The 72,089-nt window shown below is 42.2% G+C and overlaps 1 long non-coding RNA gene across 1 annotated transcript; it reads right to left on the bottom strand.

The window, feature by feature from the left end:
* Positions 1 to 51,284: 51,284 nt before the first annotated feature.
* Positions 51,285 to 55,574, bottom strand: LOC310685723. The gene is made up of 3 exons (XR_014515432.1): positions 55,463 to 55,574; positions 54,006 to 54,107; positions 51,285 to 51,490 (listed from the first exon to the last, which is right to left on the bottom strand). It is a non-coding gene; the product is annotated as an uncharacterized lncRNA (long non-coding RNA).
* Between the last annotated feature and the right edge of the window lie 16,515 nt (positions 55,575 to 72,089).

The raw sequence follows: 72,089 nt of genomic DNA, 5'->3' as shown, positions 1-72,089 counted from the left end.
TTATGGTTAAGAATACCAGAGCAGGAACATATGTGATGTCAACCTGCATGTATAGGCTGACGTAGTTGGATTCCTGGGGAAGGAGGGAGAGGGTGCCTGGAGGATATATATACTGCATGAAATTTCTCATTTCTTTGGACTTGCTATGGACTGACCACGCAAGTGCCTCTCTGCTGATCCGGAGAGCAGAAATAAAGAACTCTTTTTCTGAACCAACCCTTGGTGTCATTTGACTTCCTTCCTCCTGTCCGGGAGCAACGCAGTCCCAATCAGTGAACTCCAATAAGGCTACAGTACCATCCCATCGTATGATGCCAGGGTGTGAAAAGCTGGAGCTATTTAAGAATACTCCACCCTGCAACTCTTTCCATGTCTGCATTGCTTCCATTTCTAGAAGGCATGAAGTAGACCTGAGAGATGCCCAGTACTTCCTCACATTACTCTGGCAGTGTAAGAAGGTCATATGTGGGTCATACTCTCAGACCTATCAAAGTAAGAATATCAGAACACCGATCTAGGATCAGGAACAATGTAACAGATGCTACTCTAGTACAACATTTTATTGAAGCATCTCATTCCGATGAGGACTTGACATTTTTTGCAAGTTGGACGTATTTAGGTCCTATTGAATGAGCTAAAAATATCCTCATGCAGAAAGAAACTAGGTTCATTTTCTTATTGAATTCTTTGCATCCCTCAGGTTTGAATACTGAAATTGATTATAGGTGCTTTTTGTGAATGTGTACTAATGTTTATATGTAGAACACCAGAGCATGGGCTAAGTTTGTTTTACCTCTGTGGGCCGAGTGGATTATTTTGAAAAACCAATTTTGTATCTGTGGATTGCTATTACTTTAGATCTGAAAATTGATTACATTTATATATGAGTTTACATGTATAACATCTGAGCATGGATTGCTTCTGTTGTGCCATATGGGTCACGTTGAGAAAGAAATTTTGTATCTGTGGATTGCCAACACCTGTTAAAGGTAAAGGTACCCCTGCCCGTACGGGCCAGTCTTGACAGACTCTAGGGTTGTGCACCCATCTCACTCAAGAGGCCGGGAGCCAGCGCTGTCCGGAGACACTTCCGGGTCACGTGGCCAGCGTGACATTGCTGCTCTGGTGAGCCAGAGCCGCACACGGAACGCCGTTTACCTTCCCGCTACTAAGCGGTCCCTATTTATCTACTTGCCCTGGGGGTGCTTTCGAACTGCTAGGTTGGCAGGCGCTGGGACCGAGCAACGTGAGCGCATCCCGCCGCAGGGGTTCGAACCGCCGACCTTTTGATCGGCAAGCCCTAGGCACTGAGGCTTTTACCCACAGCACCACCCACGTCCCAACCAACACCTGTTACTTAAACCAATATTGTGCTTGTCCATATAATCCTGTTTTGTAACAGTCACTGCTTACTGCAACCACTACTATGCTATAAGATCCACTATTCTGTAATATTACATATGGTATGTACAATTGTTTATGGTTTTTAATATTAATTTTGCTGTAAAAATGTGTAAGATTATAATATTGTATTCATTTGCATTACCTAGAGCCTGTTCTACTGATGAAGCCTAGGATGGTGAAACAAGGCTAATATTCCGGAAATCCTTGTTTTAGACTCTGTGAAAGGATTCTGTGGAACTGTAACAACTCTTCATGTGGATTATTGGACTCTAAGAACAGACAGGTGGAATAGATACTTATACATGTATGGACGTTATGCATGAACTGACTAGAGAATGAGCTGATCCACTGAGTCTTCTGCTTTTTTCATTGAACTTTATGAGACTTCCGTTGAAATCTACAATTTGATACAATGAATAGTACACCTTATTTATTCAAAAGTACAGCCGGTTATGTCTTGTGTGTTTATTGAGTATGTTTCACATTACCATAGGTTTGTTGTTGTTTTACTCGTGTAACGGTTTCAAGGAAGTCAAAGGAAATCATTTATGCATATTGCTACATAGAACCAAAACCCTGGCAGATCTCTCAAATTGAGCTCTAACAAGTAGCAACATCAGGTGGCCATTAAATGTAGTCACTCCATATGTATATCTTAGACATTTATCTAAATGTATCAAGGAATCAATAGCAGATGTGCTAATGACGAACATTGGGGCATATTTGTTCTAGAGCAGAATGAGAGACTTTGTAACAATTATCCTCATACCCCTTGATGTTTCATTCAGGGAAGGGTACTGTTGGGGCAGGATGGCCATATAAGCATTGCTAAAGGAGGAAATGCATTAGTAAAGAGGACCAAAGGCACACAGATTTGCATAAGGATTGCATATGATAATCTTATGCAAATATAGAAAAGATCATTATAACTTAAATCCCATAGTAGGGAAGACTATGACCACATGATCTGTGTGCCTGCAAAGTCTGCTGTCCAAGTGCTGATCTGGTACCTCTCCAGGGGGCAACCATCTTTTTCTTTGAACAATTCCCAAGAAGGAACTGCATATTATGACAAAGGTCGCTTTCTGGGAATAGAAATGTTTTTTTTACTCATCCAACAGTGAATTCACTAATTGATCCAAAGAGCTGTAACACGTTTTAAAAAGAAAGTAGCCAGCTTTAGGCCACCTTGCAAGTACTTTTAAAAAACAGAACCATTGAGATTTCTTTGGAATTTTTTTTTAAAGAACAACAAGACATACATGGGGAAACATGGACCCTTGACAAGCCATATGAAAAAAATGACAGAAAATGCAAAGTGGCTGAGCTGTCAACCCGCAGTTGTCTATAGGTGGGGTATATTTGGCATTACAGTGGTACCTCGGGTTACAGACGCTTCAGGTTACAGACTCGGCTAACCCAGAAATATTACCTGGGTTAAGAACTTTGCTTCAGGATGAGAACAGAAATCGTGCTCCGGCGGCACGGCAGCAGTGAGAGGCCCCATTAGCTAAAGTGGTACCTCAAGTTAAGAACAGTTTCAGGTTAAGAACAGACCTCCAGAACGAATTAAATTCTTAACCGGAGGTACCACTGTATAAGCTGCATAGATGGAAGGCCACTCAGAAACCATATATCAGCCACTCCTAGAAGGAAGAATATGAGAGGAAGACAATGTGACCAAATTTGGGTGCTTCAAAATTTAGACACTCCGTGTGTGTGTGTGTGTGTGTCAGAGGCAGTGGTGTAGTGTGGGAGGCTGTGGCCCAAGGCACAATTTTTGAGGGGGCACAACCAGGCGCCCCCACTACAGCCTCACTCATTGGAACCTAGCTCTGGAGTGCAGAGACAGCTTCCTTGCACTGTCCAATGTTGCCAGCTGCAACTCCATCCATGGGTAGAGAAAGGAAAATGGGCGGCAATGCTGCCACCTGCTCTCCTGGGCAGTGGCACATGAGGAAGCTGCCCTTGCCCCTGGCTGTGGCACCTTCACCCCCAAATCAAACATGACCCGGGGATGGAGGGAGGGTGCGGTGTGCGTGGCACCTGGCTGCAGCACTAAAATGCATCCACCATAGACCTCTGGCCCACCTTTAAAGGTAAAGGTAAAGGTACCCCTGCCTGTATGGGCCAGTCTTGACAGACTCTAGGGTTGTGCGCCCATCTCACTCAAAGAGGCCAAGGGCCAGCGCTGTCCGAAGACACTTCCGGGTCACGTGGCCAGCGTGACATCGCTGCTCTGGTGAGCCAGAGCCGCACACGGAAACGCCGTTTACCTTCCCGCTAGTAAGCGGTCCCTATTTATCTACTTGCACCCGAGAGTGCTTTCGAACTGCTAGGTTGGCAGGCGCTGGGACCGAACAGCGGGAGCGCACCCCGCCGCGGGGATTCGAACTGCCGACCTTTCGATCGGCAAGCCCTAGGCACTGAGGCTTTAACCCACAGCGCCACCCGCGTCCCTGGCCCACCTTTATCCTCTTCCAATTTCTTGTCAGTCTAATGCAAATTATTATCCTTTTGGCAGGTACAGTATCACATCTTTGTACTGATTTAAGTTTGGCTGACCTTTAGTCATTAATACATTTTAGGAATAGATAGATAGATGATAGAGATAGATAGATAGATATGGATAGATGATAGATAGATAGATGATAGATAGATAGATGATAGATAGATAGATAGATAGATAGATAGATAGATAGATAGATAGATGATAGATAGATATAGATCCTTACCCAACAAGGTAGAGGAGTTGGAACTTATTACCTCTCGGCAGAAAAGTATCCGGGATTGCTGTGTCATGGTCCTTTTAGAGACATGGCTGGATCCCTCCTTTCCACAGGGACTTCTGCAGCTAGAAGGACGCTCAGTAATTAGAGCGGATAGAACGGCCGAATCCGGGAAGAGCAGAGGAGGAGGAATTTGCGTTTATATAAATAACAACTGGAGTTCGGACATTAAACAAATGGACACGCATTGCTCTCCTGATTTGGAGTATCTAGTGGTGAAGTGCCGCCCTTTCTATTTGCCACGTGAGTTTAATGTAGTTATAATAACAGCGGTGTATATACCTCCCGATGCAAACACTACTACAGCTATGGGCCACCTGCTAACTGCTATTAGCAAACAGCAGCGGGCCCACCCGGATGGAGCATTTGTGGTTGCTGGTGATTTTAACCGAGCCGATTTAAGGACTGTGCTTCCTAAGTTCCACCAGTATGTTGATTGTCCCACCAGGGGGGGAAATAACCTGGACAGAGTATATAGTAACATCATGCATGGATACAAGACCAAGCCTTTGCCCAATTTGGGGCAGTCAGACCACATATCCCTACTTATGATACCATCATATAGACCTCTCGTACGTAGAATTAGACCATCAATTAGAGAGATACGAGTGTGGCCAGTAGGTGCATCTGAACAACTTCAAGATTGTTTTCGGAGCACCGAGTGGTCGCTTTTTGTGGGGAATAATGTGGACACATACGCTTCAACAGTACTGTTCTACGTTAAAAGCTGCATCGATGTCGTCACTACCACCAAACAAATACGGGTGTTCCCTAACAACAAGCCCTGGTTAAACAGGGATGTGTATTTGCTGTTAAAGGCAAGAAATGCTGCTTTTCACTCTGGTGATGCGCAACAGTACAGAGAAGCCAGAGCCAAACTGAAAAAGGGCATTAAGAACGCCAAAGCTATGTACTGCCGGAGGATCGAAAAACATTTTGAGAGCTCCAACCCTCGTCGAGTATGGCAAGGCCTGCGACAAATTACAGGGCAAAATATTAAAAACGAACTGGCTAGCAGCAGTGCGCACTTAGCTGATCAACTGAATCAATTTTTTAGTCGCTTGGAGGTGGGAACTGGAACTACTGACACTACAGCATTGGCTACCAGCACATCATCAGAAGCTACTACTGATAGACAACCATTTTTACTACAGACCTCTGATGTACAACGTGCCTTTCGGTGCATTAACATTAGGAAGGCAGCTGGACCGGATGGAATCACGGGACAGGTAATTAGGGACTGCGCTGCAGAATTAGCTGGTGTATTTACGGACATTTTTAATCTATCCCTGTTGCAGGGTTCTGTCCCTACCTGTCTGAAGACATCGATTATAGTGCCAGTCCCCAAGCAGTCAGTGGTGGTATCTCTCAATGACTATAGACCAATAGCCCTAACATCTGTCGTTATGAAATGTTTTGAGAGATTGGTGCTAGATCATATTAAGGCTGGTCTTCCATCCACTCTAGACCCGTTCCAGTTTGCATACAGAAGAAATAGATCTACTGATGATGCTATTTCCATCGTTGTCCACACTGTACTGAGTCATTTAGAACGACAGGGAACCTACGCAAGGCTGTTGTTTGTGGACTACAGTTCTGCCTTCAATACAATTTTGCCAGACAGGTTATTTCTTAAAATGATCAATTTGGGTATACATCAGAAGATCTGTCTGTGGGTAAGGAATTTCCTGACTGACAGGCCGCAGACAGTGAGAATGGGACCTTACTATTCTTCTACTCTAGTATTAGGCACAGGAGCTCCTCAGGGATGTGTGCTAAGTCCCTTTCTCTATTCCCTGTACACATCTGATTGTACCCCACTGTATAAGTCCAACACAATCATCAAATTTGCGGATGATACAACAGTGGTGGGGCTCATTAGTGAGAACGATGAGACTGCTTACAGGAAAGAAGTACAGGGGTTAATTCAATGGTGTAAAGAAAACAATCTTATGCTTAACACCAAAAAAACCAAAGAACTCATAGTTGATTTTAGGAGAAAGAAAAGTGTATTTTTACCATTGCACATAAATGGCGAGGAGGTGGAGAGGGTTGGTAGTTTTAAATACCTGGGCATTTATATCTCTGAGGACCTCTCATGGACTGCAAATATTAACATGGTTGTGAGGAAGGTGCAGGGGAGGTTGTATTTCCTGAGAATGCTCAGGGGACTGAATCTATCTCAGCACCTACTCCTGTCCTATTATCACAGTACCATCGAGAGTGTCTTAACCTATAGTATATTATCGTGGTATGGAAGCAGCTCTGAAACGGATAAAAAAGCTTTACTGAGAATAACAAAAATTGCCCAGAATGTTATAGGGCTCCAGCTACCAACCCTGGATGAGATCTTCACGTCTCGCACTTTGAAGAAGTCACACAATATCCTGAGAGATCCCACCCATCCTGCTCACAACTTCTTTGAACTGTTGCCTTCGGGCAGAAGATATAGGACAATGAAAACACGAACCACACGCCTTCTGAATAGTTTCTATCCAAGAGCTCTGATTGCACTAAATAATGATCTCAGGGCCAGTTGTAAGAAATAGCAAGCAGGGAGTAGGAAGGAATGAGATAGGGTTTAGGTCATGATATGCTTTTAATAGGTCATGTTATATTCTGGATTATGTATGTTTTATAGATTATGTCTGAATGGGATGAGAGTGTTGGAGGTACGTGCAAATGTGTATGTGAAGCCGGTCTTTGGGTGGGTGTTTGATTTTCGTTGTTGTGTATACTGTGTATATACGGACAATGACAAATAAATTTCATTCATTTATCTAGATATAGATATAGATATAGATATAGATATAGATATAGATATAGATATAGATATAGATAGATAGATATAGATGATAGATAGATATAGATAGATAGATAGATAGATAGACAGACAGACAGATATAGAAACACACACACACCACATTATTTTAATTAGGAAATTGCCATAATGGTGGTTTGTTCCATGTCTGTCCCTAGGCATAAATTTCTGGGGACACAACATTTCTATTTTAATTGTGCATGTGTGTGTGTGTACATGCCATAAAGGCTTGAAATGCATACTAGAACATACATTAGCTACAATAGCTTGCTTTTAGCAGACGGCATGCACAATTCCTTTCAAGCTCCATCGCACTAGATACTATTTTTTGCTTATCCAATTACACTGATAATATACACAAAATGGGCTTATATGTAACATTGACAGTGGCTAATGTCTGTTTTCCTGATGCACATCTCAGATAAAGCATATTAATGTGAAAGCCTGGTTCCATTAAAATCAATGGGCAAACTCCCATTAACTTCAGTGGAATCATGAATTTACTGATAAAAATTTTGAACACACAGTTCTTCTTCTTCAGGTTAATAGAACCAAACATAACAAGCCAAATTAAGGCTAGCTCTAGCTGTTTCCACATAAACACACCAGGATTAAGCATTTCCAGCAATTAGAGGATTGTGGATGATCAGGACCTTAGGACTCAAGCATTCTTGGAAGGATCAGGAAGGCAGCAGGACTAGTAAGAAGGGGAGGGTTTCATCCTGGTTGCCATATTGTCAAGTTTGTTGAGTGAAAAGGGGCAGGCTTTTTATATTGACCATCTACCACATGATGGCTGTGGAAAATGGGAAACTCTCTGTTAGAGGACAACTCAAACAGGAAGTTTATTATATCCCTGCAACAACAAGAAACACTCAACACTATACGTACAACTCAGTCAAGTGCCAGCTAGTGATTAAACTATATAATGACACAACCCTCTCAGAGGCAACCATGTTAGACAGCCAACAACTTCCAGAGACCTTCAGAATATTTCCAGATCCTTCTTACACAGTCATAGTTTTGACTCTCTCATTCTCTTCTAGGCTGTGTTGTAGGCGGAAGAAAAATGGATGTTCTGTTAAAGCTTTGGTGGATCCAGCTGACTGACTGAAAAGACTTTCTGGGAACTTCCAGAACTCACAAAATTATTATGGACAGCAATGACAGCCTACCAAAGGTATTTAAGCAGATATTGGGTGGCCATCTGTCATGGATGCTTTAGCTGAGATTCCTGCATTACAGAGTGTTGGACACTTGGAGTCTCTTCCAGCTCTGCAATTCTAAAAGGTCAACAGCAGAAGTGACTACTCCGGTCAATGCCAGAGACCACAACTACTTAGAGGATGACTGGTCTGAAACCAACTAATTTCCTTATCTGAACCCTGTGCCATCTGAAGGCAGCCCTGTATAGGGAATTTTTTAAATGTTTAATGTCTCATTATGTTTTTAGAGATGGGTAGGGTATTAATAAAACAACAACAACAACAATAATAATATCATCATCATATAGGACATCCCTATTTTAATCAGGGAAATGTTGAAGGGTGTGGAACTCAAGCCAGATTTGGTAAGGTTGTGGTGCAAAATGGATACAAAGTGGTATAAAAAGAATACTAGAAACACTTTAAGAATATCTATATTTATATCTATGTCTTTTTTGTGTAACAGTGCAAATGTGCTAGATGTATTTTGAAAAACCAAGAGTTGACCCTTATAGACTCTTGAAGAACACAAGTGGCTTTTATACATATTTCTCAAAAATCCAGGTTCAATTATTGATCTCAAAGCCCTGGGGGGGGGGGGGAACAGTCAGGAAAAATATAGCAAGTAGAATGAGATACATATAATTAAATGATTAACAAAACACTAGAATGACTGGTTTTTAAAACTATTCAGCTTTATTTGCTCCATTTAACAATGCACAGTGTTATTTATAGGAGAATGCAAATGTCCTAGCATTAATTCAGAGAACTGCCCTACAAACAATGTAAGAAATTGTTAAATGAAATGAAAAATGCAAGCCGCTGAAAATGTGAAACTGTTGTGCTGGGTTTATGCAAATATGAATATCACTAACTATAGTAAAATAATAATGATATCAATAAATATGTTCTCATTTAAGTCCTGCATAAAATTTAAACTTCCATCCCTAGAAAATTAAAGAATATCTGGAATACACATTCTGCTTGGCATTTATTTTATGGATCCATTTTGGGGGGGGGGTGTAACTGGAGGCTGCTATTTGGACAGTTTTGATTGCTCAGACTTGTTTTCCCTGAAGATGTTTTCTTAATGTTTGAAACACATAAATACCATTGTTCTCCCTGAAACTGGATTATGCTAACATTACAGAAACATATTGTACCACATTAACTTAATGGGCATACACAACATTTCTAAAACCTTTTGTAAATTGTATTTCTGCACCTGCCTTGCTGTTCTGCTTTTATAGGGCAGATTTCATTGCCATTTTTCTTTGACAACAATATACCACATTATGATTTTTGCTGGTAGTAAAGCAACATACACATGTTAATAATGCTCAAGAGGTTGTGGGCCACCCAAATGGTTAAAAACATACTATACACTCTGTCACTGAAAATAACAGAACCTAAAAGTGTCCATCTATGTAGCTGGATTTTACAATCCTGAATTCACCTGTGCTCTGCCTAGTACACCTCTTGCATTTCCTAGCTTTTTAGTGCACACTGTAGGAACATATTTCCATCTGTCTTCAGGTTGATGTATCTGAATAAGTGTGCATTGCCCACAAAATGGCAAGCTACAGCAATCTTTAATGAATCAGAAGGTCTCACATATTTCATTAACACTTTCTTGCTTTGAAACTCCTACCAGCTTTACATAATATATATATTAAAAAGCAAGGGTAAGGTCTAAACCACTGAGCCTCTTGGGCTTGCCAATCAGAAGGTCAGTGGTTTGAATCCCCGCAATGGAGTGAGCTCCCTTTGCTCTGTCCCAGCTTCTGCCAACCTAGCAGTTCAAAAGCACACCAGTGCAAGTAGATAAATAGGTACTGCTGCAGCGGGAAAGTAAATGGTGTTTCCATGTGCTCTAGTTTCTATCGCATTATTCTGTTGAGCCAGAAGTGGTTTAGTCATGCTGGTTATATGATCCGGAAAGCTGTCTGTGGACAAATGCCGGCTCCCTCGGCCTGAAAGCGAGATGAGCGCTGCAACCTCATAGTCGCCTTTCACTGGACTTAACCATCCAGGGGTCCTTTACCTTTACCTTTTAATATAAATATTGCCAAGACAGGAGCATACTTGTGACTCATGAGAATGGGGAATATAACTCAAACTGGATAGCAGTGTGGATGAAATCAGGCTGCAACATTCTTGATGAAACAGTGGGTTGGTCTGCCTGTAGGGTAAGTCTTCCTTATTCTACTGGAAAGGCTATCCCTGAGGATGGGTGAGAAGCTCACAGGGCAAAATGGCCCTGAACTGTTGTGAATCAGAAATTTTAGAGGCCTCAGCCTCTCTTCCTTCTCACAAGATCCTGTGGAATGATTGCTATCCCATAAACTCTTGTGAGAGCAGCCCGTTTGACCAGGCAAAGTCAATTTTCTTGCAGGACATGCTTAAACAGAGGCTTAGATTGCAGTGTCGTCAGAGCAAGACACATCTACGGTTCCATTCAGCAGAATGAACAGAAGGGCCCCCAATGAAGAAGGGCAGTAATATTGACGTAAGTGAAGCAACAGACATTACTGTCTCTGTGCTTGCTTTAAGCATTAGTAGCTACAACTGCTGAAAATCAAAGCCATTGACTTAGTTGCTGAAATGTTATGGAATGTTCATAAACATTTCAATGCCGGAACTTCTTTTTAAAAAGTGAACAGGACCAAGGGGTGGGGAGGGGGCTGTATACTGCAGATTATGATGGGTGGGAGAAGCCAACACTTTTGTTGTTGTTTAGTCGTTTAGTCGTGTCTGACTCTTCATGACCCCATGGACCAGAGCACGCCAGGCACTTCTGTCTTCCACTGCCTCCCGCATTTTGGTCAAACTCATGCTGGTAGCTTCGAGAACGCTATCCAACCATCTCGTCCTCTGTCGTCCCCTTCTCCTTGTGCCCTCCATCTTTCCCAACATCAGGGTCTTTCCCAGGAAGTCTTCTCATGAGGTGGCCAACGTATTGGAGCCTCAGCTTCAGGATCTGTCCTTCCAGTGAGCACTCAGGGCTGATTTCCTTCAGAATGGAGAGGTTTGATCTTCTTCCTGTCCACGGGACTCTCAAGAGTCTCCTCCAGCACCATAATTCAAACGCATCAATTCTTCGGCGATCAGCCTTCTTTATGGTCCAGCTCTTACTGAACTTTTAATTATCCATCAGTGTGTGTGTCTATGAAAATGGCACAGTGAGTTCTGCATTCTCAAGCATATTGTATGTGAGTAGAGCAAATGAGTGTGTGCATGAAAACAGGCATGGGGAGAGGAGGAAGAAGGGGGAATGGGCACAGAGGAGGCAAATAAACACTTCCGTAAATTTCCATGGGCCTGTTCTTGTAAATTAAATTAAACCTCCAAGGAAAGGAGGAAGCCTGCTTTTTGGCCAATCTGGATCAATGCGGCACAGTTCTCATAAGTAAGTAGTTCTCCTCTCCCCCCCCCAAGACATTTACCTTCAATCTACTTCCCTTTAATTGAAAATTTCACTTCAGCAAGTGAGCAACTTTTTGTTCCCCTGCCTCATAATAGTTTAACTGAATCAGTTCTTTTCAGGGTATCTTAATTGAGGCGAAGGGGGGAAATCTGAAACCTCTTAGAAAGTGATCAACACTCTGAGTTCGTTAATATCTCACAGGAAATGTTGAGTGACAGCTAAACCGCTATCTTTTTATCCTTGGGCTGTTCTGTCATTTCTGTCTCTTATTACCCACCTACGTCCCATCTCATTTTCCTATTCTCTGGCATCTGTCTTGCTGTGACTTGACTCTAAAAATGTTCATGAGGTATTCAAGTTGAGCACATAGGCTGTATTATTAGTAGGTGTCAAATCTTTATTCATTAAGTTCATTTGGTTTTCTGATTATTTATATGATCCTTTAGCCTTCTGTAGCTGATTATACAGCATTCTTTCTTGAATTTTAACTCTACTTTCCCCAGTATGAATATTTTACGTCTTAATGTATTCAAAAACGTTCTAGTTCCACTTGAAAAAGTGGTCTCTCCTCCCTGCACCCACTCTTCCCTGGAAGTTTCTTTTAGGGCAAAACACTGCCTATCGAATTAATGTGGGTATAAAAATAGGGACACAGCAGAAAACAGGAGAGTTTACTGTGTTGGGAAATAGACAACTAGGTTCAAATGGGCACAATGAGCCAGTGTGGTGTAGTGGTTAAGAGTCACGTAATCTGGGGAACCGGGTTTGTGTCTCCGCTCCTCCACATGCAGCTGCTGGGTGACCTTGGGCTAGTCACACTTCTCTGAAGTCTCTCAGCCCCACTCACCTCACAGAGTGTTTGTTGTGGGGGAGGAAGGGAAAAGGAGATTGTTAGCCGCTTTGAGACTCCTGAAGGGGAGTGAAAGGCGGGATATCAAATCCAAACTCTTCTTCTTCTTCTTCACAACCATTGACATATCCTTAGGACCATACCTACCATGAGGCAGGGACATCAGGAAGCACATCTTTGTTGGGGAAGCAAATGTTTAGGAGTCTAGTTTATTGTTGTTATAGTTTTACTGTCAGAGAGGGGATGAGATATTTGTGTTTGTTTGGACTTGTAAAAGGGTAAAAGAGTATTGGGAAATGATCCATAATGAATTGAAAAAAATGTTTAAAAGTACTTTCCCAAAAATCCCCGGAGTCCTTTCTGTTGGGGATAATTCAGATTGAAATTCCCAGGTGTCAAAAAAAGGTTATTTATGTATGCTACTACTGTGGCCCATGCTTTGTTAGTCCAAAAATGGAAAACGAGCGAGGTCCCAACCAAAGAAGAATGATAACTTAAGTTGGCAGAATATGCACAACTTGGAGACTTAACATGTAGAATAAGAGAACAAGAGGAACATACGTTTAGAGAAGACTGGAAAATGTTTATTGAATATATAGGAAATAACTGTGTACAGCTGAAAATGCTGGCAGCATTAAGATAAGTTCAACAGTGTAAACAAGTTTTCATGGATGCAATAATGGAATACTGAATGGTATAGTTTTTGTAAAATGTGCAGGGATTTATGATGTGTAAAATGAACCATGGAAAGAGAAGGGAAGCCATTGGTATCTTAAGGATGTAAACTGAGTATTTAAAATTGTAAAACAGAAAATTATATATATATGGTATTTGTCTTTGTTTGCTTGCTTGCTTGCTTGCTTGCTTGCTGCAGGTTCCAAAATAACTGAAGTTTGACTGTTGACCAAGGGCAGCCTATTTGCTACTCTGGCTCAGATAGCAAGACGTTTTGTTCCAGCCCTCTCTTACTGCTAATAGTTATCCCTGTCTCACATTCTCATTAGTTTGTAATGATTTCTAAAAACACAAGCAAACCAGAAACTTGAGTATTAGAGACACCCACTGATAAATGAGGTCACTACGACTGGTCTTGGGATTGTGGTCAGAAAGATAGATAGATGAGGATTATTTTATATATTTCTTTATTCACAAGATTTACACACTGCCCTTCAGCACTGTTTCCGAGGGCGTTTACCGAAGCAGAATAAAATACAAAAAAGAAAAAAGAATCTAGCAAGCAACAGTAAATACATATAAATTGCAGAAAATGTAAATACATTTGTATGACACTCTGGATGATCTGACCAGTTTTGTAACTGCTGCTCTTGGTTGTGTGTGGGGGGCATACAAAAATGCATTACTTTATGGGGAAATCCTTGTAAAAATTGCATACAAAAGGATGTATATTAGGAGGAATTTGCATTAAAATGTTGACCAATTATCGTGACAAGTTTTTTAAAATTCAAATTGATATGCAAATGTGGAGAACTAAATTGAAGATTGGGAAAAAAATGAAAAATTGAGCAAAACCCAAACTGATAATGGGACATTCAGTCAACAAATCAATGTTAATTCTCATCCTGAAGACTATACACACCGTGTTTTAGATCAAAGGGTAGCCAATTACTTTAAGCAGATACAATCCCCAGCACCTCTTTGTCATCCCCATTCAAGTCATACATCTGAAAAGTTTAACATTCACTCAAGCTTCCCTCCAGATGTGACACAGAAAGTGCTCATGAAAGCCCTGGGAATCAATGGTCCTGTTGCCACCCTGTCAAATGTGTTGAAAACTTGCAGGGAAAACCCAGTTGCAACATGATATGGGCAAACTGTCTACTGTAGAGTTTCTGAAGTTCTTCCAAGCTTAGAATGGCTGTGAGGCAGTGTTTCTGGTAGCCTTTGCAGCACTGTGTCAGCTCTTGCACATTAAAGTAAATGTTCATCAGCAGGCCATGCAGAATCTCTAGAATCAATGTACTGTACTGTACTGTTTTTTGTTTGTTTGTTTGTTTGTTTTGGTAACTGGTTCTAGCATGCCAGTTTGAAGCTCCAAAAAGCAACAGAGTTGGGAAGTCTTCTAAGAAAACATTCCCCCTCCCCCACTTTGAAGAAAGCAGTGGTTGCCTGGGACCAATTTTCTGGACTCATATATATAAAATCTGAATTGGAGCGACTGCCTCTGCTCTTAGAAAAAGTGGAGGTCTAATGTATGCAAAGTGCTCTGAGGTCTTTGGAAAAGCCCTTTATAAATTAATCATTGCAATGATCTTTCAAATCACATCAATAGTTGCTGCCAGAATGCCTTTCTGCATTCCAAACCATATTTGGGGACTGTGAACTTCTAATAAAAGAATCTAATATATTCTATAAATGAGTGTTTAGAATTAACTGAGACTCTTGAGTTAATCAGATTGTTTCCTACGACAATGATCACATGGAGTAGCTGAAATATTCTGCACATATACATTGCAGGTATAAGCTGCTGAGGAGTTGTTCTACACACCCAGCTTCTTCTCCAGTCCCATAATTTCAGACAAATATGTGCAAGCATAAACTTGGTCAACATATTTTCAAGGGTATGCATACATAGGGATTTGTACAGGATTTGTCTTTAGCCTTCCTTCTCCCAAAGACGTCCTTCAAGACAGCAAGTTTACTTCAAGTCAGGGTTTACTCCCAAATGCTTTCCCATGAGTTAGTGCAGATCAGCGGATGTTTAGGATCAGGGTTTTCTTTCTCCTAGAAAGACTACCTTCCCAGGTTGATGAGCCTCATCTGCCCCATCTTTTCCTTCTACAGCATATGCAGAAATTGCTTTCTGGAGCATTATTGGTCTTGTCTGCTCAGTCCCCCAGAGCCTGTCTTCACATGCAAGGGATAGACACGTTCCTAACTCACAGAGGGTTTAAGACCCATTGACTACCCTCCACTGGTTTAGCCATTGAAGCCATTTCCCAGGGTTTGGCTGCTGTCACATGCTGATATCTTCTAGAAGTCACAGGTGAAAGCTGAGTGCAGGGTGGAAACCAAATGTGGACAAACAATCCCAGACAGAGCAGAGAATGGCTCCCACCAGAAATACTGCCCTCCCCTAACTCCCCATACACCCCACTGTGTGATGCAAAAATAGCAGTGCATGACACAATGAACTTTCCCTTTGCATAAAAGAAATGTGCATCACATTCCGTGCAATAGAGGCAAAGGGAAAATACAGTAAGCTAGCAGTCAGTTTGATTCTTAAAGAGAAAACTTTCATTAACTTATGCAGGTATATTTAGTATGACATCCTGTTTCAGAGAATAGCTCTGAGTGCTTGCTGGAAATGCAAAAAATAAAATAAAAATGTCCTTTTTTGTTCTTGATGTATCTTTCCTGAAATTGTTATTCCCACGTGAAGATCTTTCTAAAAAATGTAGATTTCCCCACATCTTTCTTTTTTCATTTCCCCACTACTACATTGCATTAAATGATGCACTACTTTATTTCCATATGGTGTGAAATGGAATGAATTGAGGGGAAATTATAGTGTGCCCCCCCCATCTCTCAACTATCCTATGGCTGCTTTGATGTGACAACCAAGCAGAATGTGGAGGCCAGATCTGAAATCTACTGCTGGGCTGAGACAGAGAATGATAATGAGGCTGCTGAATCCACTTTGGTTGCCTAAGGCTGCTTTGCTTCATGGCCTACAACTTGATGTTGACATCTTTGTGTCTTGAAAGGCAATGCGGTGAAGTCAAACCACTATGGTAACAGGACCAAAGTGACCTCCTCAGGGTGCAAGCCTATGCAGTGTTTATGGAGGACTTGGGCCGCTCCAAATACAAGACCTCCCTCTTGGCCTAGCTGATGTGCTCCAAAGGAAATCAGAGCAATGTGTTTGGCACCAGCTTGGATACAGGAGTTGCTGGCAAGGAAGCATGGAAGGCACCATCCAACCATCTTAGGCACAACGCTCAAGATTTGTGTAGGGTTTGCTTCTTAGCCTTTTCTTCTCCTGAAGATATCACAGAAGGCAGCAGAGCTTTCCTTCTCCTAAATGGGCTACCTCCCCAGGTTGACGAGCCCCATCTGCCTCTCACTTCCTTCTACGCCATGTGTAGAAACTGCCTTCTTGACCATTGGACCCACTATTGGTCTTGTCCACTGAATCTGCCAGAGCCTGTCTTTGTGTGCAGGGGGAAGTCCCTAACTCACCAAGGGTTTGAGGCCCATTGGCTACCCTCAACTGGTTTAGCCAGCCTGTTCAAGCCATTTCCCATGATGTGGCGGCTGTCGTATGCTGACAGCTTCTAGGAAACACAGGTGAGAACTGAGTGCAGGATGAGGACCAAAGGTGGACAAACTACCTCAGAAGGAGCACAACATGCCCCCCTATAAGAAGGACTGCCCCTCCGCTAACACCCCAAACACCCCTACCACTTGTATATCAGTATTTTTTATTAACAATTATTATATAATAATTTTATACAATGGTCCTATAGCAGGGATTGTTAGATAGTGTTCCCTTCCAGATATTGTTGAGTTGCAACTTCCATTATCCCTGGTCATTGGTCATGCTAACTGGGGCTGGTGAGAATTGTCCAACAGCACCTGAAGACATGGTGCATTTCCACCCTACAGCAAGGAGTAGGAATTCATCATTAGCACAGTCGCCAAGGCCCTTCCCACAATTCCTTACATTGCCTAATTGGGTCTTTGTGAAAGTACGGGAAGAAGGGTCCACTCTGCCCACTTTGTAAGACTCATTGTCAGCCTTGGAGGCCCCCGGCATAAGCTGGCACAATTATGAATTAACCAACCAACTTTTAAAAAGGTAGTGTGTTTTCTCTCTTACCTGCTTGCAAGGACATTTATAAAAAAACTTCATGTAAAATAGGTCTAGGTCTGTCAGTTGCTATTAGCCATGACTACTCAACAGAACCTCAGTGTTTAAAAGCACTTCACATCGGAGTGCTAGAAATGTTAAAAATAAATAGCGGGAGATCGTCTTCACTTTCATACCCTCCTGTTGAGAGCATGATATCCAACGGCATAATGTTCACAATTGGGGGAATTGAGTGCTGGAGTTGATAGAACTTACTCTGAACAGTCAAGGCAATTCTTAGGTTCATCAGCTTCTCTATTTATGTATGTATTTATTTTTAACATTTTTCTAAAGCCTTTCTGTACATCATCAAGGCAGTGGACAAGACATCCAAAACAATAAAAACAACATATTAAAACGAACAATAAAGCATGTTTTAAAACATTGTAAACAATTAAAGTATTAAAACTATCCTGCACTGGCTACCAGTTAGTTTCCAGGCCCAATTCAAAGTGCTGGTTTTGCCCTATAAAGCCTTAAATGGCTCAAGACCACAATACCTCAAGGACCGATTGTTTCCATATGAACCTACCCAGACCCTGAGATCATCTTCTGAGGTCCTTCTTCGTGTGCCTCCTTCAAGAGAGAAGACAACACAAGAACAGGGCCTTCTCGGCAGTGGCTCCCCGTCTGTGAAATGATCTCCCCAGGGAAGTTCGCCTGGCGCCTTCATTATACGCCTTTAGGCACCAGGCAAAAATGCTCCTTTTTAACCAGACCTTTGATTGATCTGATTTACATCCTATGCCCTTTTAAAATGGGGGGTTGGGTTGGGGTTGGGGGGAGGGTTATTGGGTTGTTGCTTTTATTTTGATTATATATTTTGTGGTTTTATATTTTGATTCTGTTCTGAGAACTGCACTGAGACCTCTGGGTATAGGGCAGTATATAAATTCAATCAATCAATCAATCAATCAATCAATAATAAAACAATGTCAGAATTGCAATACTGATATGTGTTTCCTAACACCATTTTTAAAATCAGAGAATGTGGGAGCCGATTACAGATCCAAGGACACTGTAGTCCACAATCTGGAAGTGACACAGAAGGTAAGTCCTTTCACAAATGCATATCAATCAGGCCTCTTCCCTGCAAAGGACAGTGACCTCAAAGAATCTCTCCTTCAGATCTGCACAAGTTTGTAACAAGACAGACAGTTCCTCAGGCAGTGAAGGCTCAAACCATTTAGGACTTTACTTCGTGTACAACTAAGCTGAAACTGAGCCACAGGATATAGCAGCAGATCCTGAAATCTTTCACAAAAGAAGCAGGTGGTGAACATCACCTAGTCAAAATAGTCTCTCTCTAACAGGTTAATTGAAGTGTTAAATGAAAGCTGCATACCTTGAATTTGGACAATTCTCAGTACTCATATGTTCATATTGTTCCAATTCTTTTTTTCTTTTTTTTGAAATAATTTTTATTAACAGGCCAATCACATCACATTGTTCAAATCACATTAATTCCAGATTATACAGCCAAATTTTAAAATTTTTTGGGGGTACCCATACATCAAGCTCCGCACGAGTCCAAAATTCCAGATGACTCCAGACATCACTTATTTGCTGCTTTTATTAAACAGTTCCATCCAGTTCGATTCGGATAGATCTTTATTACTTTCTTTCTCTTCTTGTTGTTATCATTTATTCCTTTCTTTGCAATCTCTGATGATTTTCACAAACAGATTGAAGATTTGGCGTCTCTGTGTGGGTTTTGTGCTCTTCCAAGCTCACATTATTCAGGAACGACCTCTGTTAATCTTCGGTCGGTCCATTATTTTTCCTCAGGCTAGCCATAAATCAGACATATCAGGGGGCTCTGTCAGGCCAAACTTGCATTCCAACCTTCAGTCCTGAATCTCCTCCCCCTCCTGTCTGTTCTCCTGCCAGCCTGTCTTGGCGAGACGCCATGTTTTTTTAACTGCGTCATAGGAATTTTCCTCCTTCTCGCCATTCGATCTTCTCGTATTGTAATCGTTTCCCCCACACAGTTTTAAAGTTCTGTTTATGTTTTTTAAAACGCGACGATCTTATTTCTTTCTAGGGTGGAGGATTATTATAGTCATATCATGCAAAGGAAATAGAGAGAGTTTTTTCCTCCACCCCCCCCCCTTCGTTCCAGCCTTACATTCTCATGGTGGTAATTCATCAAGAGATTTACTTATCCATCCGTCACTCCCGATCACAAAGATGCATTAATCAGCAGTCCTTATCGTCGAGCCTCACTTGATATATGTGCTTCAGCCTTCTTCCGATCCGTTATTTCCAATTAGTTCCAATTATAATTCCAGGCTGAAGCAACCAGCACGCGCTGATTGGAATCGGCGTCGGGAAGATCTGATTCCATCGAGGGCTTTTGCCAAGTGTTCCACACCCCCGTCTCTCGGATCAGGGGGTGCATTATGAACACCGCTGGCAGGGCAGCCCCCCCATACCCTTGGGGGGGGGTAGGAAGGCTGCCTACTTCCCATAGCAGCCCCTTAATACCTCGTATGGGTCAGAGAGATGTTATTGTCGGCCATCTTCCAACGCGCCACCTAGTGGCCCCCCATATTGTTCCAATTCTTTTCCCCTGCAAAACGTTCACTGCTCTCGGCCCCACTGGTCCACCAAACTACATAATCCTGTTGTTGTGACTTTGTGGGGTACCTAGACTTCCCTTCTAATTCCTGGACCCCCCTTCTAATTCCTGTGAGCCAGACACTGGATTTAGCATGTTAAAATCAAGCCAAGCTGGCTTCCTGTGTTCAGGCGTTTGCCTGGCATGGGCCACTAAGGAGAATGAAAGGAAAGTGATGAGCCATTAGGGATCTCACCAGAGAGAGCAGCCCCTCCTTCAGCTCAGAGTTAGTTAGGAAGAAAAGGCCCGGGATGGAAGGGGAACAGTTGTTTAGGACTGTGGTTGGCTGGGATGTGAGCTCAGAGGAAAAGGTGGAAACCTGTTTAATGCAGCAAGCTGAAATTAGGGAAGGAAAACCATGGCTGGTGTCTGTCTAGAACCAAACATACTGCTATGGGAGAAGCAAGACTCCCTTGGAGTGTAATGCTGAGAGCCCCTCCATTGCAGGCTCAGGTTGCATATATGTGTAAATAAACTATCTATCATAAAGACACCACAGTCTCCACTCTGCCTCATTTCCATAGGAAACATGAATCCTGAATGAGCGTCTCGACCCCAGGAATCCCACACTGCTTTGAGGCTGGGGTGGCACATAGCACTATTGTGATTGTGGCAACAGCTGAGCTGATTTTATCAATGAGGTCACTGAGCTAAATGCAGAAAAGACATACATGAATGAGCAAAAGTGCTTGGATCACCGCAGCCGATTGGATTAAGCAGCAATGTGAATGAAAGAATGTGGAAACAAAGAAGAGAATGATGCTAAGAAGTAGCAAGACCCCAAAGACCACCAAACTGCATTGATACACAGTGAAGAAAGTATATCCTAACCAGTTTATTCAGCTATGTAGAATGTTCTACTCCTAAAGTCAATATAAAAATTAGACATTTGTTGGAAGCCTAAATAAATTGGAGCCTTTGCTAAAGTTTACCGAAAGTAGGGTCTGTTTGGGGGTGGGGGGGGTGGGGAACTAATTTTGGAATGTTTTTCCCTGTGAATCTCTTCCTTGTTCTTATTTGTCTGTCTCCTGCCAAACTTGCTTTTGATTTAGTTGATGTTTTCTGCTGTTCAGACTCGCTAAAGTGCTCTTGTCAACAGTTCAGTGGCTGAGTGAAGCAAAGTGTTAGTTAATAGCGTGAAAAGTCTGGTGTGCTGTCAGAAAAGGGCAGGCCATTAACTTGTGAAAATCCTGTTTCCAATGTTCAACAGCCCTGGTGCTGGCAGAACGAATCTCGCTGACGACTAACTGTTAAAAATTACAAATGGCATTTGAATTTATGTCACTTGATAATTAAGCACGAAGGTGTTTCACTTCTGTCAGCCTTGGCAGAAGTGTTTGCTTACAACGAGGCTTAACACCATTGTAGAAACAAGCCACATGTTCTAATCTAAGCTTATGTCCATCCACATCAGCTTGTTCAAGTTATCTTTGATAAAATGTGATCCACTGTACAGGTAAATTGGGGAGTTTTTTGTACTGTTGTTTGTAATTTTTGAAATACAGGTGTTTTGCTTTGTTTTAAATTTGGACTCTATTCATGCTCTGGGACTAGTTTATAGAACAGAAATCTCCAAGCTCAGGATTAGGGAGCATCATCTAAGCCAGGAGTGCTCTTCAGATGCCATCTGAATGCCATGTAAATGCCATCTGGCAAATGGCCTTTGTAATTCCAAACTGAACTGAGAACACACCATTGATGGGGAACTCTGGTCAAGAATCTACCAAACTTTTTGGTGGAATGTAGGATAGCTACTAAGACAATGTAGTTTACTGTATCATCTGAACCCAGAATCGTGGTTAAGATTTAAATCTTTTAAATCTACCACTAGGACTTACTTTTGAGAAGACATGCATGCAATTTACTGTGGATTGCACATTCTGGAAATCCAAAGCTGCATGGCCAATCTGTCTCCTCAAGAGACTTTTCAGACAGAGCACCCATCTCCATTGCAGATATCATGTGTCTGTGTTGTGACATCATTGCACTTGTGATTCTGTGTTTTATTATGTGTTTACCATGTTTTATTATGTGTTTACCACGTACACCACTTTAGTGGCTTTATGCTGTGAAAGCAGTCTATAAATTTATTTAACAATTTTCATATTCATATCATGTTCATCAGCTTTCATATGAAAATGATGTACAGGTGGTATTTGACTCTTAGTAAATTGGCAAAAGATGTATAAGACAAGTACAAATACCTGATGGAAATGTAAAGAAAAAGAAGGTACCTTTTATCATATGTGGTGGCCGTGTAAAATAATAAAAGCATTCTGGAAAATTATATATAGTTTAAAATAACCTTTATTTTTTTAAAAAAACAAAAACAAACAAACAACACTGAAGCTTTCTTATTAGGAATTGAAATAATATGCAGTTGAAAATGTTGACAATAAGACACATGGAGGGGATGGAGGGAAGTCCGGAGATTCAGAGAAATCTCTAAATGTGGCTATTTACTTGGTGTTGTTATAACTCTACACTTGTAAAATAAAATAAAATTTATTAATATATTAAATTTTTTTAATAAAAATTAAATGAATCATATTCTCTGGGTGTGAAAGCAATTAAGAGCTCATGAGTTGAAAGAATGCATGGAGATGCATTCTTCACACACTGGCCTAATGCACAGTGTCCACACCCACCCACCCACAATCTACTTGTTATGCTGGGCTTTAAGAGGTGGCCTTCGCCCGATCGAATGTTAGCTGTGTTCCTGCCAACTTCAGAAACTGTCTGTTTGATGGCAGTTCTACAAATAATGGCAACAGAGGTTCCCTTGTAGATAAACTACAAAAACAGAAGTCTCAGTGCTGACAAGAAAATGAGGATTAATACATGGAGAATGAAGCACTGACATGGGGATCATGTTAGATGATAAATATTATGTAACGGCAGTAATTATATGCTATCTTTTTCTCTCTTGTAAACAACTGTGATATTGTTAGATCTAAAATCCTGAAAATTACAAGGCAATTGTTCTCAATGTTATTTAGTAACTTCCAAATATTTGTGACATGCAATTTGTGTCAGTGCTTGCCACTTGCCACCTAACAATTACAGAACATTTGGAAGGTTATGTAAGTGAACAAGAAGGCCTTGGAAAATGACCTGCCATTTGAAAGGAAAATATTACACTGCACTCTTGCAGAAACATCTCTCGCACAATAGAGGTTTTAATGCCAGTGCCAGAGGTTGAATGGGCTGCAACCTGCTGGGCTCCACAGGTCCAATGAGATCCCACCAGGTCAACTGTGCAGCCACTTTGAATTTTCACTGGGCTCTCACAAAGGTCAGAGGAGACAGTTTCTCACAAAGACTCCATTTAACACTTGGAGAAAGGCGGGAGATCACTCATGATACCTGTGGTCCTTGAGTTCAGACTGAATAAAGGAAGTGGGCTGAAGGAGCTGAGAACATAAGGCTAAGGATGGATATACGAAACTTCAGTTCTGTTGGTTTGTTAGTGCTGTTCTTTCAACAGTAAAAGGGGACCTTAGTAGGTTTTTCCTTAGTCCTTACCCCAAACCTAGAACTGATTCTTCCATGCTTCATTGTAAGAATTCTGCTCTGATTCATGGACTAGTATATCAGACTGAGATGTAGTCAGGAAGGAGAACATAAACAAAATATTACCTCTCCCCAATGAACCACTACATTTCCCCCTGTACATACTGTTTCCATAACATACATTTAATTCCCCAAAAGTGATTTTCTTGCATGACATTTAACATAGCAGAAATCAAAGTCTTCAGGATAAAAGGGCTATGTGTTCTCCTGAGCCACATTGCGTCCAGTGTTCTGATCTTTACAGGACCTTAGAGAGATATTCAGAAATACTTTAGAAATGTCATGAGTCACAAGTCACTGAATGTGATCAAAGATCTCATGTTCTTAAATGATATTGTTACTGGAGGTGTGGGGTTCTATTGGGGCTATCATGGGAAACATAAGAATGCTGTAGGTGGGCTAACAAAAATCTAATGATTAGTAAAAAAAAAAAATTACAAGGTGGATTTTACATATTTCTTAAGATCCAGGCATTTACTTGCCTCCTGAGCTTCTTTATATGGTGAAAAAGCAGATCCACTCCTAACATTCCTCCATCGAAATAACTTCATATGTGAGATGGAATTTCCACATAGACACAATCATGAAGATGTCCAATTCTAATGCTGGTAGCGTTTTCCTACCAGGGGTGACTTTCCAGCTGCTCAGTGGGAGAGACCCCTTTGCTATAGCTCAACTTTGGGATCAGGATTGGTTGAGTGCTGCAGAGAACTGGTTGTCCAGCAATTGACAGAGATGCCTCGACAAGTTCGTGGAATTATAAAATGTGTGTGTGTGTGATAGGAAAGAGTATTGCAGCTTTGGATTTTGAGGAGAATTTTTTTTTAAAGTATTATATTTGCAATGGGAGGGCTGTGTCCCAATAAGCTCAGTGGACCAATCTCCACTGGTGTTGACTCTTGTAACCTCTGCAACACATTATATGTAGGCCTGCCTCTGAAGATGTTTCAGAAACTTCAGCTGATGCAGAATTAGGCAGCCAGGTTGCTCACCAGGGCAAGCCAGTTTGAACATAGAATGCCAATCCTGGTCCGACTGCACTGGCTGCCAATTAGTTTCTGCGCCCAATTCAAAGTGTGGTTTTGACCTATAAAGCCTTAAATGGTCCGGGACCACCATACCTCAAGGACTGCCTCTTTCTATATGAACTTACCCAGACACTGAGATCATCTTCTGAGGCCCTTCTTCGTGTGCCTACTCCAGGAGGTCTGGAGGGTGGCAACATGAGAAAGGGCCTTTTTTGCAGTGGCTCCCCATTTGTGGAATGCTCTCCCTAGGGAAGTTTGTCTGGTATCTTCATTCTATATCTTTAGGCACCAGGTAAAAATATTCGTTTTCTCCCAGGCCTTTGGCTGGTAAACAGCCTATGTCCATTTGTGCGAGGGAGATCATCGGTTTGTTATGCTCTTGTTTTTTATTATGTACTTTGTGGTTTTATTCTGTATTTTTATTCTGTGATCCATCCTGAGATCTTTTGGTGAAGGGCAGTATACAAATTTAATAAATAAAAATAAAAAATAATTCTCCTTAAAGTTCTAAATGAACCCCAATACATCACAGTTTCTGAAACCTACTAGTGTTTGTTTTGATTTTCCTTAATGTAAGGAATATTGAAGCAGTGCATTCCCCAAAAGAGGTGTTTGGCACCAACCATTGCACTGCAACATTTTTGGTAACTGGTTAATATGCTTTTATTTTCCCAGGCATATTTATTTGCTCGGTGCTTTAGCCTCTAGCATTGTTCTAGCTGCTTCTTCAAATTATTCTTAATGGTGTAGTTTTATTATATATTTTAGTATCTTATGAAATCAATAATTTGTTATGCATCTTATTCACCACCTTAGAGTCTCTTGAATAAAGAGATTGGGGGAGAGATATGAAAACAATCAGGTAATATGCTTCATGAAGGATATACGACTCCTCAATGTACAAGCCAAGTGAAGTGTTTCAAATCTCCCAGCCTGATTTGCCTAAAATAGAAATTTGAGCAGAATTAAGAGACTGCTAATGAGATAAATTACATTTTCAGAGGAATCCTAGTCCTATCCTAGTCCTATCAGTGGAAGCTATTTTCGGATTAATCAGCACAGGCTTAGCTGATAAAGAAATAGTCTTGAAGCCACTGAAAAGAGGGAAAGTGATTCCTAGTTCTTTCTCATGCAATTTAAGAGTCCCATACCTCTATCCCAATTAAACTTTCAAAGTAACAGTGTTATGATCTACCACCATTTGGAGGGCCCTAGGTTCATCATCGCTGTCCTTTAGCATCTTGACCTGGAAGGAAGCCCCATTGAACACAATACCTGATGTAAGTTGATAACAACCATAAGCTTAGAAGCAAATTCTGATGTTGTCTTGCTTCTGTCTTTCATGAGAGGAGAATCTGGCCATTTAAATGTATGCTTGCCACTCACATTTGAAGGCACCAAGCACGTAACTTGCTGTTTAAACCTATGCTTTTTTGAACCTGAGTTCACAAAGTACAGTTTGAATCAGCACTAGCTCTTCTAACATTTTGTCAGAAGTTTTCTTTGTTTTTCATCTAATTTTGAGATCTTGCTTTTCAGCTGTTAATGTAACAGTGGGATAAATTTGGTAGCGTTCCACGGCACTGCTGCTGTATTGAAGTTCTATATAAAATAACGTTCCATTGTATTATAGAATTCTTTCACGTGTCAATATTGTACAGGGAGCCTTCGTTTCCTGTATGTGAAATTTATTTATAACTACATTTTACGAGATGGATGTGCTGTAATGCTGAAAGCTCTGAAAATGTCTGTACAGTTGAGATCAGTGCCTTATTGGACTATTCTGGAGTTGAAATATATTTCTCACAACCCTGTGTTGATATGATGAGGGTCTGTCCCCATGCCCAGGGTGAAAATGTGAGGCTAGAATTGGGGTATAAAGGTGACAATTTTATTAACCCCATTAGGAATCCATAAGAGAACAAGAAGAATGTACGTTTAAAGAAAATGTTTACTGAATAGATGGGTGAAAATTGTGTTCATTTAAAAACGCTGGTAGCATTAAGATAAATTCAACAGTATAAGTAAGTTTGATGGATGTAACAATGTATTACCGAATGGTTTTGTAAGTTCATGTCAATTATGCAGGAATGTATGGTATGCAAAATGAACTATGGAAAGAGAAGAAGGGAAGTCATTAATTTAAGGTTGTTTAAATGAATATTTTGAAACGTAAATTAGAATGTGTGTGTGTGTGTGTGTGTGTGTGGATAGCAGCATGGTTTGTGCTACCAGTGGTGTAGCGCTGGGGGGGGGGCGGGGGTCATTGCCCCGGCTGCAAACTCTGGAGGAAGGAACCCTGACACCCCACACAAAGATCCCTGTTGTGCCCTGCCTGGCTCCGGCAGTGAGGGCTGGGTGAGTGCAGAGGGTCAAGAGCACTCTGAGACCCAATCCCCGCCCAGCATGTGAGAACCCGCCCATCAAAAGTGGGGGCTGGGGAGTGCAGAGGGAAATGATGAGAAACAATGTCTGACAAACCATGCCCATCAACTCCCATCCACTCCACACACAAACTGGGATGGTGCTTGTATACAAATGAAAATTGTGATGACCTTGTTGTTGTTGTTTAGTCGTTTAGTCATGTCTGACTCTTTGTGACCCCATGGACCAGAGCACGCCAGGCACTCCTGTCTTCCACTACCTCCCGCAGTTTGGTCAAGCTCATGCTGGTATCTTCGAGAACACTGTCCAACCATCTCGTCCTCTGTCGTCCCCTTCTCCTTCTGCCCTCAATCTTTCCCAACATCAGGGTCTTTTCCAGGGAGTCTTCTCTTCTCATGAGGTGGCCAAAGTATTGGAGCCTCAGCTTCACGATCTGTCCTTCCAGTGAGCACTCAAGTGATGATGACCTATTCCAGATATTTCACAAAAGCTTGGGGATTGCAGCAGACGAAAACACAGGTTTTGGAGTATGTTATTGGAAAATACCAGCTGCATATTGATGAAGCCGTGTGCCAAAACATCTGAAAAATCAGCAACTTTACTACAATAATTGGCAATGGGAAAAGACCCTAGTGATAAGGCGTTCACTAAGCTAAGTGTGCGCCGTGTGCAGAATTACTTTCTGTCCAAATAGAAAACATTTTCTCCGCCAGATTTTTCCCAGCCACGAACAATTCCCTTGGGAATTATTCTCCGAGCCATGAATAATTCTCTTGAGGAGAAGGCAGCCCTTGAAACTTCATGTCAAAGCCTGAGATCTAGGGGACCTCCACTAGTGCTCTGATACCCTCAACATCAATTGAAATGAGATGAAATGAACTGGTACCCCTCCCTTCATAAGAAGGCAAAGTTCAACTGGGAAAAAATGTAAAGCCTTAGGTCTGAGAGTTACCAGTTCTCAGAAATAAAACTGATCATGATAGTGTTCTCATGTAACAACTTTAGACAGTCGATATATGCAAGGAAAGTTTGAGGTCAAGGAAATGAAATACTCTGCAGCTAAATCCGATAGCTTTACTCCACAGCAATCAATGAGACCATTCTGGAAGAACTGGCTTGAGGTGGGAGTCTACTGATAGGAACAGTGTACTTTAGCTGAGAGGTTTGTTTTCTACTGATATGAAAGGCAGATATTTTGAGAGGTTTAATTTTCCTAGTAGAAACAGCTAGAGGGTACATGCTGCAGTTCACAAGCTGAGTGAGTCTGAAAACAAAAATATCCCTGGCTTTTGAAAAGAAAAGCTGGAATAGTGGGTGTTATTTGCCCTCTAAAACACCATCATCTTAACGCAATATATGGGATGCTATTCAACCAATTTTACTCAGAGCAGAGCCATTGGAATGAAGGGACATGACTAAGTTGGGTCCATTAATTTCAACAGGTCTATTCGCTGCTATTTTTCTAGAAAAAGAGGTGCCGAAACTCACCACAAATGTCTCTTATTAAAGGTAAAGTTAAAGGACCCCTGGACAGTTCAGTCCAGTCAAAGGCAACAGGGGGGTCACAGCGCTCATCTTGCTTTCAGGCCGAAGGAGCCAGCGTTTACCACAGACAGCTTTCTGGGTCATGTGGCCAACATGACTAAACGGATTCTGGCAGAATGGAACACTGTGATGGAAACCAGAGCACACGGAAATGCTGTTTACCTTCCCGCCACAGCAGTACCTATTTATCTACTTGCACTGGTATGCTTTTGAACTGCTAGGTTGGCAGAAGCTGGGACAGAGCAATGGGAGCTCACCCCGTCACGGGGATTCGAACTGCCGACCTTCTGATCGGCAAGCCCAAGAGGCTCAGTGGTTTAGATCACAGCACCACCCACAGCAATGGTGATGACAATCATGGCAATGGTGCCCACCTGAGAGGTGCCAAAAGTGAGTTTTGGCTGGCACTTAGTTGACTTTTTCCTTTATGGGTAACCTGGGCACTGGGTTTAAAGTCACGTGGATTAGAAGATGAATAACTAGATAAAAATATGCTGCTTGTAACAGATTTTGACAGAAAACTCACTTGATTTTGAACATTTAGTTTAAGGCATGGTCTATTTCTTTAAAAAAATCCATTCTCCACTTTTCAAAACCAATTTTGTATTCATATTTCAATTATAAGTTGATATAGAGTGTCACTGAAGTGAGAACAAGTGCAGTTTATATAAATGAGATTGGGATATAAGTGGATAAGAGAAATTGCTGGGAAACTTGGGTTAATTAATATAGCTTGATATTGAAATATATCCTTTATGTGCAAGATCCATGAAGGATGTTTGGCTGTTTATGGTGTAAAAGCATAATGTGAGATGATCAATGAGGTACTCTAGCTTGGAAAAATGAGATTGCTTCATAATTATGTCTTAATCATACGCCATAGGAAGCAAGTTTCACCAGCCTGCCTTTCTTCTCTGACTGTGATCACTTGCTAAATTGGGGGGTGCAGAAGCTTTCTGAGAAATTTCACGAGTTTTATTGAAACATTTTGTTGTTCCTCAAAATTCACCTCATCTTTCACCTGAAGAGAAACTCCCAAATTTTCACTTGAATTTTGTATCAGGTAGTCTCAGCAACCTAATTCTGACTTCCCTTATGATTCCTGATATTTATACTCCAAATATGCTTCAGCTTTCATCCTTTGTAAAAATTTTCTCTGACAAGTCTGTATCTCATCCAAAGCCTTACCTAACGTACTACGAAAGTGAAATTTGAAAGAACAGTACGCGCAGTCAATGCTAGTGTCCTCTAGTTAAACAGAAGTTGTTAATTGGCCTAAAAATTAGATTTTTAAGGTCCCTGAAGTCCTCTTTAAGGGATCAGCTGCATAGCTTTAGGCTTCCCTCTCTGTTATATCACAACATCTGAGCCACGAGAGGGGAAGCAACCACTCTACAAGTGAGAGAAAGTAAGTCATTGGTATCAAGAGAGGTGTAGCAGGCAGGCAGGTCTTAGATCATATTTGTGTAGCACTTTACATCAGCAAAAGTGCTTTATGATCCTTTTTGCAGTCATCCTTGCCAAAGCTAAGATGACCTGTTTTGAACTTCAGTTCACAACTGTTCCAGAAAATGGACCAGAAAATGCATAGGTACAACATGATTTGCATGCACAGCTTTCTTATTGCAAAATGCATGCTCATGTTTACAAAATCTATGATGCAGTGAGAACGTAAGCAAAAACCAAAGCCATCACTGCCACAGATAATATTCAAGCTCTGGGTTAAACTAAACAATTCAGAAAACAGTCACTGGGGAGGGGGGTGCACTGAATCTGGCAGATTTCTCAAGAAATAACTTGAGGCTGGCCAAATGAAATAGATATTGACGTTTCTCCTGTGAATAATTCCCCCATTCAGAAATACAATACAACCTCACTAAACCGGTTTGTGCACCTCAAATGGCCTTTGTGAAAATGCCTGTCAGTGTTGATAAGCCCTGTGGCATACCTCAAAGGTCAAGTCATGTCACCTTCTGTTGGACCAAGCTAAGAGAAGTAATTAACAGATAATAAAAATGCACAATTTATCTCTCTCTGATAATACTTGGTCAATAGGAATAGTTTGAAGACAGTCCAGGAAAGAGATCGCTGAGGTATTTGCTATTAACATCAGACCTTCGGTTCATACGATGCCAAAAGTTTAATGAATGCCTTGTTTTAAAAAAATTGCTTTGGAACTGTGTCTTAGTTTACACTAGCTTTTCCAATCACTTGGGCACATATTTGAAGATGACTTGGGTTGTAAGATTTAGCCATCAATCTTGACCTAAATCTTATAATCTCTGGTTTCAAGAGTGGTCCCTTCCCCAGAGCAAGAGAGTAATTTCCACTCCAACATTTTGCCCCTTGCCAAATCTCTCTGAACTGATTGCCTCTATCCTTGTTCACACCCTCAGGATAAAGGTGATCTATAGCCCTCTGTAATCCTTAATGACAGTTTGGACTAGGATGCATAGCATCAACATTCACAAGCATTAAGCTGTGGAATTCACTGTGGTAACCTTTAAAAAAAAGTTCTGACCTTTTTTTTATTTTTGCTGTTACCCTAAGGTGCTTTATAAGCAAAACATACTTGTCAATAAAGACATGCATCAACTTAAGACCATGAGCTCTTCTGGATCAGACTAAAGACACATCCAGTACAGCATTCTGATCACTGTGGCTATCCAGATGATAGAATCGTAGAGCTGGGAGGGACCCCAAGGCTCATTTAGTCCAACCTACTGCAATGCAGGGTGGCACGTGGCCCTGTGGGTTAAACCACACAGCCTAGGACTTGCCGATCAGAAGGCTGGCAGTTCGAATCTCCACGACGGGATGAGCTCCCCTTGCTCGGTCCCCGCTCCTGCCAACCTATTTCTGGAAACAGGTGAATGCACACTCTCCCCCAAAGCATGGTGGGCTGCCTTGAGATACTGGCTCAAGATCTCAGTATTCGGCCTAGGGAAGGGATTATTAGTACATTTAACCAATGAGAAGTTTGTCAGCCCATGGCTCAAAACTATGGCCAGAAAAGCCACCTCGATTGGACTGCCATCATCTCTCTTATATCATCTGGGTTATGACACTGCCCTTGAATTCCTGAGGCAATTATCTCACATAGCGTCCTGCGATCTTGATCCTATGTAGTTTGTAGCCAGGTCACAGCTGGAATCCAATACGGGTATGACTTTCAGATATCCTCATGCCTTAGGCATTTGTCTGTACCTACCTATCTGCATTTATTTACCAAAGCCAGACTAAATGTATTTCCTTTGGAAGCTCTAAATGGCAGAGTGAGAGGCATTCCCTATCAGAATAGGCTTTGTTTATGTTCCCAGGATGTCGATTGTATGAAGCATAACTGCATTGTGGGCAATATGAGCAAGCAAGGGATCAACTGATCAAACCCTTACTGGCAAATTTGCCGGGAAAATCCAAAGCCTCCCATATTAAATATCTTTTGGAAGACAGGTCAAATGATATCACACTGGCCGTGGCAAAGTTTCTTTTGGATGTAATAAGAAAAAAAGATCATTATGCCCTAGATAAAACAAAATGACTGCCTTGGTTTCTTCCATCTGTCTGTCTGGTCGTTTTAACTGTATCTATTTTTGAAATTGTTTTGTGGGTCTTTGGACCGCAATAAAGTATTGAATTGAATTAATTCCCAGGCTGTATCACTTTTATCTTCCATGATAAAAAGGATGCTACATAACAGAGACAATGCCAGGCTAGAACATTTCTCCTGCATTTCAGTATTCATGGGTTTTATTTTATTTTATTTAACCCTGACCTTCAGGGTTAATGAGTAGGATGCAGTGAAAATGTATTTGCATTATGTATCTGCATTATGTTCCACAATGCTTTGGGTTCAGTAGTTCTTTGTCATTCTTCTTGGTTTTGTAGTCAGCCAGTTCTGCTATCTTTAATGTCAAGGCATATACTACTCTTCCTCTTCCTGCACTGCACATGACTCTATTATTTTCTCTGGATGCTGACCTTTGATTGGCTTAAGCAATTATGGGAACTAAGTTATTAATGCAATGCAGGTCCTTCAGTCGAACACCACTGTTGCCCTAGTACCTGAACGAGAATAGCTTTCTTCTCATTGTCAAAGCTCTTGTCAATGCTGGTTTACATATTAAAAAACGATAGTTAGAATAAGACTATATGAAACTGTTTTTGTCAATATTACGAGCATTTGCTTATTTTGATTGTTGCATCCCTGGTCTTCGTAAAAGCGTACAAGTTAATGACTGCAATTGAAAATCATTCGAAATAAACAAAATTTTGCAGGACTCAATAATAAAAATAATAATGTTATTGTTTATACCCTGCCCATCTGGCTGGGTTTACCCAGCCATTCTGGGCGGCTTCCAGCAAAATATAAAAATAACAATAAAATGTCAGATATTAAGAACTTCACTGAAAAGGGCAGCCTTCAGATGTTTTCCAAAAGTTGCATAATTCTTTATCTTCCTGACATCTGATGGGAGGGTGTTCCACAGGGAGGGTGCCACTGCTGAGAAGGCCTTCTACCTGGTTCCCTGTAACTTTACTTCTCGCAGTGAGGGAACCACCAGAAGGCCCTTGGAGCTGGATCTCAGTGTCTGGGCTGAACGATGGGGGTGGAGATGCTCCTTTGGGTATACTGGGCCGAGGCCATTTAGGACTTTAAAGGTCAGCACCAACACTTTGAATTGTGCTCGGAAATGTGCTGAGAGCCAGTGAAGATCCTTTACGGCTGGTGCTGTATGATCTTGGCGGCCACTCCCAGTCACAAGTCTAGCTGCCACATTTTGGATTAATTGTAGTTTCTAAAATGTAATGGCGAGGTGAAAGTGGGGTTGATTTTGTATGCCTATTTGCAGTTTATCACAAAGGGGGGGGGGGATTAATGCAAAATAACTTGTCATTGTGTTTTTCTCTCCCTGCTCCCCGCCCCTGCATTGATATGTTGCCCCAAATGTTATTGTATCCAACTTGTACGTACAATATGAATGAGGGCACAGAAAAACAGTGTTTCATCATTACCTTGGAAGTGGTGTCAGAAGTTTTGTTTGCCTGAAGTCCAAAGCCCAAATGGTGTATACACAGAGTGAGAGATGTAAGGCTTGTTGTCAGGGGTTCAGGAGTAGAGTCACAGGAGAGGGAGGAAATGGAGAGCGAGGGGGAGGAGTCTGAAGGAAATGTCAGCGAAGACAGCAGTCCGAGGTCTCTGAGTCTCTCCAGTGACTCGGAAGATTCACAGAAAGGGGCCCCCATAGTCAGGGCAAGGGGAGTGCCCAGGGGGGCACCTCAGGAAGAAGGGACCAAAGGGGACTCAGAGAGTAGCAGCTGGAAATCCGGACCAGCGTCCCCCCCAGAGGGCAGTAGGGGGGAGGAGTCCCAAGCATCGGGATCAGGTGGCGCGCGGGCAGCGGGAGAACGTGAGGCAGGAGCGACCACACCCTCGTCAGGGAACGAGGAAACGGTCATCAGGAAAGTTAAACGCGCGCGCGCGCCAAGTTCAAATGTACAGGAAGGCGGCAAGGTGGGCAGCCCGGGTAGGGAGCCAGGTCCTAAAGCCCGCCGAAGAGAGGGGGAAGAGTCAGAGGGGTCAACGTCGGCATCAGAAGAGTCCAGGAGGGAGGAGACACCGGGGGGTAGTAGGACCCAGAGGAAGAGAGAGAGAAGGAAGAGGTGGAGTAAGATTAGAGTGTTAAACTGGTGCGCAGGGGGGGAAGACTCAGATGGAGCTTCGCCGGTCTAGAGTTCAGACGTAGAGCTGGGACGCTGAGGCTTTGAAATGCAAACTATTCTTCAATAAAGACTTTGATACTATACTATCGGCTAGCGTTGGTCCTTGGTGAGCTGGGACCCGGAGCCAGCTCTGACACTTGTATATTCCCTGGCTTGGATATTGCACCTGCACAGCCCTAGCAACTAACAAATTACCGTATTTTTTGCTCTATAAGACTCACTTTTTCCCTCCTAAAAAGTAAGGGGAAATGTTTGTGCGTCTTATGGAGTGAATGCAGGCTGCGCAGCTATCACAGAAGCCAGCACAGCAAGAGTGGTTACTACTTTCACTGCGCAGCGATCCCTCTTGCTGTTCTGGCTTCTGAGATTCAGTATATTTTTTTCTTGTTTTCCTCCTCCAAAAACTAGGTGCGTCTTGTGGTCTGGTGCGTCTCATGAAGCAAAAAATATGGGACATTATCCATTTATAAATCTTAGTATATATTGGTTTTCACAAATTTCTAGTTCTAGATAAACCATGCTGCCAATTTATTTGCAGCCGTTATTAAGTTCTATATCTGTAGCAGTCTTTTACACGAACAACATTATATACACACCAATTACCTTGCACTACCCAGTTAGAATGAGCATAATGGTGTACACAAGATGTGGAAGAACAAAATGATAGAACAGATCCTTTCTATATTATATTTGCGGATTGATCTCATGCTGGGTAAATTGGAAACATAAGCAGTGTTTGCTTTGCAGGTATTTCATTCAGAGGGAGTAAATACCGGGCTATGGTTTCAGCCATTTAGGTCAGGGTGCTTTTTGCTCTTAATGGGTACGGATAAACACTCAGCACCTTGCATTAAAAATACATGAAAAGGAGCAGAACTTTTTACTCATCGAGGCACTGAATTTAAGTGGCCTTGTCTTAGCCAACTTTTAAAAAGTGGGTCTAAACATCATCAATCTCTGGGAACAGGGAGGAAAAAAAATATAGATTTATATGAACCTGCCCCTTCATGGATCAAACATATCCATTCTTAAGGAAATCAGCCCTGAGTGCTCACTGGAAGGACAGATCATGAAGCTGAGGCTCCAAAACTTTGGCCACCTCATGAGAAGAGAAGACTCCCTGGAAAAGACCCTGATGTTGGGAAAGATGGAGGGCACAAGGAGAAGGGGACGACAGAGGACAAGATGGTTGGACAGTGTTCTCAAAGCTACCAGCATGAGTTTGACCAAACTGTGGGAGGCAGTGGAAGACAGAAGTGCCTGGCGTGCTCTGGTCCATGGGGTAACGAAGAGTCGGACACGACTAAACAACTAAACAACAACAACAACATATGAACCTGCATGGTTTCTCATGATCTGTATATGGAGACACCTCAAACCTACCATCAAACTCACAACTCCATGTTCATGGGCTACAGCAGGGATAGGGAATGCTTTGCATCCTGAAGGAGGAAGTTGCTTGTGCAAAAGACAAATTCCAGCCAGGCAAAAGCACTTGAGGAGAGCATGGAGTGAGGTCAGCAAAAGGGAAGGCCTGGAGAGGGTAGAGTCCTAAGGACTGGAAAACCATAAAATCATAAACCCAATACTTTGTGACTCAGCATAGCTCAAAAATCTAGATCTGAGGGATAGATATTTATGAGTATTCATCACTCATGCACTTAATCACTCCAGTTTCCTTCAGACAGCTCATCCATGGGCTGTACCATAAGCATGACACTACCATGTACGGGGATATTTACTTGTTTAGAAAATACAGCCTTTCTATTCTGCCCTTCATTAAGTGGTTCCAGGGTAGAATTACAACAATTACTACATATACATAATAGTTAAAACATTATGAAACATCCTTAAAATGCACACAACCTACTAGCAGAAGGCAACAAACAACTTCAAACTAAGTACAGTGGTACCTCGGGTAACATACGCTTCAGGTTACATACGCTTCAAGTTACACACTCCGCTAACCCAGAAACAGTGCTTCAGGTTAAGAACTTTGCTTCAGGATAAGAACAGAAATTGGGCTCTGGTGGCGCGGCGGCAGCAGGAGGCCCCATTAACTAAAGTAGTGCTTCAGGTTAAGAACAGTTTCAGGTTAAGAACAGACCTCCGGAATGAATTAAGTACTTAACCCGAGGTACCACTGTAGCTCAAATATGGAACAGAGACACTAATACTCATAGGCACTTAAGAGTCTTATAAGGGGACACTGTAAAGCCATACACTGTACCATAAAAACCCATAGATGTATTGTGCCATTTTCATGCCAAAATGAAGGTCTATATATTCTGATTTTTGATTTGTTTTTGCCTGGAGATACTCAGAACCCACTATCAAATCCAGAGTTCACATCTGGGCCCATAGAGTCATTTTGTGATTAGCCGTGCTTCATGGCAGATGTTCACTGGTGACATTGTCTCAAAATTCTAAATGTGTCCACAGACCTAAAATGGTTGGGCATCCTGACATAACATGAGAACCACAACATGAGGCTCTATGCCTTGGACCTATGCTTTGCTGTCACTGTGACTCCGCTAAATACCGTATCTGCAATGCTTATGGTGCAGTCTGCTCACATGGGTGCTAGTTGTATTTAGGCAGTGGATTTTTTTGCAGTCTGCATGTAGAAAACCATCATTGAGGGAACCGTTGAAGTTTCTGCTAGACAGATGTGACTTTTACTCATGCCCTTCAATTTCCAACATCCATTTTCACTTCCTCATCATGAATTAAATCAGATACAATATTCCTATGAGTCAGTTTGGAGAACACGCCAGCACTGCTAACTGACTTGCATTTTTCTTTAAAGAACTCTGTTCACATGAGCTGTCTATGTGAACAGCATAATGTGGAGTACAGGAACTCAGACAAGACGCTCTACCATGCCAATTCCACTTGCATCAACAAAGTCCTAAACACTTCAAAAAATTGTGCAGAGTTATAATGCAAGGTCAAGTTTTAAATTGTGTGTTTCCCTCCTGAAGATACTATTTAGCCTGCTGCTGCCTCTCCCCTCTGTCTAAATTCTCTTCGGAGGCACTGAGCTGTTACTCTCTAAAGTATCATGCACACCGATGGCACTATATCAGGAATCCCCAACCTTCGACCCTCCAAATGTTTTGGACTACAATCCCCATCATCCCTGACCACTGGTCCTGTTAGCTAGGGATCATGGGAGTTGTAGGCCAAAACATCTGGAGGACCACATGTTGGGGATGCCTGCACTATATCTTAACACTCCCTCCCAGACCAAGAAAGTTTCCCCTTTCTTAGGTGTAGCTGGTCTGAGACTCCTAGAGTCAGAGCAGAGCAATCCTAGAGCTGTCCTGATGGCAGAAACGTTGCCCCACCTGGTTTTTCTTTTATTTTTAAAATATTCTTTATTGGTTTTACATATAATCACATTACGTAATATCGTACCCTCTTATTTTATCTCTTTGGCTCAGCTGAGCCTAGCGACTTCCTTCCCTCCCGCCTGATGCTTTACAAAATTAAACTTTACATCTTCACATTTCACTTGTTTCCTAACCTTGTTATGAAGGTAAAGGTAAAGGGACCCCTGACCATTAGGTCCAGTCGTGACCGACTCTGGGGTTGCGGCGCTCATCTTGCTTTATTGGCCAAGGGAGCCGGCGTACAGCTTCCAGGTCATGTGGCCTGCATGACTAAGCCGTTTCTGGTGAACCAGAGCAGCGCACGGAAACGCTGTTTACCTTCCTGCCGGAGCAGTACCTATTTATCTATTTGCACTTTGACGTTCTTTCGATCTGCTAGGTTGGCAGGAGCAGGGACCGAGCAACGGGAGCTCACCCCATCGTGGGGATTTGAACCGCCAACCTTCTGATCGGCAAGTCCTAGGCTCTGTGGTTTAACCCATAGCGCCACCCGTGTCCCATCCTTGTTATATCATTACCTAAAATATTGTATCACTCAACCTGGATAGGTAGCAATTTCATCTTACAAATCTTCATATAACCCTGCTAATGATGTTAATTGCTCACAATTGTATTTCAAATATAATATAAATTTGTTTCAGTCCTTTTCGAATGCTTGATCTCGCTGGTTCCCGATTCTTCCTGTCAGTTTCACCAGTTCTGCAAAGTCCAACAGCTTCATCTGCCAATGTTATTTTGTTGGTAACTCCTGTTGTTTCCATTTTTGGGCTAACAAAATTCTTGCTGCAGTTGTTGAATATAAGAACATTTTTTTATCCTGTCTCAGTATCTCTCTACCCACTATCCCCAATAAAAAAGCTTCTGGTTTTTTAACAAAAGTGTTTTTAAACATTTTCTTCAGCTCATTATATATCATTTCCCAGAAAGCTTTTACCTCTTTACATGTCCACCACATATGGTAGAAAGTACCTTCCTTTTCCTTACATTTCCACCATTCATTTTTTGTTCTAAGCATTTTCTGCCCACCTGGTTTTTGGACTTCCCTGCTCTGGACCTCTGAACTCAGAGATCTCATAACACTTACTAGCAATGATCCCAAGACCCCCGTCTTCCTGGCAGGCAAACTGTTGGACAGATTCTTGGAATTCCCAGCTGTGGTTGCTCGTCTTTGCACCCCATCGCCCTACAGCCTCGCTGTGGCTGAGGAACTCCTTCTCTTGCCCTCTTCAGTTTTACAGTGACATCGTGGATATTATTTCCCTTTTCCTTTGACATGTTTTTGAATAGATCATAAGGAAGCAGAGTTAAAATATGTCCATATTTTATTCCATCTGTATTCCTTTCTCTCTCTCCTGTCAGCTTCCTCGCTCATTATGCCTTTTCCTGCCTTTTCCTCTGGATGCATCATCATGCAGCCATTCTTGACTTGCCTCATCTCCTTAAAACCCCCTGCCTCCCTTCTGGGACAAGCCTTCAGTAATTTACTTTGCAATTTGTCTTTTACGTTTATTACTTTCTCAATAAAGCCTCTTTTTCTGGAAGAACTCTGGGCTCACCTCCATTACTTCCTCTAAGGTACCTTACAGGGGCAATCTGCTACAAAAAACACAGTTCCTAAAAGTTATTCATATTGTGTATTTTGGTAAAACAAGCTAGTTTCTGAGCCAGCTCTAACCACACCTGCAAGAACCTGTTTCTCTGCAGAACAGATCCAGGATACAGAGGAAATATGTTCCCACCACACAACAGAATAATTCCCTTTCTTTCATGTTCCTGGAGGGCTTATTCCCAACACATAGGTCTGAGATATGGCTGTGCTGCAGTTTCAGAGGAATCTCAAATCTCAAGTCAAAGCGGGGTGCCTCAGAGAGATTATTGGCTTTTTCAAGGTGAAGCAAGATCTTTACAGGATACCCCAAGTCTAAGTGAAAATCATCTGAAGCACTTTGGTAACTTGGACATCAAAAGAACGCTGCAGACAAGTATCTGTGGGAAGTATAAGGAAAAATGCCAGGGGAATGGGGGCAGCTTTGTAAAATTGAGACTTATGTTTCTATATTAGGGAAAACACCAGAAACACGGTTGGGGGGGGGGCTCTTTTGTGATTGACACCTCTCCCTTGTGATTGGAGGGAATGGTTTTATGTTTTGGAGAAGGCAGCAGATTTGTAAAACACGTATCTAAGCTTAAGGAAGACACCAGGATTGGAAGAGAAGAAGGATAATTAATTTGTAGTGGACAAACCCAACTTCTAATGGGAGGAAATGATTTTTATCTGTGCTCTAGGGAAAGAATGCTTAGAGGGTGCTGGAGTAAGAAAACAGATTGGTAATGTTAGAAATATTTCTACTTTGGAGGCATACCTCCCTTTCCCACTGTTTTCCAATTGCTTCTTCAGTTCTTTCATTCCATTTTGATTGTATTTGTTGTTGTTTCAAGTGTGCGTGTTCTGTTTATTACAGTACAATATATTCCCCTTTCCCTTTACAGTTCAAGTCTGAGGATTTTGCTTCTGCGATGATGTGTAGTCTGGAGTGATTGTATTTTATGTTTCATTCAGCCTTTTATAGCTATTATTATTCCTTAGTGTGTGTGCCAAGAGATATTTTTTTCATTTATGGTTGTTGTTGTTGTTGTTGTTGTTGCTAATGTTAACTTATTGTCTTCATCTGCCTGTTTTTCACATACACACGTGTTTGCCACAAGCACTCATTGTGCAGTTAGGATCATGCCATCCATGCCCATTTATCCATTATTACTATTTATTGCCTATTGTCTCCATGTGATTGTTTTTCATACGTTTACTAGTGCTCGCCACAGGTATTCATAGTAAAATTAGTTATAGATGTTTCTTGTAAATTGGGAGAGTTTATCCAAACTGAAGGGGGCTAGTAAAGTAATAGAAAAATGCTGTGGTGCCATGCTGGTGCAATGATTAAAGGGAATTATTTCTGCAAAATTTCCAGTGGGTAGGTATGGTGGAGAAGTTGCAGGATGTAGTGCTACAGCAGATTTCACAATGTAAACATCCACAAATAGATTTTAGTCCCTGCCACAGCTACTATCTATATATGTGTTGTACAAAGGGCTACACTTGAAGACAGTCCAGAAACTGCAGCTAACAGTGGAATGATGCCACAAGAGATCTGGTGGATGCTTTCATTTAGAACTGTACTACACATATTTTGAGGGATCTGTGCTGACTGCCTATATGTTACCAGGCAAAATTCAGGGTGTTACTGTAGAAAGCCCTGAATAACTTGGAACCTGGATACTTCTCCAGTTGGAATAATTGCCCATGGTGAAGATTAAGTCTTCCCTTCTTAAGCAATCATATATGTAAGTCACTTAAAGGTAAAGGTAAAGGGACCCCTGACCATTAGGTCCAGTCGTGGCCGACTCTGGGGTTGCAGCGCTCATCTCGCTTTATCGGCTGAGGGAGCCGGCGTACAACTTCCAGGTCATGTGGCCAGCATGACTAAGCCGCTTCTGGCAAACCAGAGCAGTGCACAAAATGCCGTTTACCTTCCTGCAGGAGCGGTACCTATTTATCTACTTGCACTTTTGATGTGCTTTCGAACTGCTAGATTGGCAGGAGCAGGGACCGAGCAATGGGAGCTCACCCCGTTGTGGGGATTTGAACCGCCAACCTTCCGATCGGCAAGTCCTAGGCTCTGTGGTTTAACCCACAGCAACACCCGCGTCCCATGTAAGTCACTTACAGTTTCTCATATAGTAAAGGACACGGGGGACACCAGTGGTCTAAATCACTGAGCCTCTTGGGTTGGCGTTTCGAATCTGCGTGACAGCATGAGCTCCCACTGCTCTGTCCCAGCCTACCAGCACAAGTAGATCAAAAGGTACTGCTATGGCAGGAAGGTAAATGGCATTTCCGTGCACTCTGGCACTCATCACAGTGTCCCATTGTGCCAGAAGCAGTTTAGTCATGCTGGCCACATGATCTGGAAAGCTGTCTGTGGACAAATGCCCACAGGCTCCCTCGGCCTGAAAGCAAGATGAGTGCCGCAACCCCATAGTCACCTTTGACTGGATTTAACTGCCCAAGGGCCCTTTGCCTTTTACCTTTATCTTCTCATATAGTCATACAACCCCTGTTGGTGTATCAAAAGAGCTAAGAATTCAAGCAGGGGTAGGGAATTAGAGGGATATGGCTGGAGTATTGTGGCCTTCTGAGCCTGCCAAATCTGGGACCTTGATATTATTTAGATTTAACATCCTTGGGTCTTTCCTGGGCATACTACTTAGTTCCAGAATGTGCCTCTTGCTGGCGGTGCTATTATTTCCTTAAGCAGAGTAGGAGGGGGATTATTCGCTATTTACATTGTCTGCGGAGAGCAAACCATTTGAAGAGCATTAAGAATTCCTCGAATGGGAATTATTCATCCAAACATATTTTCCTCAAGAGCTCAGGGCAGTGCCGACTGGTTTGAAAAGCTCCCAATGAAATGCCGCTGCGCTGTTAAGTTTCCCCCTTTGATATTAAGTGAAGAGGAAATACGCTTTTGATGGTTCGTAGGTAACTCAGACCGGCAATTTTCTCTTACATCCCAAGATTGCTTTATAAAAGAGCAAATGTCATTTGCATTACATTTGAGTAGCATTTTCATGTTAGAGAATGTTAGCGTCCCTCCTATCACTGAGCCCCTGAGCAGCACAGCCGGCTGGTTTCGTTGATTCACATGTTGAAATGTGTGTGCTGCCAGGTTCCCTTTCTTCATTGTGCCTCCTGACCATGAAAAAAAATGTAAGTGGCATAATGGTCATACAGTGGCTGCTCCTCATTTAGACATGCCTTTTGTTATGGAAAATCTAATAGGATGATACAGCGACTGCATACAATGAGGCCGCCAAAGCGATGTGAATAGTCACTGAATTGCCCTGAATATTGAAGCCTTAGAAACCTCGGTGCTCTAACTCTTGATTTCACTAGTTAATGCACTCTTGGGGCTTTTTAGCATTGTAGTATTGAGGCTAAGAGACTGAGTTGTGGACTTGAACATCCTAGTTCAGAACTTGACTCTGTTATGGCCTTGCTGAATCACATTAGGAAAATCATTTGTGGATGATTTGTTTGCTTATTACGAATCTCTCTCACACAAACTTCAATGGCAATTGTTGTTCCTTTGATGGCTTATAGTCCCTTTCTCTCTTTCTCTCTGTCTCATTCTCTCTCTCTCTATATATATATGTATGTCAGTTTGCATTTCTTAGTACAGAAAGTATTGATCTGATGTTTAGAGTTCTTTCCTATCCTAATTAATTCAAGAGAGTTCTGGAAGCTTCTCTGTGTGAAAGGAACAAGCAGAAGATTCCTGATGTTTGGGTTATTCCTTCAGAGAAACTGAATACAGCTGGCTTAAACTAGTTCTGTTATCTCTTCTGTCAAGGTCATGCTTACTATAATAAGAGGACAGAAGGAGCCTGGGTTACACTTTCTCTTTCTATCTCTCTTCCTTCTGGTGCGCTGTTCTGTATATAGCATGCTTAGTGTTACAGTTTAGAATTATTATAAGTTATTGTAAGTCTAAGTTAAGTCTGCTGCAACTGGATTTTTTATGGACAGTGCCAGTCCTGAATGTTCTGGATTTGTGACCGTTATGCTCATTTGCGTTCAGTAGCAGTCAAGCTCTGCTGGATGAAATAGAAATTGCCTCTTGTCTATCTTTTGGAAATTCTGCAGTGTTGAGTAAAATTCTACAATATTGAGAATTCTGCAATATTGAGTAAAATTTCATGACATCTATCTATCTATCATCTATATAAATTTATACCCCACCTATCTGGCTGGGTTTCCCCAGCCACTCTGGCCAGCTTCCAACAAAATATTAAAATACAACTGTCTGTTAGACATTAAAAGCTTCCCGAAAAAGGCCTGCCTTCAGATATCTTCTAAAAGTCTGGTAGTTGCTTTTTTCTCTTTGACATCTGGTGGGAGGGCATTCCACAGGGTGGGTGCCACTACCGAGAAGGCCCTCTGCCTGGTTCCCTGTAACCTCACTTCTCGCAGCGAGGGAACCGCCAGAAGGCCGTTGGTGCTGGACCTCAGTGTCCAGGTAGAACGATGGGAGTGGAGACAACTCAACTAGAATCTAAAACAATGGCAATAAAACTGCACAAAACATCAGAAAACACTCTCCAAACACAATCAGTAGGTAACTCCATAGCAGCTTAAGGCTGCAATCCTATTTGCTTACCTGAGAATAAGCCTCATCAAATTCAGTAGGATTTAATTCTGAAGAGTGAGAGACTAACCCTTATCACTGGCCAAACATGAGGGCAGTTCTTCTCTCCCCCTCTGCTCTGGGATCCCAGGTTTAGGTATCTTCTTCCCACCTTGGGATATCTGTGGTCTTGGCCATTCCCTTTTCAGTCCTGCTGGGGTCTCTTTCTCTGGCACCAGCACTTCAGTTAACCCACCTCTATTAATGCAGACCTCTGCAGACAGCAGAATTGCCCCTAGTTCATGAAACTATACATCCCAAATAATATTTCTAAGAATGCTCAGAAGTACCACTTCAATTCTGAGAGTTACCTTGCGTGCCTGGGAGATGGGATTGCTCCTGACTATCCCCTTTTGCAAAGCTAATGCTTTTCCTTGGGGTGTGAACAGACCACAAAATTTAGTATGGACGCTAATGCAGCATTTCAGAAAAGAACAAAATTTCCTCTGAAATGCCCAATTTGTTTCAGGTCCAAACCTTGACTTGAAAAAATGAAGCTGTGTATCTCTCCCATTCATTTGAGGGAAAAGAGGCTTGGGGGGGGGGCTATGTATGTATTTTCCTTAGAATCGGATGGATTTGCAGTTATAATAACCCTTTCAGAGTATATAAAGCCAAATTGCAGGAAAATAGGTGCAGCCCTGGTAAAATAATTTTTAGTAATTGGAAGCTACGGCTGTTGCTAAAAAAAAAAAAGAAAAAAGCCCCCCCCCCTTGGTTCTTTTCCTTATAACTTGGCAAGGGATGTTTCAGTTTTTGTGGAGTAGGGTGGGCTTTGTGGGTTGGGTTGGGTTGATTGGGTTGGGTTGGGTTGGGTTGGGTTGGTTGGTTTGGTTTGGTTTGGTTTGGTTGCTTGCTTTGCTTTGCTTGCTTTCAGATATGCTATCTGCTGTGAGGGCAGAGGGAATTCAAACTCTAAATCCAAAATCACTTCATGGGGCCCTGTTTCTGTTTTGGACTCTCCAGAGAGATCCCTTTTTTAGTTCAGACAAGCCTGAAATCTGACCAAAGTGGTCTGCTTAAGTCCAGAATTTGTCTGAATCCCCTGCACACCCCCAGGATTTTCCCCTTTCAATGAGTGGGGAATCGCCCAACTGTGTTTTGCATTCAGAGTTTCTTTAGAGTGGTGTGTAGAGGGAGGTGAATGGTGCTGTGGTCTAAACTACTGATCCTCTTGGACTTGCTGATCGGAAGGTCGCCGGTTCGAATCCCCACAACGGAGTGAATTCCTGTTGCTCTGTCCCAGCTCCTGCCAACCTAGCACTTCAAAAGCATGCCAGTAAAAGTAGATAAATAGTACCACTGTGGTGGGAAGGTAAACGGCATTTCTATGCGCTCTAGTTTCCATCACAGTGTTCTGTTGCGCCAGAAGCGGTTTAGTCTTGCTGGCCACATGACCCAGAAAGCTGTCTGTGGACAAACGCCAGCTCCCTTGGCCTAAAAGCGAGATGAGCACCACAACCCCATAGTCGCCTTTGACTGGACTTTACCATCCAGGGGTCCTTTACCTTATCTAGAGTGGGGTGTTCCTCACCCATTGCTACATATAACAGAAAAGCAAAGTCCCTCCCCTCTACCATACAACCAACAGGGAGTAAAACAGACACAACAGTGGAGATCCACACATTCAATGGCCCCTTAAAGAGGCCACAGCATGTACCAAAATAATGTTTCAGCCTGTTGTTCCATGAGGGAAGCCTCATGGAACAACAGGCTGAAGCATTATTTTGGTACATGCTGTGCTATCTAAATGTGCCTCTATCATGCAAGTTGAATCACTTCGTTCGTAAGTATCTGAATAATACCATAATCTCCATTGGGATGTGACAAAGAGTATCATTCCTGTTTCATTTTCTTCTGGTTGAGGTTACATGAAAGAGCTTACTTCTTAACTTTGTATACAAGCCCTCTGTGGTATTTTATCCCCATCCAAATGAGTGCAGAATTCAACTTAACAGCATAATAAAACATTCACGGATAGTTATATTTCCATATCCATAAATACTAATGTGAAGAAATACAATTTCATGTGTCAGTGCCACGAGAAAGTTTGCTTGGGGCACACTCACTTTGGATCAAATTGTTTTATTACACACAATGATAAGTGCCCACATAAAAGCTCCCTGTATTATTTGATATTGCCCTGTGGACCTTAGATATAACCCTGAGTCACAATGATGCAGTTATAAATGTATTAACACCGAGGAAAACTACTTCAAGGAATGATGTTTTTAACAATGTCTGACTTCTAACTGCTTCAGACAACTGTGCTTGAGATGGTATCGTACGGAATATAGCTATAGCTTTAACTACAAGATTATACAGACATGCACACACTCACATCATCTGAAGAGTCTCTTGGGGCATTGTTTTCTGAAGAAGAAACCAGGGATGTGGGGTAAAATGTACTCTTGAGATAAGTAGTTGGTTTTCCCTTGGATTGCGTTCCTTAAATGCTCTTGTTGTTAACAGAATAGAGCCTTCACGGGGATACCATGGTAACATTAGTTAATTTGAACTTTAGAGACAAATTACAGTCACCCTGAGCTCAGGATGGGGTAGCAGGCTGCAAAGGTTCCTACTGCACTCATTATTTGCCAATGGCGACCGGGTCCCCCAGGGAGCAAAGAACTCACATTAAGGGCCAGGTATGGGTATCAGACTGCAGGTGGCTCCCTTACAGACAGGAAAAATCCATCAGGAGGTGATTCAGCCTTGATTCTTTTCTTTTTAAAAAAACACAACTTTTTTATTCAGTTTTAATTTCATTGTACAGTGTTACCTCGGGTTAAGTACTTAAATTGTTCCGGAGGTCCGTTCCTAACCTGAAACTGTTCTTAACCTTTAGCTAATGGGGCCTCCTGCTGCCGCCACGCCGCCAGAGCACGATTTTGGTTCTCATCCTGAAGCAAAGTTCTTAACCCGAGGTACTATTTCTGGGTCAGCGGAGTCTGTAACCTGAAGCGTATGTAACCTGAAGCATATGTAACCCAAGGTACCACTGTACAGATTGTACATTGAAAATAAAGGTATTATTATTATTTATATTCTACATTTGAATTCAAACATTAACCATAATCATTCCCTGAATCCTTAGACTTTCCACCATACCTCCATAGTTTCCATTATCAAACTTCTCATGCTGCATCACATAATTTATCTATTTTTCTTTCAATAGTCCATTTTTACCTTAGTTTTTAATACATTTCAAGCGTTACTCAAATCCTGCCAAGGTTTTTAGTTGTTTACAGTGTTCTCTTAAGTAAATTATAAAAAAAAATAATCTATGCCTTCTTAAAGTTTCTATCTTCCTGGTTTCTGATTTTCCTGGTCATTTTCATCATTTCGACGTGCTCCATCATCTTCATCAGCCATGCATCTCTGGTTAGGACTTTATCTTCTTTCCATCTCTGGGAGAGTAGTATTCATGCTGCTGTCATCGCATACCTAAATAATCATTTCTGCTCCTTTGGTATCTCTGCATCTAAAATTCATAGTATAAAAGCTTCTGTTTTTTTTTAACAAACATTATTTCAAACATTTTTTTCAACTCATTGTATATCATTTCCCAGAATGTTTTTGTTATCTTGCACGTCCACCCCATGGTAGAACGTGCCTTCTTTTCCTTTATACCTCCAACATACATTTGAAGCAGTTCTGTGTATCTTTGCTGATTTTGTAGATGTTAAGTACCAATGATACATTATTTTCATATAGTTCTACTTCGATGCACTTGTTGTTGTTGTTTAGTCATTCAGTCGTGTCCGACTCTTCGTGACCCCATGGACCAGAGCACGCCAGGCACTCCTGTCTTCCACTGCCACCCGCAGTTTGGTCAGATTCATGTTTGTAGCTTCGAGAACACTGTCTAACCATCTCGTCCTCTGTCGTCCCCTTCTCCTTGTGCCCTCCATCTTTTCCAACATCAGGGTCTTTCCCAAGGAGTCTTCTCTTCTCATGAGGTGGCCAAAGTATTGGAGCCTCAGCTTCATGATCTGTCCTTCCAGTGAGCACTCAGGGCTGATTTCCTTAAGAATGGATGCATTTGATCTTCTTGCAGTCCATGGGACTCTCAAGAGTTTCCTCCAGCACCATAATTCAAAAGCGTCAATTCTTCGGCGATCAGCCTTCTTTATGGTCCAGCTCTCACTTCCATACATCACTACTGGGAAAACCATAGCTTTAGCTATATGGGCCTTTGTTGGCAAGGTGATGTCTCTACTTTTTAAAATGCTGTCTAGGTTTGTCATTGCTTTCCTCCCAAGAAGCAGGGGTCTCTTAATTTCGTGGCTGCTGTCACCATCTGCAGTGATCATGGAGCCCAAGAAAGTAAAATCTCTCACTGCCTCCATTTCCTCCCCTTCTATTTGCCAGGAGGTGATGGGACCAGTGGCCATGATCTTCGTTTTTTTGATGTTGAGCTTCCTTCGATGCACAGCATGCTGTAAATTTTAAATTCTCCCTCCATAAGATGAAAATTTGATTCTGCTTGGAAGAATTTGAGCAAGGCCGTTTGACTGCCGTGCACTCCTGCTCAAAATCTCACAACACCTCCAGAGCATCCCCAGCCCAAAGAAAGAGACTAATTCCTGACCAGAGCCTAAGGTTACACTTTGCCAAGCAATCCTTCCTCTGTTATGCAGTCCTCCTAAAAGTCACCGGGACTGAAGTCATAGGATGAACTTCTCTATACCGTGAAACCAAAGCAATTCAGACTTGTGAGGATAATTGCATTTAAAATTATATGTACTTAGATAATTTATTTAAATAGAAACACTTAGTTCACCAATTTATGAACTAGACCATTAAGACTGTCACTTCTGTTTTAATTTTAGAAAATTGTTTTATAAGATGTATGGTAGCAAAAAGATTCCTAAGAAGATAATTATTATAAAAATATCTGTTTAGGATAATTATGTTAGGCGAACAGTGTGTGCAGATAATGGTGAATGGGGAATGTGTGTGTGTGTGTGTGTGTGTACACACACACACACACACACACACACACACTAGGAAATATGCTGCAATTTGGAGATGGAACTATATACTACATTGCATGTGTATATACTGAAAGCCTGACAGGTGCTTTCCTTAGGGAGGAAAAAAAGGAGAGGAAGAGCTGAGCAGCTGCCACAGGTACATAAACTTGTTTAACACTTTCCCCTCCTGCAACCACTCCAGTCTAAAGCCTCAAACATCCAGTCACTTCCTCCTATTCCTGTTCCAAACGTGTATTTGGAAATGTGAGAGCAGGGAATCACCCTATAACAAAGAAAAGGTTAGTGGAAACCATGTGACACATTCCCCATCCAACGGTTCCTCTGCTCTGATTTACCCCTCCTGAAGTTGCTTGTTGTTATATTTAATGCGCCAAAAAAAATCCTAAATTGAAATCAAACCCCTGGCATATTCTTCTTTTTCTTCTTTTGTGATCACTCCTAGCCAAGTAAGATTGTCTTCCATAAACACAGTTTTAACAGTGTGGCTGTTAGTGACTGTGGGGGCCAATTCTGGATCCACACGTCCTTCCACAGTGGGGACATAGGTTTCCAGGTGGGAGTTGATCATGGTGAGGGATTGCCATGTGTGCCTTCCTCTTAGCACATTTCTCCCTTTCGTCCTGAATTTGAGCGTCTTCAAAGCCCATGACACCTTTGGTAAAGGCTGTTCTCCAACTGGAGCACTCACAGGCCAGTGTTTCCCAGTTGCCGGTGTTTATACTACTTTTTAAAGATTTGCCTTGAGAGAGTCTTTAAACCTCTTTTGTTGACCACCAGCATTGCGCTTTCCATTTTTAAGTTCAGAGTAGAGTAGTTTCTTTGGAAGATGATCATCAGGCATCCGCACAACATGACCAGTCCAACGAAGCTGATGTTGAAGAATCATTGCTTCAACACTGTACACTGGCATTAGTTTGCATTAGTTGCTTCTTCTGGCATTCACTGCTTCACTGGTATTCACTGAGTTGGAGATGGCATTGGTCCATGTTTCACAAGCATACAGTAAGATTGGTAGTAAAATAGCTTTGTAAACAAGCATTTTGGTTCCTTATTACAGAACATGAGTTGGGGCAGATAATACACAATTAAGGAACCAATGGCTGCCTTCTCACTTGCAGATTAAAAGAACTGTGTCTGGATGTGAGGTGGCAGCTTGCATATTGCTTGCCAGTTCATTTCTAGACCCAATTAAAGGTGTTCACACTAGTGCTTAAAAACCTAAATATCTGAAGGATCACCTCCTTCCCTACATATGCTCTTTAGTTCCCCTGGTTCTGGTTTTTTTTTTGTTCCAACATCCTCAGAAGTTTTGGGAAGTGGTATTCTCTGTAGAAGCCCCTACGTTGTGGCATTCCCTTGCTAAGGAGCCTACTGTACAGCTTTAGACAAATGCTAGAAACATACCTCTTTGTGATTCAAGGACCCGCCCCCCGCTTAGGAATAAGAAAGACACATGGACACAGTATATTAGGTTAATGGGCTAGAAAAGGCCACAACTTTATTGATTACAGCATGTGAGAGGTATTGGCTTAGGCATTGGATAAACAGCAGAGCTTGACTCCACCCCCTCAGGGAGGGGTGAGTCTAACGGGGGTTAACCACCAGTAGGGGGAGCCTGTTGATGCAAATACAACTGGAAGCTCTCCCCTGATGTCACTGTGGGGCGTGCCATGGCCCTAGCCACCAGCAGGGCATCGGGCAGGATCCACGACCGCCGGATTCCTTTAACGGACTACCCATAAAGTGAAGGGGTAGGCGATGGCCACACCCTGCCCTTCCATACACCAACAACATATTCCAATGCCTAACCGCCACCCAAGCCAAAAAGGCTTGCCGCCAATACCCTCACAGCTGCAACCAATCCCTAAAGCTTCTGATGATGTCGGCCAGCCATATATCATTGCCACGATCTGAAAGATGAACACCGTCCGCCCTGAACAACATCTCCTAGCCAATCAGGATGTCAGCATGTGGAATAACCAGGCCATTCTTATAACATAATTTGCGCGCTACCACACAATTTAAGAGTTTCCTGGATTTTTCAATGGCCATAGGATTATGAGAGCCCTGCCAAACCCTTCTCTTCAGAAGGGAGGACCAAAACAAAGATGTCCTGGGAACAATCCCAAGTGAAGGAAGATGGGGCAAGCTGGATGTCATACTTGTCTCCAAATGAAAGCACCAAACTTCCCTTGAACTGCAGAGCCACATCGTTTGTTGGCCAATAAGCCTTAGGGAAAATGAGACATGGAGGGCCTAATCCCATCAAATAAAGTTTAAGTGCATAGATTCTTGTACTCTTTGTAAAATGTGCATTGCATAGTGCTGCGCATCAGGCTGCAATGATATGGCCCACAGCAATCACAAAAACCCTTCCAAATAAGAGAGGGGAAAACAACAGCAAGAGCCAAAACAATAATATAATTTTATTTTCTAGAAAAGATTCTTGAAATGTTGATGACAGGATAACGCAGTTGAAATGTTCTTCTCTGGGTTATTACTGTTTCTAGCTCAGGAAAAAAAAAATCCTATAGATATATTCCAGGGTGGGTAATGCAATAAAGATTTGCTTGTCAGAAAATGATTTCGGTTATATTGCAGCTTTCCTATATCTAAAAGGTAGAGGAAAGGGGGAAATATTGATTCCTATTTTCAGAGCTTACAGGAGCAATATGTACAGGATCTAATCTTCATATTGGTATTTGCTTTTTAGTACATTGCAAATAGATTTTCCTTAACTAAACTCTCTCACTCCGACACCCACTTTTTAAAAAAACAAAACAAAACTTGTTACAAATCTTCCTCCAGGTGAAATTATTTCCACAAACAATGATATTTAATTGTCTGTCAGTTTGCTTGTAAACATCACTACAGAGTCTGCTTGGGAACGGTATGCTTTTAAGAAATATTTGATATATTATTTTTTGACAGCATTATCTGCTAGAAGTCTACAAAAATAGTAAGTCAGAACACTTTAGCAGCTGATTGCCTTACAAAAGCAGCATTTTTATTTTTTTGCCTGCATTTTCAAGATCAGACACAGGGCTTCCAAAAGGGTAAAAATGTTTGCTAATTCTTACATTTATCCTCTTGACATTTCTCACAGCTCCATTTAAGAGGCAAGAGAAGACTGAATTGGATATTAAAAGCATTTGTTACTATTTCCCAAATTTAGCCTATAGGGAGCCAAATGTTTAAGAAATGGTGGCAGATGGAAATTCAGTCATGGTACCATCAGACTTGCCCTTTCTTTGCTGAAGATAGCTACCAAGTTAGTGGGAAAACTTTTCTCAGATGATACTATTAGGCTTTAATTATAACTTTCCTCATACGTGTGAGGAATCCATAGCAGTAACAGATTGTCTGAGAAATTAAAAGCACATAAACATCTTGGGGAGAGGCACCGGAAATAAACTGATAGGAGAAACTGTTTCAGTTCAGCAAAGTTCATGATTCGGAAGGTATGTACACGCTACCCAAATCTAGAGTGGAAAGGCCCATGACATCAGTAGCTGGTGCTGCGTATGGCCCTTTTGACCAGGCAAAAGCAAAAAGCCTGATCAATCAGGAGGGATCATCGTATTGCCTTGCAATCACAGGGTTTGCTTGCTGTGATGACTTGGAAGATTAGATCAGATTTTGTTAAGCTTGGTAATATAAACCGTGCCAGAGACTCAAGGCTTTTAGATAATTATCATATGATTGTAATGCTATGCGTACTTTCTTGAGAGTAAGTACTATTGAACTCTGTGGAACATGCTTCTACATAAGAATATTTTATGATCAGCTGCAGGATTCTACTCCTATCCTAAGTGATTGTAAACCCCAATGAAGATGGACTGGTGAGGGAAAGAATAGAACATCATAGAAGAAAAATGTCCCTTTAATAACTAGTTCAGGGAAGCTTGGATATGAAAATGGACACACAGACACACACAGCCCAAAATAGAGAGTGGCTAGCACATATGCAAAAGATTTCCTTAGTACGCAGAAGAACACAACTTTGTGAACAAAACAAAAATGACATTGATATATATATAAAGACACCCTGTTTGACAGGAAACAGAATGTTGATAACAGTTGGTCCCACACAAGAGGCAGTGGGGAGCAGGGCCTAAGCAAACTAGAAGACATGGCCCTCTTTGTGCATTAATTGTGTGAAGAAGGCTTCACACAAGTAACGACAAATTGGGATTTGGGGCTGGCCCTACCTCAAGCCCACCTCATACTGTTTTCCCCTCCTTGAAAGTCAGGATTCCAGATTGCATGGAAAACCTTCATGTGTAAGCTTCCATGCTGAAGAAGTTCATGCTCAATGTGTGGAATTGCTGTCCGAATTACATTTTCCACAAGTTGTTAGAACATCTGGAGGGCAGAAGGTCCCAAATCCCTTTACCAAATCTGAACAGACAGCCATGTTGTAGGAGTTCACATTTGGCTGGGAAAGAAAGAAATGTTCTCCCTTGTCCTGCCTTTTGTGAACAAGGTGGCCTATAAATAAATTTAAATAACAAAGTAGAACTATAAACTGCAATATCAAGGTCAGATGTTAAGTTAGAACAGATATTAAGACTGCTAGAACACGTCGTGGCAGACACTAAGGCATAGGATGTATTCTGCTTTGGTGGTGCTGGCCAGAAGCAGAACCCAAATGGCACCTCTCATCTACTAAAGTTGACACTTTAAAGAGTCTTGCTGAAACATTTAAAGGTAAAGGGACCCCTGAGCATTAGGTCCAGTCGTGACCGACTCTGGGGTTGCGGCGCTCATCTCGCTTTATTGGCCAAGGGAGCCAGCGTACAGCTTCTGGGTCATGTGGCCAGCATGACTAAGCAGCGCACAGAAATGCTGTTTACCTTCCCGCTGGAGCGGTACCTATTTATCTACTTGCACTTTGACATGCTTTTGAACTGCTAGGTTGGCAGGAGCAGGGACCGAGCAACGGGAGCTCACCCCATCGCGGGGATTCAAACCACGGACTTTCTGATCGGCAAGTCCTAGGCTCTGTGGTTTAATCCACAGCGCCACCCGTGTCCCGCTGAAACTTTTAGACATCTCTTAATTCTGCAAAATGAGAAGGCTGATGATGGTGTGGATGTAAAATGTGAGGTAGTGGATGCAAAATACGTGGTCCTTGGGGGTGAAAGGATGTGTCCATTTCAGTTGTCTCAGTTTCTCCTTTTTTCCATTCTTAAATTTCATTCTTCATATTTTGCAGGAATTTGCTATCTTGTGTTTTAAAATAAATAAATAAATAAATAAATAAATAAATAAATAAATCATCGCCAAAATATATCAGAATTTTAGTGCAAATTTATCCTCATAAATACATGTAATATGTGGTTTTGACTAATGTACGCATGTTTGCAAGCAATTTCCCCTAATATTATCAAGTTTTGGATGCTATTTTCATAAAAAAAAATCTTCACTTTCATGCACACTTCCCCCTAATATGTGCATTTTTGTAAACACTGTTTGGTTGGGAAATGGCATTGCAAAATTCGCCTAAGTGAAAATTCTGAAGGTCACACATTGTTTCAGAAAGCGTGACTACAATAGATTCAGCTTTAAATGCTCATGAAACTTAATTTCTCCTCTACCGTGACCAGTCCTTATCTGAAAATAGTTTCATTTATCTCCATATGCCCTTTACTTGGATCTTCTCTCTCTCTCTCTCTCTCTCTCTCTCTCTCTCGCTCTCTCTCCCTCCCTCTCTCTCTCTCTCTCTCTCTCTCTCTCTCCCTCTCTCTCCCTCTCTCTCTGTGATGGCCTGGGAATCAGAATCAGAGGCTGAACCTGAGGAATCCCAGCCTGCATAGGAGTCCCTGCCTCCAGGACCAGCTGAGCTGGGGCTGGGGCTTGAGCCTGAAGGGTCCTCACCTGTGCTGGATCCCCAGGTGCAGGCACCAGCTGAGTCTGCTCTGGCTCCTGAGGTGATGGAGGACTCACTGCCTGCAGGTGCTCCACTCTCAGCCCCGTCAGGGGAAGGTGAGGTTGCCTCTGGGTCCAGTAACCCTCCAGCCTTTCCTGAGCTGCAGAGGTTCAGGGCAGAGAGGTGGAGGGAACTAAGTTCCCGCAGGAGGAGTGCTCGCCTCCAGGCCAGGAGAGATGAGTCACCTGTGGACTGGCGCCACCCTATGCCTCGGGGCAGATAAAAGCCAGCCAGCCCAGCCCCAGGTTGCGGAAGCAACATTGTTGGTAGCCTGTTCCTGCCTGCAACCTGTCCTGCTCTTCTGCCAGAGTTCCTGACACCTGACTCCTTGTCTTGGACCCTGCTTCAGCTTTGATGGACAGCCTCCATACCATACCCTTGGCCTTGGACTGGACTCGGACCATGCCGCACGGTAACCCCCTGGGACCAGCACTCTCTCTCTCTCTGGCAGTGGAGGAACCTTTGCAGCTGCTTTAGACTGGTATGTGGAACCTATGGCCCTCCAGATTTTGGACTCCAAACTCCAAACAGCCCATGTCAGAATGACTAATAGTCAGGGGAGATGGAAGCTGTAGGTCAACAACATTTGGAGGGCCACAAGTTCCTTATCCATAATGTAAACATTACAGAATCCCCATATAGATATACCAACCCTCTGTGGTCATCGGATGAATTGATTATGCTGCGTCCTACAGATATTCATCTAATGAGCACTTGGAGATGGGCTTTCTCTGTGGTGGCACCCATCTTGAGGAATACTCTCTCTCTGTGAAATCCAGCAGGCACAGCCAGTCCTGATATTTTGTCAGTTAGTCAAGATTCCAAGATTGTGGAATGAAAGGATAAAATTTACAGCCTGTAATGCTTTGTAAGAGAATATGATGAAAATGATGTATAGATGGTATATTACACCAGTGAAATTAGGTAAAACATATAAGACAAATAATAAATGTTGGAAATGTAAAGAAAAAGAAGGAACATTTTATCATATGTGGTGGGAATGTAAAAAAGTAAAGAACTTCTGGGAAATGATATATAATGAGATGAAAAAGATGTTGAAATATACATTTTTTTAAAAACCAGAAGCATTTTTACTTGGTATTATAGGTGAGGACATTAATAGGCAAGATGTTAAATTGTTTTTATATGCAACAACTGCATATTGTTAGCCCAGAAATGGAAACAAGAAGAAATTACGATGAAAGAAGAATGGCAGACGAAATTAATGGACTATGCAGAATTGGACAAAATGACAGGAAGGATTCGAAACCTGCGGGACCAGAGATTTACAGAAGATTGGAAGAAGTATATGAATTATTTGAAGAGCAACTGTAATCAACAAATTACGCTAGTAGCACTACAAGAAGTTTTGTAAGGAGAAATATACAAAGAGTTACGAAGTAGAAAAAGATAGAGATATTGGTTATGCATTTGAAATGTAATAGGTAAGATAAGAAATGCATACTGAGAGATTAGATTGGAAAATTTTCAGACAGGATTGATGGAAGTCAAAAATTTGAATAAGATGTAAAAGTATGTTCAATTACTGTTGAAAATGAAAAATTTATATATATAATTTTATTTTTTTTAAAAGATTCAGGACCTCTTGCTGGGCTTCCAACCAGTTTCTATTGATCTTTGATATGGCAGATGATTTTTAGAAAATTATGTTTTAGTTGACCAATTTAAGTTGTCAAGTTGTGCACCATCCTGCTATTTTTTTGTTTTAAGCATGGTACATAAATGTTTTCAAAAAATAGATAGAAGTACTGGTGGGAAGATGGTGGGTTACAGGGCAAAGCAGAGTTGGTACTGAGCAGTTCATGAAATAACCGGAAAAAACCAGTTGCTTTTATTCTGTTCCATGTTTGCCTGCTAAAGCTTTAAAGTAATCTCAGATTTCTGCACAGTGATTGCCTTCTCTCATGATTTGCCCCTCATCTACACAAATCCTCCCAATTTATGTTTTGTTAGCTACAGTTCTGTTCAATGAACTGATGCTAGGTTGTGATACTGGGCTGCATTAATGACCTCGAGGTCCCGCAATCACAAACTTCTTCCTTCCTTATAATTTGGCTGCCTCGGGGATGCTGATGATGGCAAATAAAAATGGTAATGGACATCCGAAAGAACATGATGGAATCTCTAGGCAAGTAGCTGAGTTTTGATAAGATGACACCTTGAATTGATGGCAAAAGATTGTACATCGTGTAATGAGTTTACGGCGTACAGTGCTATCTCTGGACAAAAATAGCAGCTCTTTCTCTCTTGGATAAACAAAAGCAAATCTGAGTGAAAATGGGCACATGTAAGAGAGAGATGTTCAATTTTTGTTGTCTTTCAGTGCTCACATACTTTTGTATTATTTCCAGGTGCTGGCTTCCTTCCCCATGCTTTAGCAGTGATTACTTCATTTGTAGTATGAAGTGGTGCCAAAGCAAAAACAAAACAAAAACAGAGAGCAAACCTCAGCATAAACCCAGGCTGGCAATAGAACAATATACCTCTTGTTCATATAACCCTTTCTTTCACAAGCTCCTGTTATGGCGGAGGATAAATGCAGATGAAAAGGAAGCAGCTATAATAGGAATCCTGAAAAGTACAGCAATGGGGCAGGACTTGCTTCAGTCTGCCATTTGCCAATTGCTTTTCAAGTACTAGATCTATCCTCTGCCCTTGAGAAAAACGCATTATGCCCAACCAAAGCCTTAGTTATGTATGCAGATTATGTCACAACCATGTCAACAACCATAGTTTTGCTAGGTATTTGTTGTTATGAGGTGGGTCTCCCCACAAGTGAGCATTCAGTCATCCAAGCTCCTTCCTAAAGGCTACAGTAGTACCTCAGGTTATCATAGAATCATAGAGTTGGAAGAGACCACAAGGGCCATCGAGTCCAACCCCCTGCCAAGCAGGAAGCACCATCAGAGCACTCCTGACATATGGTTGTCAAGCCTCTGCTTAAAGACCTCCAAAGAAGGAGACTCCACCACACTCCTTGGCAGCAAATTCCACTGTCAAACAGCTCTTACTGTCAGGAAGTTCTTCCTAATGTTTAGGTGGAATCTTCTTTCTTGTAGTTTGGATCCATTGCTCCGTGTCCGCTTCTCTGGAGCAGCAGAAAACAACCTTTCTCACTCCTCTATATGACATCCTTTTATATATTTGAACATGACTATCATATCACCCCTTAACCTCCTCTTCTCCAGGCTAAACATGCCCAGCTCCCTTAGCCGTTCCTCATAAGGCATCGTTTCCAGGCCTTTGACCATTTTGGTTGCACTCCTCTGGACACGTTCCAGTTTGTCAGTGTCCTTCTTGAACTGTGGTGCCCAGAACTGGACACAGTACTCCAGGTGAGGTCTGACCAGAGCAGAATACAGTGGCACTATTACTTCCCTTGATCTAGATGCTATACTCCTATTGATGCAGCCCAGAATTGCATTGGCTTTTTTAGCTGCCGCGTCACACTATTGGCTCATGTCAAGATTGTGGTCAACGAAGACTCCTAGATCCTTTTCACATGTACTGCTCTCAAGCCAGGTGTCACCCATCTTGTATTTGTGCCTCTCATTTATTTTTTTCCCAAGTGCAATACTTAACATTTTCCCCTGTTAAAGTTCATCTTGTTTGTTTTTACCCAGTTCTCTAATCTGTCAAGGTCATTTTGAAGTGTGATCCTGTCCTCTGGGGTGTTAGCCACCCCCCCAGTTTGGTGTCATCTGCAAATTTGATCAGGATGCTCTTGAGTCCATCATCCAAGTCGTTGATAAAGATGTTGAATAAGACCAGGCCCAAGACAGAACCCTGTAGCACCCCACTAGTCACTCTTCTCCAGGATGAAGAGGAACCATTGATGAGCACCATTTGGGTTCGGTCAGTCAGCCAGTTACAAATCCACTGAGTGGTAGCATAGTCAAGACCGCATTTTACCAGCTTCTTTACAAGAATATCATGGGGCACCTTGTCGAACGCCTTGCTGAAATCAAGGTAGGCTACATCCACTGCATTCCCTTCATCTACCAGGGTTGTAATTCTGTCAAAAAATGAGATCAGGTTAGTGTGACATGAGTTATTTTTCAGAAATCCATGCTGACTATTGGTGATCACAGCATTCCTTCAGGTTACAGACGCTTCAGGTTACTGGTTACAGACTCCGCTAACCCAGAAATAGTACCTCGGGTTAAGAACTTTGCTTCAGGATGAGAACAGGAATTGTGTTCCGGCGGTGCGGCCTGTAGCATGTGACAATATGGAGGAGGCAAGTCTGCTTCTTGAATGCAGGACTGTACAGTGGTACCTCAGGTTAAGAACAGTTTCAGGTTAAGAACAGACTTCCAGAACAAATTAAGTTCTTAACCCGAGGTACCACTGTACAGTCCTGCATTCAAGAAGCAGACTTGCCTCCTCCATATTGTCACATGCTACAGGCTGGTGTGACAGACTTCAGGGGTCCCAGGTTTTGTGCTTGCCTTTGGGAATAATGCACAGCAGAGACTATGATATCTTTATCATATACGGTTTCTTTACACATATATACAACCCGAACCAAGGTGAAGGGATTGCAAAGTACAGTGGTACCTAAAGTTACAAATGCCTCAGGTTACAAACGCTTCAGGTTACAAACTCCACTAACCTGGAAGAGTTACCTCGAGTTGAGAGCTTAGCCCCAGGATGAGAATGGAAATTGTGTGCCGGCGGTACAGCGGCTGCAAGAGGCGCCATTAGCGAAAGCATGCCTCCAGTTAAAAACAGTTTCAGGTTAAGAACGGACTTCGGGAACGAATTAAGTTCGTAACTAGAGGTACCACTGTCTTCACGTCCTAAGCGGGTCTGGCTGTATCCATTGGGTTCAAACAATAGCAAAAAGCCACGCTCTGTCTCTTTTGTTCCAGCTTGTCACTGCTGAGAGAAGGCAAGCAGCCATCATACTGATGCATAGAACAAAGTCTATTCACATAAAACAGAGCAAGGCCATTTTATTTGTATATTTTATTATTTATTTACAGTCATACCTTGGGTTACAGAGGCTTCAGGTTGCGTTTTTTCGGGTTACGGACCGCCGAAACCTAGAAGTACCAGAACGGGTTACTTCCGGGTTTCTGCATTCGCACATGCGCAGAAGCACCAAATTGCAACCCGTGCATGAGCAGACATGCCGCTGCAGGTTGCGGATGCTGCGGGTTGTGAACGTGCATCCCGCATGGATCACATTCACAACCCGAGCGTCCACTGTATTAATTACATTTCTGTACCACCTTTGACCTGGGTGGCGCTGTGGGACCCGGGTGGCGCTGTGGACCCGGGTGGCGCTGTGGGTAAAAGCCTCAGTGCCTAGGACTTGCCGATCGAAAGGTCGGCGGTTCGAATCCCCGCGGCAGGGTGCGCTCCCGTCGTTCGGTCCCAGCGCCTGCCAACCCAGCAGTTCGAAAGCACCCCCGGGTGCAAGTAGATAAATAGGGACCGCTTACCAGCGGGAAGGTAAACGGCGTTCCGTGTGCTGCGCTGGCTCGCCAGATGCAGCTTGTCACGCTGGCCACGTGACCCGGAAGTGTCTCCGGACAGCGCTGGCTCCCGGCCTCTAGAGTGAGATGAGCGCACAACCCTAGAGTCTGTCAAGACTGGCCCGTACAGGCAGGGGTACCTTTACCTTTACCACCTTTAACTTCCTTTTTTTATATAAAGTTTTTTATTGATACAACAAGAAAAAAGAAAAAAACCCACAAATACCAAATTACACACAAGAATAACCATAGACACATAATTTTCTTAGCAGAGAATAAAACATCTATTGGTCTTAACACTAAAGACCCAACCTCCCGTCTATTCCATATTTCAAATTCATATTACTTATTGCCAATACACACTTTTATCATAATTAAACTTATTCTTAATAAATCTAATTTCTTATATCTACCTTGCAACTATTACTGAAGTTCCTTGAATGCTGCAACAGAATTTAAACTACAGTGGTGCCCCACAAGACGAATGCCTCACAAGACGGAAAACCCGCAAGACGAAAGGGTTTTCCGTCTGCAGAGGTGCTTCGCAAGACGAATTTCCCTATGGGCTTGCTTCGCAAGACGAAAACCCCTTATTCTGAATCACTAAGCTGCTAAAAGCATTTTAGCAGCAAAACCGCTAATCCCCCACCCTTAAAAAAGCCGTTTTTAGCCCTTAAAGTGCCAATAGCGCTAATAGAGCTACTCCGTCAATGGGCTTGCTTCGCAAGACGAAAAAACCGCAAGACGAAAAGACTCCCGGAACGGATTCTTTTCGTCTTGCGAAGCACCACTGTACTATATTTATTTTTCAGATATTCTTTGAAAACTTCCCATTTTGACACAAATTCCTGTTTTGATTTATTCTTTATTTTTCCTGATAAACCATCTAATTCGGCATATTCTGTCAGCTTTTGGTTCCAATCTTGTATAGAGGGGATTTCATTACTCTTCCATTTTGCTGCGATGAAAACTCTTGCTGCCGCTGTTGCATATAAAAAGATACCCTTCTTCTTTTGTGGAATATCCAAATCTGTTATTCCAAGGAGCACAAGGTGGTGGAGTAAATGGTTCTCTTCCTCCCGTTCCATCCTCTTGACAACCCTGTGAGGTAGGATAGGCTATGAGATGGTGACAGGCCCAAGGTCACCCAGTGAGCTTCATAGCTGAGTGGGGATTTGAACTCCGGTCTTACAGGTCATAGTCCAATAGTCTAACCGTTATGCCATATTGGCAATTCCCCCAGCTTTATTAATGAATAAAACTTTATTTGTGTTAGCCATTGGCCATAGCAACAAAAGAGCATTGCTTTATGCACCAGAGAAGGGGGCAGGTCTGTCTTCCCTTGATGTACATTGTTTCCCCATACTGAACTCCTATGAAGTGTACACACCTCAGCTGACGTTTTCAAGCTGGATAGAAACTAGTTTGAGGGGGAACGGCTCAAGCAGGAGTAATTGCAAACTGCTTTGAGTTTTGTTTTAGTTTTTTAACAATCAAGCAATGTATAGCCGTCATGAAATAAATGAAGAACTGCAGGCCAGTGGCGTAGCGTGGGTTGTCAGCACCCGGGGCAAGGCAAGTAATTTGCGCCCCCTAACCTGTGGATTCGCGCCCCCTAACCCGTGGATTTGTGCCCCCTAACCCGTGGATTTGTGCCCCCTAACCCTAACCCCCAGATGTTGCGCCCGGTGCGGCCGGCCCCCCTGCACCCCCCACGCTATGCCACTGCTGCAGGCTACATGTGGATTGAGGCTAATGCCACATATAAGGTACAAGGCAAAGGTAAAGAAACCCTGGATGGTTAAGTCCAGCCAAAGGCAACTATGGGGTGTGGCGCTCATCTCGCTTTCAGGCCAAGGGAGCCGGCGTTCGTCCACAGACAGCTTTCCGGGTCATGTGGCCAGCATGACTAAACTGCTTCTGGCGCAACAGGACTCCGTTACTGTTATGTACTGAAGTTCTCACCCTGGGCCAGCAGGGGGATACTGTAGATAGTTTTCACTCAGGTCCACATATACAAATAAGGAATTGAAAGTGACGTTCAGTAATTGGATAGTTCAGAAAGTTGTTACTGTTGCCTTGTAGTTGAGCTCTATATAAGTAGGTTGGCTGAACCCTTCAGCCCAATTCTGTTCTAGCCTGTGAATAAACAAGAACTGTCTGAAGAATTGCTGTGTCATCTGATATGTTCACCCACAACTTAACAGTTACGGAAACCAGAGTGCACAGAAATGCTGTTTACCTTCCCGCTGCAGCAGTACTTATTTATCTACTTGCACTGCATGCTTTCGAACTGCTAGGTTGACAGAAGCTGGGACAGAGCAACGGGAGCTCACTCCATTGTGCGGATTTGAACTGCTGACCTTCTGATTGGCAAGCCCAAGAGGCTCAGTGGTTTAGACCACAGCGCCAAGGAGCAGCACTGGGGCTGCTGGAGTAAATGGTAATGTGCACACAGGCGAAGTGTCTGGCTCGGATTGGTCCAAGACCTGCAGCATCTTACTGGCTGCAGAGTTTTAACTGACAGATCAGAACTGCTGACTAGAACCCAGGGATAAACTTTAACTATAAAGCTGAAAGTTAAGAGCACACTTTTTAAATTTTGGAAGCTGCTTTGGTTCCATTCTTGTAAAATGCAATGAAATATAAAAAAAATTTAAAAAATATGATTTTTCCTTTTTAAAATGGGTGTTGACCTTGTTTATTAAGCTGTAAGTCTTCTCACATTACCTTCAGTAACTCAACAGTGTTGAGTTGTGGTTGTGGTTTTTACGCCGATTTGAAAAATGCCTTTGGTTAATCAATTGAAGAAGCAGATGCTCATTCAACTAAAAACATCTCTTATCAACAGGCAATCCTAGGGGATATCTGTGCGCAGCAGGGCTTTTTTTCCAGTCGGAGGTCACCTGAACTGAGTTCCGGCACCTTTTAGGTGCGTTCTGGCACCTCTTTGGTGTGTTCTGTGCCAGCGCTCAACAACTTTGGCTGTTCCCCCTAAAAAAAGCTCAATAACTTTGGGTAGAAAAAAGAAAGCCCTGGTGCACAGTAATATACAGTAAGTATCCAATATGGAACAGTTGTTCCTTGAGGATGCCTCTTGCACACAGTCTGTGACCCTATTAAAATATAAATGGAGATGGAGGGTACTTTTTGCAAGACTTGTGTGCCAAATGGGAATGGAATAATGTGGATTTCTCAGGATAGCTAGTGTAAACACAAGAAATACATATCTCATATGGTGGAGAGGCCCTTGGAGTGTTACCTCTTCTAAACTAATATCTGGAGAATCCAGGAACTCTCGTAGGGACTACTTGAGTTGCAACCATGTTATCAACACAGATATTCAGTGTTCTTATGCTCTTGGGGGCTTTTACCAGCCAGTGTGCTGCAGTTTCTCCTGTCCCGTGAGTATTTGTTTGCCTTGCTCCAGAAGCAAAACCCTGGTGAATTCTGTTATTGCTTGGATTTGAGTCATAAGGCATGATAGGATGAATTTCCAGGGGTCTCTGCTCACTGCTTTCAAGGAGACTCTGGGCTGCAGCAAATAGAATCACAGAAGTATAGACTTGGAAAAGACTCAAGGGTCGTCTGCTGTGATGCAGGATTCTCAACTAAATCATACTTGACAGAGGACCATCCAACCTCTGCTTAGAAACCTCCGAGGAAGGAGAGTCCCACCACCTTCCGAGGGAGTCCATTCCAGCTCTTACTGTCTCAAAGGTCCTCCTAGTCTTTCCTTTCTTGTAACTTGAATTCATTAGGGTCCTAGCCTCTGGAGCAGGAGGAATAAATAATAATGATGATAATAATAATTTATTATTTGTACCCCGCCCATCTGGCTGGGTTTCACTCTGGGCGGCTTCCATAGAAACCAAAAATACACTAAAATATCACACATTAAAAACTTCCCTGAACAGGGCTGCCTTAAGATGTCTGAACAGGGCTGCCTTAAGAGGAAACAAGTTTGCTCCATCCTCTATGTGACAGATATTTGAAAGTGGCTATAATATCTCATCTCAGTCTTTGCTTTTCCAGGCTAAACATACTCAGCTTCGTCAATCATTCCACATAAAGTTTGGTTGATAAGACCCTTGTTTGTCTTGGCCTCCCTCTACTAACATTCCAGCTTGTCAATATCCTTTTCAAATTGTGGTGCTCAGAAATGGACATAATACTTCAGGTGTGGTCTGACCAAACCAGAATAGAGTGGTACTATTACTTCTCTTGATGCGGACACTATACTTCTGTTGACACAGCCTAGAAGGGCATTAGCTTTTTTTTGTTGCTGCATCACACTGTTGTCTCATGTTATGTTTGTGGTCTACCAAGACCCCTGTTGAAATTCATTTTGTTAGTTTTGGCCCAGTGCTCCAATCTCTTAAGGTCATATTGGATGCAGACACAAAACAGCTTGTGCATTCAAATGGCTTTCTGCATGGAGAAACAGCTACGTCTGGATTTGAAGTGACCTTCACAGAAGCCCTTCTCAGTAGGGGAAGCAGGGATGTGCCAACTAGACTTACCCCAGCATGGTGGTCCCCAACAAGTCCCCACTCTTGGCATCCACTTGCGAACACTTCTGTACATTTGCATGTACAGTTATCTGAACAAAGGTTTCCATGCAGTTTGGAACTCCCACCATGCAAGGCAAACACAGATGGTAGGTGTCATGGTTGGTGTTTGGTGCAGGGTTGAGATAGGGGTGGTCCAAGTCCGAGGAAGTTCCACCTCCACCTCCAGCCCCAAGTCTTGTAATCTGAGCTTGCACCCTTTGCGCCTTCTGTTCTGAAACTTTCTGAGCTCTTCTTGACTTTGGGGATGGTGGTAGAGGAATGCTGTCCAAGGACTGTGAATCTGTTGACCTCTCTCCTCCAGTGTTTCTTCTTCTTCTAGCTGTTTCCCACCAAGTATTTCCCAGCTTCTGCCTTCTGCACTAGGCCCCTCTGCAAACCACTGTTCCAAATCTATGCTGTCCTCCTGTTCCTGGGAAGATTCAGGATTAGGGGATTGCTCCCACCATTCTTCCTCAAGGCCCACTGGTGATTCTCCAACGAGTCATTCCCTAATGCTCATTCCCTAGTCCCAGCTGCTGCTGTCTTCTGAGTCTCCCATGTCCGCCTCATCCTGACAACTTGGAGTAGGGCACCCTCCACCCTCACAGTCACTTTTCCCCAAGCAAGCCTCTTCAGGTGATACTCACTCTCAGTGGTAGGCTCCTCCTGCTGCCCTGAAACACCTCTGCACCTCCTGCCTTCACTAGCACCCTCTTCCATGCCCTCTATGTGTGACCAATCTTGGGGTGTTGGCTGATCCATGACATCAGGGCTCACACTTCATGTCTGGAGCTGCACCAGCCTATGTAGGAACAAAGTCAGAAAGATAAGACTGTAGGATGAAGATGGAGGCAAGAGAATTCTCATTCAGTCCTGAGAAATCACTGCCCAGAGAATTACATAGTAGAATTTGAAGTTTCGGACACTATCACACAACAGATGCAGGGCTGTATCAAAGAACAGCGTAAAGTTGTTCTGTTTAGACTGGGATAGAACTAGTAATAATTCTGCAGGGACCCTGTAAGCTACCCTGCATTGCGAAATTAAGAAACCAAGAGCAATTAAGCGTTGCCAGAAGGGATTAAGCAATTAAGTTGAATAACTAATTAAGTAATTATGGAGCCAGCCTGCTGCCTGTGAGTGGCTCACTATATCATGTGTGGGCATGTGTTTTGCTATATAAGAGGTTTAATAGAGAATCCTTCTTGGGATTTTAAGAGTTATTCCCTCATCTTCCCATAAGAAGTTACCTAGAAAGCTCTCATACTTCCCCCTCATGTGTATAGAAACTGAGGTTCATTTCTACTTTCTGCCTGCTTTCTGATTCTTCAAGCAAGGGAGAATATATTTCCTCATTCAATCTTCTTATCTGCATTATGTTCCACCCCCTCCTCCACTTCTCTTGGTGATGCCTCACTTTCTATACCTAGCAAATGTTGGGGGAATTAATGGGAAGATTGTAGGTGGGAAGACTTAAATTTCTCCCCTTTGCATGCTATGGTGCTAATAAACAACCACACTCTGCATCTGGCATTCATTTTATTAAATTTATGATAACATTCTGCTTTTTAATATTTTGAACGCAGTTACTCAAAGCTCAAACTTATTACAAGTTACATATGCTCAACAGTGTTGCAAAAAGAGACCAGTTGGCTTGGCAACTACTGGTATATTAGTTGAATGTGCCCATGCATTAGCACTTGACCTGAAGGAATTGGTGGCAACATTTGCAAAGGAAAAGACAGGCAAAGCGAGATGCTGATTTGCCTGAAATTGAAACTTTTAAAAGACTCGTATTTTAACACCACAGTTCACGAGGTTATTCAGAATGATTTGTGTGCCAAAACATTTTATTTGTATTTGAGAGGGATAATCAAAGATTGCTGCATTACTTATTCTTGCAATTTAAAACAAATCAAGTTTCAAGTTTTGTGCTTTTCATTTTTTTCTACACCACAGAGAATCATGGAATCGTAAGATTGTAGAGTTGGGTCTTCTAATGCAGCCCCCTACACTGCAGGAATCCTGTCCACAGCCAGCCCTGGGTGGACTCGATTCACCAGTCTTCTTGCTCACAGCAAGAGGCACTGACCCATTACGCAACAGAGGAGGGAATAAAAAATAGAGAATGTGGGCATTGATCCTGCTATCTCTCTGTTTTTGGAAATTGAACTTGGCAATTTGGGGGTGGGGGAAGATGCAGAAAGCCTTGCCAAGTGAGCAATATAGCTTGGCACCAGCACTGATCCCACCAGCACTACTGACAGCACCTGCATTTTCCTGGGGCTCCAATTGGTACGGCTGCCAACCACCTGAATACACTGGGTGATGACACCAGACCTGCCCATACCTTAGAAAATTCATCAAACATCTTCTCAGTGAAATCTCCAGTCTCCCACAGCAACATCTATGACCTAAGCAGGGCTTCTGAGGGCTCCGCATGTTCCTCACAGGATAACACTAAACTTAGTTACATTTGAAAAGTGGGAGATTTAAAGGTTAAAAGGTGAGAAGGCAGCCTTTAGTTCTCTGTACCCTCTGTACCCTCCTCAACACTTCTTCTTCTTCTTCTTCTTCTTCTTCTTCTTCTTCTTCCCCACCCATCATTCCACAATCTGGGTGGCTGACAGCATATATAAAATGTAGTAAAACATCAAAAAATAAAAACTTCATGATACAGGGCTGTCTTTAGATGTCTTCTAAAAGTTAGATAGTTCTTTATCCCCTTGGCGTTCGAAGGGAGGGCATTCCACAGGGAGGGTGCCACTACAGAGAAGGCCCTCTGCTTGGTTCCCTGTAACATCATTTCTCACAGTGAGGAAACCATCAGAAGACCCTCGGAGGAGGACCTCAGTCTAGCTTTCCACCTTTGGTCCTCATTCTGCACTCAGCTCTCACCTTTGGCTCCTATAAGCCTCTCAACATTCATCAACAGCTACACCCCAGGAAACAGCTTCGACTGACTGGCTAAACCAGGTGAGGGTAGCTGGTGGGTCTCAAACCCCCAGTGAGTTAGGGACTGCCGCCAAAGACAGGCTGCAGTGGATTGAGCAGACAAGCACATGGTGTTGGGAAAAATGAGGAACAGAGGGGGCTCATCGACCTGGGAAGGTAGGAGAAGGAAACCTCATATCCTAAACCTCCACTGCCTTGCAGGATATTTTCTGGAGAAGAAAGGCTTGGGAGTAAACCCTACACAAATCCAGAGTCCCTAAGATGGCAGGATGGCATCTTATACATCTCCTTCCAGCAACTCCAGTAGCCAAGCTGGTGCCAAATGTATTGCTCTGCTTTCCTTTGGACCACATCAGCGAGACCAAGAGGAGGGCATCTGGGCAGCCCAGAACCTCCATGCACGCTGCCCCGGCTTGTGCCTTGGGGAGATCACCTCAGTTTGACTTCTCTCCTGGAGGCCTGCTCTATTGTCTCTCGAGATATATGGATGCCAACAATACAAAGGTCAATGGTCAATGAGCGTGCTAATAATGTGCTTTGGTTTGCCCCAGGTGTTTTATGATAGAGCACCATTTAGTACCAAAATTTAAAGAAGTCAAAACCATTTGAAATCTACTGCTCTAAAACAGATGTAAAACCATTCTGAGGAATATTTTAAAGGTTGTTGCCCAAGACATCTTAAGCGGTTTGGTAAGATTCATATGAGGAGGGAGGAAAGATGAGATTTAAATGATGACATTGACCTTAAAGGCATTAATTATACATATCTTGTCAAGCAGCATTAATGTATGTCTCTGTATGATATAAAATGAAAGTTTGTATTAGAAAGGTTTGGTTCAACTGTAGATGAAAGAAAGAAAAAATACAATTTACAGTTCAGACCCAATTTTGTCCATAGTCAAGGGTGAACAAGCTCTTGTGATGTCCTACAAACAACTCATAAAATGTATGTTTCATATGCCAGCTTATACTTCTAGTGCTTCACTGCTAGACTACTGCATTTTGATCTGTGTTGGCTTGCCCTTGAAAACTGTTCAAAAACTTTGTCTGGTGCTGGATGCAGGTGTATACACGAAGTTAGTGCAGAATGTAGGACTGCAAAGATATTTAAATGCAGAACTAATTAAAACCTGGATAAATATATTTTTAAAAAACCTGAACACCTACTTGATTTCTCACCACTTCTAAAAGTCTCTGTCTGCAGGCTATCAAAGGATGTTTTGCACACGCTGCTGCTGATGATTTGGTTTTATGAATGGACCATCACAGATTTAATTCTATGGGCGGCAGCAATTCATACACTGAGGTTGCATTCCAACAACATGGTGGATGAGTGGTCCTCTCCTCCAGGCATTCATATAGTATTTACTGTATGTGTGTGTGCGTTTCATATAAATTTTATTTTATTAATAAACAAAAGCAGCCAAAGATAAAGCACATTAAGAAATGCCACTAGAGTAGGTTGAAAGCAGTTTACGCTTGGACATTATCGCTGAACTTGATACAAAACATTACAGAAAATGCCCATTTTTCCATAAACCTGTGAGACTGGTTTATATGTATTCTTTTGTAATAAGTTAGCTTAATCATAGTTACTATAGACCAAGTTTTCTCAACCCATTCAGATATGGTAGATGATAAGCTCCCCCCCCCCTCCAATTTTTAAGCTGTTATAATCTTAGCCGTCGTTATAAGGTTGAACACTACTTCTTGATCATTTTCAGGAATAACATCTTTTAGATAATCAAGCAGATATGTTTTAGGTTCCAGGTATCCTAACATATCAGAGATATTTGCCTGAATGGATATTCAGAATATTTCTATTTGAGAACAATTCTAAAAGATATGCATATAATTTGCTTTATTGAATCCACATCTCTAACATTTATCTGATCCTAACTTATATATTAATTCAATTTATAAGACATTAAATACCACTGCTAGAGGGTTTTAAAATTGTCCTCCTTTAGGTTTGCTGAAATTGTATCAGGATGGAAGTTGTCCCAAATTCAGTTCCTTTGTTTCCTGTTTTCTCACACCCATTTTCTTACATATCTTTTTCTGTGTTAACTGAGTCCTCCATGTGAGCAGAAGCCCAGTTTGTGTGCCTTTTCTTCTGCAAACAAAGCAAAGGCAACAATCACAAAAGTGAGGCCTTCATATGAAGGAATGGTCACAAGGGAATCAATTTCCTGATAAGTAATATTGGATCAGATTATATATGCATTCCTCTTCTTACATTTCATTTCACACACCTTTTTGAATACGAGTGTGAGTCTACACGCCTGGAGAAAATAACGTAAGAATCCTCCGCAGCTATGAACCATATCCATTAGTAAAATAGAGCCAATATCAATAGTATCATGCAAACCTGAAAATCAAATATAAATGATCATTTCCTTGAATGCTGTTCACTAACCCAACACATGCGAGACACTAAAGCTTTACCCACATTAAGTTTTTGTGCAATTAAATTAGAATAGATTAGATGTCACTCATGAATTATCTTCTGTTCTTCTACAGTAATTCGTTTAATTGGCCTCAATGATCAACTCTGAGCTTTCAGATCTCTAGTGAATTTGTTCTGCCCAGAAGCAGACTTTTCAGGAGATATATCAATTCTGAATCCCCATCCCCTACCTAACCGTTCAGTTCATTCCAGGTCCTCAAGTGATTATATGACTAGACATGCATGAACAGTCAGCACCAGTCGCCAGAAAACAATTTGCAGAATTTTTTTTTATAAGTACCTAGTTCTTACAGTTCTCTGCCTCACTTCTGGTCATACCAGCAAAATGTATCTTTGAAATTTACTCCTCAGTAGGCTACATTTAATCAAGTGACAGGCGGAATTAGATGCAGTCTAGCCAGACACAGCATAACACAAAACACCTGAGATTTGAAGTTTTTGACTGAAAGGTGAGCAGAATTAATAACAACAGAACTGGGAGGGGAAAAGTGTAGCATATTTTATTGCAGAAGCCAAATTTCTTTGTATCATGATTCTGAGCAGAATAAAATAAGCTCATACTGGCGTTAAAATAAATCCAGCCATTTAGAATTGGGTCGGTAAGTATGGCAGTGAGGGGGAGACCATTAGAAATAAAGACAATAACTCAGTTCAGGAGACATATCTCACAGGACAGAGATTGGGAGCCAAAACTTGCATCAACCAGAATTGTCCTTTGATCTAGAACAGCGATGTCTTATTGGTCAACCGCGATCGACAGGTAGATCAGCTATGGCCATCAGAGAAATATTGGAGGGTATGGAGTTATCTGAACCCTGAGTCAAGGAGATAAGTACCATATTTTTTGCTTTATAAGACTCACTCTTTCCCTCCTAAAAAGTAAGGGGAAATTTGTGTGCGTCTTATGGAGTGAATGCAGGCTGCACAGCTATCCCAGAAGCCAGAACAGCAAGAGGGATCGCTGCTTTTGCTGCGCAGCAATCCCTCTTGCTGTTCTGGCTTCTGAGATTCATAATATTTTTTTTCTTGTTTTCCTCCTCCAAAAACTAGGTCCGTCTTGTGGTCTGGTGCGTCTTATAGAGCGAAAAATACGGTAACTATATAACCTTTAGAAGACATGTGAAGGAAGCCCTGTATAGGGCTTTTTAAAAAATGTTAAATATTTAGTTGTGTGTTTATATATGTTGGAAGCTGACCAGAGAGGCTGGGGCAACCCAGTCAGATGGGCAGGGTGTAAATAATAGCATCATCATCATTATTGTTGTTGTTGTTGTTGTTGAACAGGGCATCCCTATTTTCACTGGAGAAATGTTGGAGGCTATGAGATTTGGTTGCTCACACTGAAAGGAGGTCTTCAATTCATGTGTCTTCTCAGGGAATAGTGTTACTTTTTAAATGGATGAATTCACGTTAGTTGTGGTGGGAAGGCCTAACTTTCTCTTTCTCTTTCTCTTTCTTTTTTCTTTTGGAGGCTTTGCCACATAGAGAATTGGACAAATTTTGAGGAAAGAAGAACTTAGCAGAGACAAGAAGTCCCCCATTCTGAGATAGTGTTGAAATAGTACACGGACAGCAGTGGCCGCAGCAGGAACTGTGGGCAGGAAGCCATTGCAGCAGATTCCTTATCCCAACCATCCGTCCTGGGTAGGAAAGAAGCAAACAGCAGGAGGAAAGGCAGCAGGACACTTTCACAAGACAGGGAGCAGGGATAAAACATTTGTACTTTTACACATACCCAGGCATAGTCTGGCTCAAGGACAGATGAGTTCATCCCAGCTGCAGAACAAGAATGATAGA

This window comes from Podarcis tiliguerta (assembly GCF_965153285.1).
Source record: "Podarcis tiliguerta genome assembly, chromosome: 9".
In the NCBI taxonomy this organism is placed as follows: Eukaryota; Metazoa; Chordata; class Lepidosauria; order Squamata; family Lacertidae; genus Podarcis; species Podarcis tiliguerta.
The sequence above is the reverse complement of the archived record's forward strand: the minus strand, read 5'-3'. Positions and strand labels throughout refer to the sequence as shown.